Here is a 72,089-nt window from a genome sequence, read left to right as displayed (position 1 = left end):
GTGAGATTTGTGGGTGGAAGGCCCAGAAAAAGCGAAAGGATGTGGTCGTTTTCCTGAAGTTCTCAGTTTCAGGCAGCTATGACCTGTTAAGAAGGAAAGCGGGCCTTAGGAGATGGGCTCCCCCCGGAGAAGGAGCTCGAGTGGCGCCCGCTCCTCCCCAGACCGGCCAAGAGTGGGAGAAGGTGACTGGTATTTGCGTCCTGCAATGGAGTTGATTCACATTGCAAACTGGAAATCAGGGGCTGTGCGTGAGAGTTTCCCTCCGGTTGTGAAAGGGGTCTAAGAGAGTTGCTGGGGCCTGGCAGGCCCCTCCCCTGGGCTGCAAGGATCCGCCTCTATTCCCCAGATAAATTCCTAGTGTCCACCAAATTCCTCAGCGCTCTCTCACACTCCTCTACGGCCACGACTCCGGGGGTGGGGAAACAGAGCGTCGGCTTCCTGCCCGCAGAAGCCCTCGCGGCTCCTTCTCAAGACTCTGCGAAGGGGAAAGGGGTGTGAGACCCAACCAGACCCGCAACTCCCGGCTCCCAAGCCGAGGTGGCTGCCCGACACTCCACGTTCGGGGGGTCCATTGGTCTCGGGGTCTCTCTCCTCTCTTCCCTTTCTCCTCTCTCCCTTCCCTGTCTCTCTCATCCTCTCCCCCAAACATGTCCACCGGCTCCCTCAGCGATGTGGAGGACCTTCAAGAGGTAGAGATGCTGGACTGCGACGGGCTGAAAATGGACTCGAACAAGGAGTTTGTGACTTCCAACGAGAGCACCGAGGAGAGCTCCAACTGCGAGACCGGCTCTCCCCAGAAGGGCCGCGGCGGCCTGGGCAAGAGGAGGAAGGCTCCCACCAAGAAGAGCCCCTTGAGCGGAGTCAGCCAGGAAGGGAAGCAGGTCCAGCGCAATGCGGCCAACGCGCGCGAGCGGGCCCGGATGCGGGTGCTGAGCAAGGCCTTCTCCAGGCTCAAGACCACGCTGCCCTGGGTGCCCCCGGACACCAAGCTCTCCAAGCTGGACACGCTTAGGCTGGCGTCCAGCTACATCGCCCACTTGAGGCAGATCCTGGCCAACGACAAGTACGAGAACGGTTATATTCACCCGGTCAACCTGGTAAGTTCTCCGGTGCGGCGGCGGCGTCCCGGGGAGGGGGGCGGGGGCGACCCAGCGCGCCTGCAGTGGGTCCCCGGTGAGAGCGTGCGCGCCAGCCTGAGAGCCGCGCATCTCAGTCACCGCCAGCCAGCGTCTCTAGGGGACCGGTGCAGGCGATCCCCACACGGCCCTCACTCTCTGCCTTCCAAGCCGCGGGAACGCGTTGATTTATGCGAGTATTTGACGTGGCAGCCCAATTAGGAGTTTGCAGGCGTATCGAGCTGGCAAAGAGGAAAGATCCCTCCGCGCTCGCGCCAGCGCCTTCAGGGCCGGTGCGGGACAGCGAACACCGACACGATGCCGCGCGCTGAGGCGGCATTTTAGTAATCCTTTTATTCTTCTTTCAGCTGAAGAGTAAAACTTGATTCCCCGCCCCCTCTAATTCCTGTAAATCAGAACAGCCAACTCTGTTTCTTTCCCAAGGATATGTAGAACCTTTACATATGGACACATCATGCCCCCCCCATAATTGTCACATAAGTCCCCAACTATTTAAATATTCTGCACTTCTCCTATAGATGGATTAACATTTTCGAATCCCAGAATTTCTAGCAAATACCAGTATAATCAGAACATTATCACGAGTATTAGCGTAATAAATAATATTAACATAGGTCACTCTCCTTCAAGTTTAAGAACATGTTACTTTTTATCTTAAAAAATAATGCTCATTGAGTCTAATATTTTTCTCAACCGCATTTTACTGTTTAAGAACTATATTTTAATTCCTTTTTCATTTGATTTAATTTTAAAACTCCCAGGGGCTAAAGAAAAACAAAAACTAACTACCACCTCTGTTTATATATGATAAGAAGGAGAGGTTTTCCTCTTAAAAGTCTTCTTATCGGTCGGCACTAGCGAGAGAGGTTTGAAGGTTTGAATTGTCTTCTCTCTGAATTGGTTTCAGGAATTGGGGAGGGGGGAATGCAAAACCACATTTTGCTGTGAAAAATATTTTTCCTTCTAATTAAAAGTCAGGTTTTTGAATGAGTAAACAGCTTTTTAAAATCTGGAACGAAAATGAAAGCAGTGCCTTCATTTACAACTGCTGCTGCCTTCATCTTTGAATAAGAAACTTAAGTGAGCTTTATTATACACAGAACGGAGAAGGGAAGAGAAAGCTATGCTTGCTCAGCCCAGTAGGAACACAATGTGAAAATACGCGGCTATATTCTTTTATTAACATTATTTCTTTTTAAGAGCTGGCGATTAATTTAGAAACTGTGGTTAAAACCCGCGTTTGTGATGGAGGAAACCAAAGATAGAAGTAGGGAAATCCATGGGGGTGAAAGAGAGAGGGCTGGGAAGCCTGACCAAGACCTCAGAAGAGGGCCAGCAGGCGCTTCACCTTGAACCCGGTGCCCAGTGGCGCGAGGTCCTTCTCGGCTTCCCTGCTCCGGTTCACCCTAGCATCTGCCTCCGGGCTGTGGCAGGAGCCACTTTGGGCTTTCCAAGGGTCTCCTCTCTTGGGTTTCACTTCGAACCCAGGGCGAGCCCCTCTTTGCTCTACCACCTCGAGCTGTGGCTTGGCGCCAACGTTGCTTTCTGCTTTACCCAGCCACAGGGCGCACTAGGTCACCGGGAAAACTGCAGAGATAACGGGCCACTCCAACTCACCGCCTGCCCCCCTACCGTGCCCTTTCCTTTGGGCGCCCTTTCCTTTGGTCTCGGGCCCCCGCCTCATCCCACCCCTCCTCCACGGCCACTTACCTCCTCCACCCTCTTCTCTCCTGCAGACGTGGCCCTTTATGGTGGCCGGGAAACCCGAGAGTGACCTGAAAGAAGTGGTGACCGCAAGCCGCTTATGTGGAACCACGGCGTCCTGACCTTGGAGGTGCGAGTCTGGGAAAGGCGCGCTCCCGGGGTGGGGGAGCGGGCCCCGGGAAGGCGACCCTTGCCCTCCCTGCTCTCTGTCTCTTCTTCCCCCTTGCAACTCTCCTCTCCCTTTCCCACCCCTCGAGAACACTTTACAGCGACGAGGAGATTCGTTTCCAAACCAGAGGACATCAATTGTACTTACAACGATTCCCATCTATTTAACTTTATTAACTTCTACCGTGAATGACTCTGCGAGCCTTGCTGGTCCAAGTGCAATATGTAATTATAAATATATAAATAGATAATAAGAGCCTATCAATGTGTATCTTTTGTACAATATGTTGTAAAATGTAGATCATAGAATAGCTGACTTTGACAGTCACATTTATAAAGTAATTCACTTAAAGATATATATTTTTTTCAAACAAGTTTTGCTACTTTCAAAAATAAATCTTTCTTTATATTGCTAAAAGCCCCGACATTTGGTGTGATTTTTTAAAATATATATTTGGAATAGAAAGATGGGGAACTATGGGGGAGCTATATAATAAAAGTGGTTCTTTGGAACCTCAATCCAAACTTCTAGAGATAGACAACGATTAAATACGATTTTCACTATGAAGGTGCAGATCATATTCTGCACTGAAACCTCAAAAAGAAACTAGTCCCTCAAGTTTGCACGTTACTTTTAAGACAACTAGAAATAATGTAACTGTAAACAAAGAAAGGGAAGGATTAAAGTTATTAACAGTTACACAATTCAAGAGAAAAACACACCAGAAAAGAAAAATCTGATTTTCAGTTATTCCACAGTTTAATTGCTAACATGAGCAGGAAGGTAAACTCCACATTCTATAACTTTCCAGGCGCGTACATGAACCCAAGCAACCCATAGCTGCAAAACAGTGAAGAAATACTGGGAGTGATGAAAAACGTAAATGCCATACCTTTGGAATGTGTTTTACGATTTTCAAAGGGCTGCAACGTGTATTATATATTTCTTATTAATAACTGATAAATTACTTATAACAACGCGCATGCCTGCCTTTCGGTTACATTAGCCAGCGCGTTCAGCTCCTCTCCACGACTTCCGGTGGATTGGGTTTTAATTTAAACATCTTCCAGGCTACGGAACAGCTCGTTGGGGAAGATTAAGTTGAGATAAACAGAGAGGCGAGTCCGAGGAGCCTGGGACCGGGTTCCCTCGCTGCCCCAGCGCAGCCAGCGGCGGCCGATGCGCCAGATGCCACCAGGGCTGTTTAATGTTCGGGGTTATGACCGCAGTGTTTACAAGACGTCTTCGGTTATTTATACTGTTATTCCTCGCAGAGGGCCTTGAAACTTCCGCTTCATTTGCTCTTTCTTTTCGATTTTTTTTCCTTTTTCTCGGCTCAGTTAGGTACCTTGAGTAAGAGCTCTCCCGCTCTTGCACTTACCTTCAATCCAACACCAAAGGCCGCTTACGGGGTGGAGCCCTCAGCCTGGACAGCAGGGAAGGAGCCGGCGTGCTCTTGACCCGGGGAACCGCTGTGCCAGGAGGGATGTTCTCTGCCAGAGATAGTTACCACGTTACCAAGTCCACATCTCCATTCTCCAAGCGCTGGGAACGCGGGTGACTCCTCACCCACGTACCTGTCATTCGCACGTCGGAGGACCTCTCAGGGTGTCAGGCTTCCCTCCCCCTCCCTTACCCCCTACCCGGACTTGACCCTCAAGAGAGCATTTTAAGCTCTGGCCACCTCCACCTTTCCCAAATTCGCTTCTACCGGAGGGACGGACCATCTACCCTCGCCTCACCGATCCAGAGTTCAAGTCAGAGATGCGTCCCAACGTGATTCAGTTGTCTGTGTTTCACGTTCAGCAAATTTTCCAAGCTCCCACTCACGTTTTTACAAAAAATACTCAAAATTCTGAGCACTCTACGCAGGCGGCCCCCTAAAGAAGAAATTTCTGCTTGCTCATTCTTTGACGACCCCCAACCGCAAAAGTATTTGTTAAAAAGTCCTCATGCCTCCCACCGACAAGTTGCAGCCCGTGCTTTCAGCATAAGGCCTGAAGCTGTGCACATGGGACACGCAAGTTAAGCCCTAGTTGTGCGTCCAGTTCTTTCCTGAAAAGGTTTGGATTCTCAGTTTTCTCATCTCCAAAAGTGGGGATAAACGTGATTATAATGATAATAATAATCGTACTCATACATTTCCTCTTTCACCTCACAAAGGCTTAGTGGCGCTCAAATGAAATTATAGTTTTGCAACTGCTTTGTAATGGAAAAGATCCGTGCACATATTGGTCACTTGTACTAAGTGGCTGGCGGTGAGCTGCCTATACTAGACCCGACTAGACCTGAAAGTACTCAGGCAGGAAGTTCAAGAGCATGCACAAGCGAGGGTCTTTTTATTGCAGGAACCAACACACCCCTTATATGCAATGTTGAAGGTTACAATTTCTCTCTCTCTCTCTCTCTCTCTCTCTCTCTCTCACACACACACATACACACACAATCCTTTACCCCTCCTCGATGTTCTCCCATTTTGTCCAGAGCTTTATACCAATGTGACTATTTCCTAGAAATCCAGAGTCCAGAAAAATTCAGAGAACAAAGATAGGGACTGGGACCAGCAAATAGAAGGGCTACACTGGTGCCTGGCTGTCAGGAAACCCTGAGCACAGGGCTCTCAGCCTTCGAGCCTGGGCACACTAGGGGACCCAAGGGTTGTCCACTGAAGGGAGCAAGCAACATGGTGGGAATGACTGGGTTGTGGCTACCAGTAGCCCTGGCACAGGACAACCCCCCTCCACACACACACATCCACAGTCTAAACATCTCTCCTTCCCATGGACCCTTCTCTTCTGCCAGATCATCAGTCCTCCCACACCCACCATGCCCTGCTTCCCAATGTCTGGTGCTCTTCTCAAGCCTGTCCCAGCGGGGTGTGACTTTGAGCCTACCATGCCAGCACAGGTACTTGGCATGTCTCGATCTTAAAGGAGGCAAGCGGTATCTGAAGGAGTGGGGGACCCCCTTTACCACAAGCCAGATAGTTAGGGGTGAGGGAGGTGTGACCTCTCAGTTACAAAAAATATCTTAGAAGGTGCTTTCTAAGATAGTCTAGAAGGAGAACGACCAAAGCAGGTTGTAGAAGCCTGGAAGGAAAATGAAATGTTTCAAATAAGCATGTCTGTGAGTTCTCAGGAGGAGGAGACAGATACTGAAAGTGGACTGAAGCTGGGGAAGTCCCTTCTCCGCCCTTCTCTCTCTTTCTCCTTCTGATGGCTTCTATGACTTCTTATAGGCAACACATTGTGCTTCCAGCAGTCTTCCCCACTGTCACGTCAGACTTCTTTCTAAACAGATAAGTGGTAAACAAGGTTGGTACCTGCTAGTTATATTCAGTGATCAGTGGGAAACACTGCCCAGGGAGGCTTTTGAGCCAGGGATTGCTGGGCGTGTATGGGAATCACCTGGACAGCTCCTGGAAATAGAATGTTGGCTCCATCCATCCGAGTTCCAGATTCAAGAGGTCTGAGGTGGAGGTGAGGCCCCAGAATTTCTACTTCTAACAAGTTCCCAAAATATGCTGAGGCTACTGGTCGGGAAACCACATTCAGAATCACTGTTTGGGGATTTGTCTCATTAAGGAAACAAAAGACGTTGAAATGGAGAGAAAGAAAATATTTGGGAATTACTTTTTCTTAAGAGGCTGCATGTTCTGGGCTCCAGTTTCATTTACATTTCTATTCGCTCCACGGTGGCATGCAGTGTATTCTTAACGCTTAAATGCCAGTCGAGACATCAAACCACTAGTCCTCAGAAAATATTAATAAAAGATTTGTGCAACCCTGGTGTATGGATGTGTGTGCGCGTTCGTCTTGAGCTCTCAAAGAGATTTCAGGTGATGGATTAAAGGCCTGGATGGATTAGGGCCCGGCTGCTGTTGGCTCCGTCGCGACCCCTAAGGGGGAGAGGAATCCGAGCGCCCGGGACTCATGCCCCCTACAACTTCTCGGTTGCGCAGAGGGTCCCGCGATCCAATCCAGGTCAGCAAAGCTTGCCCCTTCACTCCAGGGGGAGTAGGAGGGTTTGCTCTGGGCTGGGGCCCTGCGCTTCTGGCTGGTGGGAAGTCGGCCTGGGGTTGAGGTGCAGGGTCTCGGGCTGGTAGGGAGAACGTGGCAAGCGCCGGGTGGGGCTCTCGGGCAGGAAAGGGCCCCGAGCCAAGAGGCGGAGTAGGGAACGGCTCCTCTGGGGCTTTTCTACCCGGGACACAAGTTTCTGGAAGTGGGCGGGAGGAGAAGGATGGAGAATCCGATTTCGAGACCCAGCCTACCCCGCCTCCAGGGTCCGCATCCCTATCCGGGCGCCGCCTCCTAGACGGCCGGGTGCGTGTGCCAATGCGGACTGGCCCAGCGCAAAGACACCGCCAGGGAAGGTTCTAGGGTAATGACCCTGCTCAGCCAACAAGGAGAGGCGCAGACTCCAGCCAGCTGGCGAGAGGAACTTCCTTTCTTAGCTTTGCATCCTTTTCTCCAAATTCTGGCGATGCCCTAGGAAACTCGCGCGGTGCCAGTGGCATTCTTGAGAGCCAGGCTGGCTTCCTCCAGGCGTCGGGGTTCCAGGCGCCTTTCATCTTTCTATCTGGCAGGCTCAGCTGGTCCACCTCCAGCCCGTTCATGGAAAGATTAACCACCCCGAGGACTAGGCTAAAGATCCCTTCCCGGGGCAGAGGGAGGAGAAAGGGGTGGAAAGGGCAGAGAGAACAGTTGAGAATGTCTTCTAGTTATGAGACCAGACTCCTCGAGGCGACGTCATCTCATCCATTGCACCCAGCATCCAGCTTAGCGCCTGACACCTCAATACGTGTTGAACCGCCAGTGAATCATTAACTCTCTGAGGCTATGGTGAAGGAAGAAGTTAAGATACAGGGCAGTTGGAGCAAAGAAATTGACAGTGGGGCTGTTGCCATGGTTAAATTGAAGCAAACCGGGACTTCCCTGGTGGTCCAGTGGGTAAGACTCTGGGCTCCCAGTGCTGGGGGCCGGGGTTGGATCCCTGCTCAGGGAACTAGATCCCACATGCACGGCACAACTAAGAGTCCACATGCCGCAACTAAAAGATCCCGCGTGCTACAATGAAGATGGTGCAGACAAAATAAATAAATAAATAAAACATTAAAAAAATAAAATTTCTGAAAAAAAAGAGAAAGAAACAACCTCTTAGTTGAAATCTGGGTGTATATTTGAGAAAAGAATAAAGCAAGCAGACATCTTGGGACCAGATGGCATCAGCTGGGGATGGGGTTGTTTGAATTGCCCTTGCCCCTGACACTCAGATGAAGTCTGTTCTTTCCCCTCCCAGTAGAAGATGACATTATTAGTTTTGAATTTATATGGCCCTTAGGTCAGAATTATCAGCTTAAAAGGTGCTTTGAAGAGTGGGGATAATTTGAGAGACTTTATAGGATAAAATGTAGACTATACAACTAAAAGGATCCTTATTTTAAAATTAATCCAGGTCGTGATAAGTAAGTAATTTGTTGCCTTTTGTGCAGGTTAGATCTACATCTAGTGGAGGGTATAGTGGAAAAAGCTTTTGACTGAATCCTTGGGCAAGAAACTTGATCATTTAGGACCTTAGTTCTTCCATCTGAAAAAATGGGTATAATAATGACTGCTTTGCAAATGCCTACCCAAAAGGCAAAGATATACGAAGCAACCTAAGTGCCCATCAACAAATGATTGGATAAAGAAGATGTGGTATACATATACAATGGAATACTAGTCAGTCATAAAAAGAATGAAAATTTACCATTTGCAGCAACATGGATGGACTTGGAGGGCATTATGCTAAGTGAAATAAGTCAGAGAAAGACAAATACTGTATGATATCACTTATATGTGGAATCTAAAAAATACAACAGACTAGTGAATATAACATAAAAGAAGCAGACTCACAGATATAGAGAACAAACTAGTGGTTACCAGTGGGGAAAGGGAGGAGAGGAGGGGCAATATAGAGGTAGGAGATTAAGAGGTACAAACTATTAGGTAGAAAATAAGCTACAAGGGTACATTGTACAACATGGGGAATATAGCCAATATTTTATAATAACTATAAATGGAGTATAACCTTTAAAATTGTGAATCACTATATTGTACACCTGAAACTTACATAATATTGTACATTAGCTATACTTCAATTTTAAAATTATTTTTAAAAAAGTAATGGCCGCTTTGGTAAGATAATGTATGTGGGCGATGTCTGGTACATCATGGGCACTAATTAATCTTGGTTTTCTTCCTTTCTTCTCTTCTTCTTCTGGTCATTAAGTTATAAAAGTGCCTGAAAGAATGATATGCATCTCCCCTAAATAGTTATCTACCCAGTAGTAATTATTGAGTAGAATAATTATTATATAGAATTATTAAATTCTCATGAGAATCCAGTTGCTTCAGGTCATCTTGAACGTGATTAAAACAGACCTCACCACCTTATCCACAGTGGATCCTGCTCCTAATTCTCCCCCCTGACCCTGACCCTGACCAGGGATTGAACCCATGCCCCCTGCATTGGGAGTGTGGAGTCTTAACTGGATCACCAGGGAAGTCCCCGGTTCCTAACTCTGTATTTCAACATTTATAACATTATCAATAACAGGTAATCATTATTTTCTTTCATTTCTCTGTTTCTTTACTTAGTTTATACTTACCCTCACTAGCTCCATGAGGGCAGGGACCATGTCTGACTGATCCACTTTTGTTTCCCAGCCCCTAGCAGAGTGACAGGCATGTGGTAAGTGTTTGAAGAGGACTGAATGTATAAAGCTTAATAATAGGCTTCTTAGAGATACCTCTGTTTTCCAGGTAAGTTCATATTGCATTGCCATAACCAAGGGCTGGTTTAAATATATCATCTAATCTTAATTTTAGAATTTGGTAATGGACACGTATTCTAAAAATGAAAATAAATCTATAATGAAAAAAATCACCATCAATTCTGTTGATGGGGAATTAACCTGAAACATTAGTCCTCACCACATGCAGATTCTCCTTTTAGCACTAAATCCCAGGAAAGTGTCTATAGTAAGTACTGTGTCTTTCAAAACAATGCATGTCTCCCTTCAGTATTCTTACTATCCCTGGGGACCAGTCACCTCTAAACTTTTCTGCTTGGTTCCTGGAATTATTCACTAATGAATCTTAATAGAATGTTTTTGTTCTTCTTTTGCACTTTATGTGAATACCACCTTCTGCTGCTGCCCTCTAATCTCTCACTTTCAGGCATCTGTCACCCACTCAATAGCTCCTTCAACTTTTTTTTTTTTTTTTTTTCTTAACAAGCATTCTTTCTCTCCCCACCAAGGACTAAAAAGAAACCCAAGACATCTCTAAACCCGGGAGAATTTTTTAAACCAACAGGGGTCATTTGGTTACAAGGAACAAAAATCCCTTCAAACTGGCTCAAATAAAAAGGGGAATGAGGCATTGTAAAGATAGTACAAGGACTCTGGCTGACATCTCCAGGCAAAAAATAAACAGTAGGGAAAAATCTATTGGGAAACTGAAAGTCAAGAGTACAACTCCCTTCCTCTCTCTCTGGAGCTCTCTGGGCTCTTATCTCTGCTTTCTCTGCCAGTCTTCTGCATTTCCTCTTCTGATTTTCTGTGCTGACTTACTTTCTACTTCTCCTGAACTTTTTATTTCAGATGGAACTTGTTTGTTAAGTTGCTATGGCCCCAGTTCTATAAGAACATGCAGTTGCAGGCTCTACTATCCAAAATTTTAGTCTCAGCACCTCTTAATTTGAATTCTTAAGATAAGGAATATGCATATGGACTACTATAGACTCGTTCTAAGAGGCTCTGATTAAATTCCCCAGGTCAGTTGTACTCCTCTTGTCCTGTCGGCTCTGGTTGGCTGGGGATGGATGGACAGGTGGGCTGATGGCTGGGGCAGATTCTTTTGAGATGTAGGCTCTGGGTGAGACAAGAATCCCAAATCTGTTTGCTACAAATGTAATCTAAAGCAATCAGGGTTGAGGTGTCTGCATATGGGCCACCTGGTTTTATTCTGGTACACCAATGGTGAGCAACATGTGTTTGCAAAGAGGTCATGTTGTATTTGTAATGGGGGGAAAGGGTAGAGATACCAACATCAAGAAAACATATATACATATAACCAAATGATCTACTTTATGGAATAGAATAATTTTATTGAGAAAATCACCACTGGTATGCCAGTGCTATTACTGGGCATATTTAGGAAAATGCTAACTCGTATAGATTCAGCTTTATTAATTTTCTTCATCCATCTGCATTACACAGAGACCATGCATATGAACAATCATATTTCATCTTCAAAACAACCCTAACTACAAGGTATTATCATCCTTACTTTTCATGTAAAGCAGCTGAAACACAGAGAGGGGAAGTAAATCACCAGAAGTTATATGGTGGATTAGTGGCAGAAAGCTGAGTATAGAATTTTTCTACTTAATTAAACTGAAATGGTCTCCTGCCTTGAAAATAGGAGACTCCCCAGGATAAAAGAAATTAAGGATGATTATAACCCTATAAAAGAAAGAAATCCTTACAAGAAGGGCATGACACGATGCTTTTTTCAATCAGAATTTTTGTTTTATGAAAAAACAAAAAACTCTTTTAGACTTATTTAAAAACTCTTTTAAAAAACTCTTTTAGACTTATTAATATTTTTTATCCTCTACCACTATTAAAAGATACAAAAAAGGAAACTATAAGCAAAATAAGTTAGTTAAAATAGTCCAAAAACCTGTTTTGCAGTCAGAGTGCAATTCATTCCGAATTATTTATTTACTCCGTCATTAAAATCTAGTGATTTTCCACCCATTACGTATCAGTTTTTGTCATGTAATAAACTACCCCAGAACCCAACGGCTTAATACTGTAAGCATTTGTTATTGCTCATGCGTCTACAAGTCAGCTGTGCAGTTCTGCTGATCTGGACAGGGCTATGCTGTTCTCACTCAGTTTTCTCATGTATCTGTGGTTGGGGGGCAATTTGTCTGAGAGCTAGCTGGTCAAGGATGGCCTCACTCACATGTCTGATGACAGGTCGGCTACTGGCTGAGGTGATGAGGGTGACAGAGCCACGTGTCTCTCATCATCCAATAGGCCGGCATGTACTTGCTTTTATCGTGACTGGGGAGGGAAGAGAAACTCACAAGCTTCTTGGACTTGGGTTCAAAGCTTGCTAGTGTCACTTTGGCTGTGTTGTATTGGCTAATGCCAGTCACAGAGCATCCTAGGTTCAAGGGGTGGGGAAATAGATGCTACTTCTTGATGGGAAAAGCTGCAGTCACATCGCATAGAGCACGGATACAGAGAAGGGTGAGATTTGGGACCATTTTTATAATTAATCTGCCATATTAAGGTTTTCCTAAAACTTCTTCATATTCAGAGTCTAGCCTTTCTGAATTATTTCCCACTTTGAATTGTCAATATCTAGTGCTGTACCACCCATTTTGTCCTCTGGGTTACAAAGAATATTTCTTAGAAGATTTTTCCTCTATAATTACTGTGATTTTCTTCCAAGCCACTGATACACATTCTGCAAATTGCAGTGCTTACCCTTTCTTGATTTTGTCAGAAGGGAGGATAAAGAAAATACCAACAAAAGTTAATCATACCCACCTTTCTTTTACCTATTCTTAGAAATTTGGAGGTTCTTCTGACACTAGTTTCATTACTTGACATGTATAAGAGGATGAATGGTGGCCTCAAAGACATCAGATCCTAATCCCTGAAAACTGTAAATATTATCATAATTGGAAAAAAGTCTTTGCAGATGCAATTAAGTTAAGGATGTTGAAGTGGAGAGATTACCCTTGATTATTTGTGGGCCCTAAATGCCATTACAAGTGTCCTTAGAAGAGAAAAGGAGAGGGAGATTAGATGCACAGAGGAGGAAAAGGTCATGTGAAGACAGAGGTAGAGATTAGAGTGATGAAACCACCAGAGGCTGGAAGAGACAAGAAATTGATTCTCCCTTAGAACCTCCAGAGGGAGCGGGGCCATACCTACACCTTGATTTTGACCTAGTGAATCTGATGTTGAACTTCTGGCTGTCAACCAAGAAAGGGTAAGTTTCTGTTGTGCTAAGGAAGCAAGTTTGTGGTCATTTGTTACAGCAGCCACAGGAAACTAATACAGCATGTGATAGGCAATCCGTTGCATGTATCTCAGTAACAAAATGTAACAGGGTCTTCTACTTATGATTTACTTCCTTTCTTAAGTTCTATAAAGCATCTGCACGTGCGTTTGCAAGAAAGTACAGAATTATGGATATTCCTCCAATGAAAAATGCATTTGTTCCTATACATTAGTTCTCTATTTCCATGCCTTGCTATGCATAACAAAATTATATTTATTATTGATATCTATATACCAAAAGAAAATTTTTTCTGATGCAGTATAATCTTTTAAAAGATATTTTCCATGGCAATTTAACCCAGCATGGATAATACCAACAATATAGAAAATTCAAACAAATAGACCAGTGTTAAGATGCATCTCAATTTTAGAAATGTGAAAAATAATGCATCTTAGAATGATGATATATAGTAGCTCATTTCATCCCATGCATCATCACTGAGTACCCACTGTATGTAGGACCCCGTGTTACACACTGAAAATAGATAAGATGACACCTTTCTTATCTCCAGCTTAGGTCTTACTCTCTAGTAGTTGCAGACTTTCTTCTCTGCAAGAACCTGAAAGAGCAGGGCAGTTTTGCACCTGCTGTGCCAGTTTCCAGAAGGGTGGGCTACTGGGACATACTGGCTGCTTCTGCCACACTCTAAGTTAGTGCTGCAGACAGCTCAGCCTGTCACTCATTAAGCTAGTCCAACATGGTGCACTGCCTCTACCCCACACTAACCAATCTCCCAGGAGTGAACAAATATCTGGGGAAGTGATTTCAAAACGTCACTTTTTGCATCCAAGGTGGTTGTCCTGGAGGCTTTTATTTTCCCAAAGCTAAAATTGGATCTCAGGCCATTTGGAGATGGGCTATATAGAGTGGGCCATCTTTCTACCACACTGATATAGGAAGTCATTTTGCAAATATGTGCTCTCGGTCCAAAGCAAAACATTTTCAGGATATAATAGGTGCATTAGCAGAAACTTATCTCCACTACTGGAAAATCGACACCAGAACTATGAATGACAGACCATCAGAGTCAGCCATGCCCTATAACAGCTGAGCGTAACTTTTTTATGCCTTACCTGCCAAGCATTCTGCATCATCTCAGGGGCCTTCCCCTCAAACAAGTATGAACTTCCCAAAGCTTTTTATCTTCAGAACCTGTCTTTTGCTTTTTCTTCTCTTCTGAATCTTATAAAGCAACTCATAAATTATATGACACTGCATTCCACTAACTTCCTCACTATTACATTATCAGGTATACTCTAATTTATTAGGACAAGGTATTTTTAAAGTGGTATTTTCAAAAGCTCATAGACACTATGGTACTCTTCCCCCAAACCAATAACACCAGCCTAATTATTTTAAAAAATCAGACATATCCAAATTAATGGATATTCTGCAAAATATCAGTACTCTTCAAAACTATCAAGGTCATGAAAAACAAGGAAAGACTAAAGAAACTGTCATAGATCAAGGGAGATTAAGGAGACACAATGACCAAGTAAAATGTGGTATCCTGAATAATATTTTGGAATAAAAAAAAGACATTTGGTAGTGATAAAGGAAACTAAATCAAGTATGGATTTAGGATAATTGTACCAATGCTAATTTCTTAGTTTTGACAAAGTGTGTATGTAAAAAGTTTTAAAATAGGGGAAGTGAGTTAAGATACAGAGTCTATAGAAAATTTTGCAACTTTTCTAAACATCTAAAAATTTCCAAAGTAAAACAATAAAACATTTATTAAAAAAAAAAAAAAAAAGAAAAAGAAAAAAGCTCATTGGCCTGAGCTTTAGGGGCTAAGCTACTCTGACCCCAAGCTAATCATTAATCATTTCATCTCACTGTGCCTTGATTTCTTCACCAGCAAGGTTTTTAAAGTTCCCTTCATCATTAAATTAAAAAGTCATAACTCTAGAAAACACTTTCATGTGGTTTTTGAGCCAGACTTAGGGTATTTGGCCAGGAAAATGCCCACCCACTCTCAACTAAATGTAGGAAGACCCAGAAACTGTTGGTACCATGACTAGTTTTAGAACCTCTGCTGGCCCTGAATACAGAACCAAGAAGAACATGAGATTCCTTCTAAGACTCTCTCTCTCTCTCATTAGAATGATTTCCTTTTCTGCATGTTACATAATATTTAGAAAAAATTCAAAAACAAATGATATGTGTATATCTATTTAGTTACCATTCTGACCCTGGTCTGGGCTTATCTCCACCAATGGCTGAAGCCAAATAAGCAAAATAGGGCTGAAAAGAGGATGATGGCCCAAAGGCACGGCACTCTGAAGAATTACTGAACCTTCAAAAGATTTAATGTCTTATCATTTATCCTATCCACAGTTTACCTAACCATTCCATGATTTTTAGATATTTAGATGGTATTTCACTTTAGGCCATGATACCCATTTTTTATATATATATATATATTCGTTTTCAGTTTCTTTTCCATTATAGGTTATTACAAGATATTCCATATAGTTCCCTGTGCTATACTGTAGGTCCTTATTGTTTACCTATTTTGTATATAGTAGTGTGTATGTTAACCCCAAACTCCTAATTTATCTCCCCACTCCCCCACTTTGGTAACCATAAGTTTGTTCACGATAGCCATTTTGGATCTTTGTCTGCATCTTCGAGAAGTAAAATTCTGGGCTAAAGAGCATGACCAGTTTTAGGCTCTTCATACATTTTGCCAAATTGCTTCTCACTTTACACCCCATCAGCAATTACCTAGATCACTACTGGGACTAAATTTTAAATTTAACTGTTTTTTTCCTCTTTCCCATATAAGGAAGTCTAACCATTGAGTAGGGAAAGAGAATGAGGGATTGAGATGAACAAATTTCTCTCTTCTCTGCTAATTTATACCATCACCCCCTTTTGGGTCAACTTACAACTTTAAAAAAATAATATTTGTTTTTGTGCAAGGACTGAAGGAGAACATGAAAAAATTAAGACTATTATAACTGTGCAGCTGTTGGGGGAGGGAGTAACCTTGTTTCCAAATTTTTTCCTTTCCATTCCATCCTCAAGAACTTTTAAAAACAAAATTTTACATTGTGTGCCTTATAGAAAAGACTTTTACCCACAAACCAGAAAGTCCCAATTTAGGTGCTGCCAAATTAAAACAAATGCTCTTAAGTAAATTTTTTTCTGATAATAAAAGCAATCTATGATTATTTTAAAACATTTGGAAAGAAAAGGTTTACTTCCATAGATATAGGTTGATAAACATAACAAAATTAGGTTAATATTGTATATGCGGTTTGTACTCTACTACTTGTCACTTAATATTATGAAGCAGGCTTTTTGCTACATCATACAGTTTTTTGGAAACATGATTTCTAATGACTGGGCAATCTTCCATTTAATGGAGAAACTATAATTCATTTTTGGACATTTAAGTTGTTTCTAATTTTTCCTATGATAAATAATTCTGTATTGACCATCCTTATGCACCCTTGTATCTTTGATTACCTCTTAGATTATTACTTTGGATAGACTCCAAGAATGATTCTTTATAAATATTGCAAAATTGCTTTACAGAAAGGTCGTACCCATTCAAACTCTCACTAGCAGCATATAAAAATACCCATTACAATGAACCATTATGAATGCTTAACATTATTCTTCTAGGTCTTTGTCAAAGATGTCTCATTATTTTTCCAACTTGTTTTCCAGCCAGGTCGGGATAACTTCACTTATTTCTTATACAGCTTTTACTGAGAGACACTGTGAGTTTCTGCCCCCAAAATTGTTCAGATTGCTAGGAAAGGCAAGTTATTTCCCTTGGTAGCATTTGGGTTGGGTAGTTGCTGAGTTATATGGTTGATCAGAGTTAGTCGCCACCACCCCCTAGAGTTTCCCTAAATGTTCTGGTCACGTTTGCTTCATGATTAGCTTTACTGCTATGAAATACTGAGGGATGTATAGAACAGATGCCCAGTCATATCCCTTGGTTTGCATGGAGCTCAGAAGTCCTGTGAGAAATCACTTGAAACTCTCTTTACAGTTGGAGTTAAGAGATGTACAGACCTGATAACCTGCGGGTCCCCAAAGTAATCTGGAGCGGTGGAAAGACAGTGAAGGCTGAGTGAAAAGGAGTGGACCAGCTGTGCAGCAGGGTACGGATATTGAAGATAGCATTTTTTTCCAGGGAGAATAAAAGACTAGGCTCGACCATCCTCTGAACTAGCCACTGAGGGCTGAAAGAGTAGTATTCCAGATGAGCAAATTACTGTGCTGTGGGAACCCCCTTTTTAAAGAGGGAGTCACCAGAAATAGGAGACTTCCAATAGTTAGTGTAAAAAGAATACCAGGAAACGGTCCCGAGATTAGCAGAGGAGGGAGCAGAAACCCATGGGAGGAGAGGGAGCCTGCTCTTCCAAAGACGCTGGTTCCAGGAGAAGAGTGACAGCTGTCAACCTCAAACCGAGCAGGAAGTTAGAAGTGCTAACACTGGCTCAAAGGAGCCAGAAGCCACTGTTTCTGATTACCTTGAAAGGACAGCCCTGATGCTTCAATCTAGTTCCTGCCCCCACCCAACCAGTCCCCCAGAGATTCCAACATTGAAAATGACTCTCGACAGGGTCAAACTCTTAGAAATTCATTAAGAAAAAGACTACAGATCGCTAGTCAAGACAGTGGGGACTTAGCCCATTGGGATGTGTGGGATACAAATATGAAAGATTTATTCTCATCAATTGGTGAAGCCTTTTCAACTTTGTGAAATTTATGGACATGCTGTTATCTGGCTGGAACATACAGTGTGTACATCCATTATTGATAAAGAAAACCCTTTTATTTCTCAAATTAAAAACCTATTGGGGGCTTCCCGGGTGGCGCAGTGGTTGAGAATCCGCCTGCCAATGCAGGGGACACGGGTTCGAGCCCTGGTCCGGGAAGATCCCACATGCCGCAGAGCAACTAAGCCCGTGCACCACAACTGCTGAGCCTGCGCTCTAGAGCCCGCGAGCCACAACTACTGAGTCCACGTGCTACAACTCCTGAAGTCCACGTGCCTAGAGCCCGTGCTCCGCAACAAGAGAAGCCACCGCAATGAGAAGCCTGTGCACTGCAACAGAGTAGCCCCCACTCACCGCAACCAGAGAAAGCCCGCGCACAGCAACAAAGGCCCAACACAGCCAAAAAATAAAAATAAAATATTTAAAAAAAAAAAAAAACCTATTGGTTGTTATAAATTCCATCTTTATATTGGCCAGATTGTGGCCACTGTAAATAATGGAGCACAGAAACTTCCAAACAGTTCTTTTTGCTTAGAAAATATATACACATATAGACTAATGAATATATATACACACTTGCATACATGCATACACACATGAACATGTAACATGTTGATTAACAGTTTTAAGTTCATAGGGATAAAAATGAAACCAGTTTCACTTTCCTCCTGTTACTATGCTATGTCGAATTTCCACTTCTGAGTGGGAAACAGATCCTTAACGATATCTTGGGCAGATACCACAGCATTTCCAACACTTCGTAATTAAAAGACAAATTCAGTATTGTCCAGTTTAAAACTCCAGTCTCATCTGATGCAAATCTCATCCCTGCTAGCCATGGTCCATGGCTCCAGAGACCTGCAGTGAGTTTGGTCATTGACTTGGGTTGGAGTCAAGGGGGACGGGTGTCTGGCTTATCTCTTCCTCTACCTATTTAAGAACTTATTTTTGGTTGTGCAGGCTGTAAGGAAGGATGAGAGAGGATGTTTCTTTATTGACTGCCTACTCTTGTGGTCCTCTGCTGGTTGTTGCTTCTCACTTGCCTTGGCTGCCCTCTGTGTAACAAGGGCCCAAATATATCTTCTCACCTGTGCTCAAGAGTAAGTTCTTCTGCAGGCTTTCTTCTGGGAGGGGGATATTGGGAGGGGAGAGGATGCTATTAAGCCACTCTTCTGCACACTTCCATCAAGTGGAGTTTGTCTACATCTTCATGTCTAGCTTTCCCAACCTCTTCAGCACCTTCCCTCTTGCCTCTGGTGTCCTCTCACCCTGTGGTCAGCTCTCATCCATTTACCATCTGTCTCCAGTTCTGTTTTCCCCTGTTCACGTACGTATATGGGCCGATTGATGGATCAACTATTTTAACCCAAATCCCCAAATTTCCTTCAGGGAACGAGATGCCAGTCTCACAGTGTTTCAGGCAACCTTAATGTCTGTAAGCAGTTCTCCTGATCTTCTCCCCCTTACTTTATTTGTGCGGATGGGGCGGTGGGGGGTAAGCATCACCCCTCCTTTTTCCATGGAAATCAGTGGGGAATAAACAGAGATCCCACATAAACCAACAGCATCTGACTTCAAAGACTTTTCCCAACCCTACCACTATCCCTAGGTCTTCTTTTTATAGGACTGTAAGGGAACACTGAGATGATGGCTGAGGCTGGAGGAAGGGGAAGGGATGTACTAGGATAATGTTTGGAGGCAGCAGAGCTAATTTTGCCCACTTGTTTTTAGCCTTAATAGAGAGGTCAGCTGCAAATGTTCAAGGTTCCCTGGAGGGTATCACTGTAGAATAGGTTACTTTATGATCCTTTGCCCATAGCCTATAGCCTTAGTTGCCCAAAGCAACAGGAAAAGCCTCACTCAACAGTTTTAGTATGTGTAGAGCATTCAATAAGTTTTATTTTTCAGCTTGCTTTTAAAAAGTCATACAATTTCATTTATGTATACCATATTAACCATTTCTCTATTTTTGGATAAATTTTTTCTAATTATTTTCCCTATTATAAACAATGTTAAAATAATCATCTTTATTCTTTATGTACTCATGTTAGTATTTGCATAGAATAGATTCTTACAAGTAGGATTGCTGATCTTGTTCAAATTTTTGGATGCCTACTATCAAATTGCTCTCACCAAAATTTGAAAAAGTTTACACTCCCAGTACCAATTTCCTCATACCCTTCATAATATTCAGTGTTATAAAGTTTTAAAACTTTTGCTGAGGACTTCTGCTCCCAGAAAGATGAAATAGATGTATTTTTCTCTATCTGACTGCTAAGTATAACTAAAAACTCTGGACATTTTATATAAAGCAAAAATAGACTTTGAAACCAGCCAGAGACCTTGGAGCCTAAGAAAAAACATGGAGTAACTTTCCTGCAGTGTCAGTGGAGACCATGTGAGGAGACTGGACTTCCATCCCCACCTGGCAGTAATGCAGTGTCCCTCCACTTCCCTGCTGAGGTGGTGTTAGAGGTCTACTGGAGAATCAAGATTTTTACTACCGCCCAGCAGTAACAACACCACTGCCACTGCATTGTCAGTGGAGGCCATGTGAGGAACCAGAACTCCTACCCTGTCCAAGCAGTAACAAGGAGCACCCCACCTTTGAGTCTCAGTGGAGGCCAAGTGGGTCATCTGGACTTCTACCTCTGTCTGGCAGTAACAAGGTTTGATTACAAGTAACAAGGTGTTAACAAGGAACAATGGTGCCCTGCCAGAGTAGTGTCAGAGAAAGCCAGCTAAAACAGAAGGCTTAAATAAGATCCATTTTCTCAATACAAAAATGTGCAGGTTTCAATAAAAAAATTACTTATACTAAGAACCAGGAAGATCTCAAAATAAATTTAAAAAGATAATCAATATGGCAGTTCTAACTTATGTAATAAGACAAGAAAAGGAAATAAAAGGTATTCTGATGGGTAAGGAAGAAATAAAGCTGCTTGTTCTTGATGACATGATCATCTATGCAGAAAATTCAAAAGAATCAACAAAAAAATTCTAGAACTAATAAGTGATTATGGTAAGGTAGCAGGATACAAGGTTAATATATGAAAGTCAATTGCTTTCCTATACACCAGCAATGAACAAGTGGAATTTGAAATTAACAACACAAAACCATTTACATTAGCATTCTCCAAAATGAAATATGTAGGTATAAATCTAACAAAACCTGTACAAGATCTATGTGAGAAAAACTGCAGAACTCTGATGAAAGAAATCAAAGAACTAAATAAATGGGGAGCTATTCCATGTTCATAGATAGGAAAACTCAATACTGTAAGGTGTCAGTTCTTCCCAACATGGTCTCTAGATTGAAAGCAATTCCAGTTAAAATCCCAGTAAGTTATTCTGTGGATATCAACAAACTGATTCTAAAGCTTATATGGAGAGGCAAAAGATCCAGAATAGCCAACACAGCATTGAAGAACAACAAAGTCAGGGCTTTCATAATCAAGGCAGTATGTATTGGTGAAAGAATAGATGGACCAATGGAACAGAATAAACAGCCCAGAAATAGACCCACCTAAATATAGTTAACTTATCTTTAACAAAAAAAGCAAAGGCAATACAATGCAGCAAAGACAACCTTTTCAACGAATGGTGCTAGAACAACTGAACATCCACATGCCAAAAAAAAAAAAAGGAATCTAAACACAGACCATACACCCTTCACAAAAGTTAACTTAAATGGATCACAGACCTATATGTAAAATGCAAAACTATAAAACTCCTGGAAGATAAAATAGGGAAAAATCTAGATGACCTTGGGTTTGATGATTTTTAGATACAACACCAAAGGGACAATATACAAAAGGAAGAATTGATAAGCTGGACTTTATTAAAACTAAAAACTTCTGCTCTGCAAAAGATACTGTCAAGCTAATAAAAAAACAAGCCACAGATTAGGAGAAAATATTTGAAAAAGATATATCTGATGAAGGACTGTTACCCAAAATATACAAAAAACTCTTAAAACACAACAATAAAAAAAAAAAAAAACCCGATTAAGAAATGGGTAAAAAGAGGGGGTAACAGCGAAATGTGTAACAGGCCCAGGTAGGTAGATTTGCTATCTTAATTGCTCCCACACACCACAGTCTTCCAGGGGACAGGTTGCTTGCAGCTCAGAGCTCTGCTGCCCCAGGGGAACCCATCCATCAGTGGAGCAGGCAATGTGGGGGCTGGGAAGGGGAAAAAACAAAAACTAACCAAACAAAAAAAGGACAAAGACCTAATAGATACCTCACAAAAGAAGATATACAGATGACAACTAAGCATACAAAAAGATGCTCCAGTTTATATGTTATCAGGGAAAGGTAAATTAAAAACAACGAGATACTACAACACAGCAACAGAATGGCCAAAATCCAGAATACTAACAACACCAAATGTTAATGAGGATGTGGAGCAACCGGAACTCTCATACATTGTTGGTGTGAATACAAACTGTACAACCACTTTGGAAGACAGTTTGTCAGCTTCTTACAAAACTAACATATTCTTTTAGCAGGAGGAGGAGAAAAGGAAGGGGAAGAGAATGAGGAAGAAGAAGAAGAAGAAAAAGAAGAGCAAGAAGAGTAAGAGGTAGGAGGTATAAGGAGCTAAATGGAAATTTTAAAACCTAAAAATACAATAACCATCAGTGGATGGGTCCAATGGCAGAATGGAGGGCACAGAGGAAAGAATCAGTGAACTAGAAGATAGGACAATAGAAATTATTTAATCTGAACAAAAGAGAGAAAATACACTGAAAAAAATTGATCAGGTCCTCAGTGTCCTGTGGGATTATAACAAAAGATCTAACATTTGTATCATCAGAGTCCTGGAAGTAAAGGAAAAAGAAAACAAGACTGAAAAAGTACTCATATAATAACTAAAAGGTTCCCAAATTTGTCAAGAGACATAAACCAACAGATTCAAGGTGCTGTGAAGATATTTTGTAATTAAAGTCCATAATCAGTTAACTTCAAGTAAGAGAGGTTGTCTGGATAACCTGGTTGGGCCTGATTCAATCACTTGAAAGGCCTTAAAAGCAGGGCTGAGGTTTTCCTAATCAAGAAGAAATTCCACCTGTGTACAGCAGCTTCAGTCTGTGCCAAAGAGTAGACTTGTAGAATGAATGCCTTATCCGCTATCATGGGATTCTACACAACAGTGCTTCTGATAAAGGAACTCACTTCAAAGCAAATGAAATGCAGCAATGGGCCCATACTCATGGAAATCGCTGGTCTTATCATGTTCCCCACCATCCTGAAGCAGTTAGTTTGCTGGAATAGTGGAATGGCCTTTTGAAGACTCAGTTACAGCACTGGCTAAGTGACAATACCTTCCTGGGTTGGGGCAATGTCCTCCAAGAGGCGGCATATCCTCTAAATCAGCCTCCCATAACCAGGATTCACAGGTCCAGGAATCAAAGGGTGGCAACGGGAATGGCTTCACTCACAATTATCACTGATGATTCACTATCAAAGATTTTGCTACCTGACCACACAAACTTACGTTCTGCTGGTCTAGGCTGGTCTAGAGGTCCTAGTTCCAAAGGGAGGAATGGTTCCACCAGGAGACACGACAATGATTCCACTGAAATGGAAATTGAAACTGACATCTGGCCACTTTGGGGTCCTCATGCCTCTGAATACACAGGTAAATAAGGGGTTACTCTAGTGGCTGGAGTGATTTATCCTGATTAACAAGGGAAATTGAGTTGCTACTATACAAAAAGTAAATAAGAATATACAGGAGATACCCCAGGGCACCTGTTAGTACAGTCAGTTCTCTTTATTTGTGGTAGTTATGTTCTATAAAGCCCATACAAACACTGAGTAGTAAATATTGAACCATTGTTTCCAGGGGAAATATGTCTATATTTCACATGTATACATACATTTCTCACATAGATTACAATCTTAAATCCTAAAACAACTCATCCTGGTAAATTCCGTTATCTTTATTTCACAAAAGGAAAAATGCTACAACTATTTCAAAAAGTTTCATTTTTTTGTAAAGTGAAAATGAGGTTCAGAAATGTTAAGTGACTTGCCTGAGGCCACCCCACTAGCAGGTGCCAGAGTTGGAATTCAAACCCTGTCCAACTGGCCCCAGAGCTGGAACTTCTTGTACTATCACTGCATTGTCCTACTGCCTATATCTTCTGGTTATCTTTATATTGGAGCTGCAACAAAAAGCAGAGTGTAGCCTTGTGTATAACCTAACTTAGAAACATGCCCAGCAATTGATTCAAATTTCTCTCTGCTCTGTCCATATCTGCAAATGACCACAAAAGCCTGCTAGTCTTGATTGGAGGATTAGAAATACATTTCAGCATAAGCGAATCCAAAAATACAGAATCCCTGAATAATGAGGGTCAACTGTACTATCGAACCCAGAGAAACAGAATGTATAGGATTATATAAATATGTATAAATATAAATAATATGTATATATGATTTATTATAAGAAATTGGCTCATGCAATTATGGAGGCTAAAATGTTCCATGATCTGCCATCTGCAAGCTGGAGACCCAGGAAGGCCGGTGGTGTAGTTGTAACCTGAGTCTGAAGAACTGAGAACCAGGAGAGCCAATGGTATAAGTTCTAGTCCAAGGCCAAAGGCCTGAGAACCAGGGGAACTAATGGTGTTAGTCCCAATTCAAGGGCAGGAGAAGACCTATGTCCCAGTTCAACAATCAGGCAAAGAAGGTGAATTCGCTCTTTCTCTCCTATTTTGTTCTATTCAGGCCCTCAGTGGATTGGATGATGCCCATCCACATTGGGGAAGTCAATCTACTTTACTCACTTTACCGATTGAAATGCTAATCTCATCTGGAAACACCTCTAGAGACACATCCAGAAATAATGTTTAATAATGTGACCCATCAAGTTGACACATAAAATTAAGCATCATATCCTGTAATTAAATCAATGGAAAGCTGTAAAATATCGAATTCAGCCAGGACCACTGATGGCCCAGACCCTTCAGAAATGAAGATCTGGGTCACTTCACCAGGTAAAGAACCACGACTAGCTGAGGTGCTTGCTGAGGGCAAAGGGAATATGAAATGGATAGTGGAAGAAGATAGCTATAAATATCAGCTACAACCATGTAACCAGCTACAGAAATTAGGGCTATAATTGTTATGAGTGTTTCTTCCTGGTTTTGTTATAAATATTTTGTATATATTTTAAGCAATTATTTTTGTTTTCTTCCCTCTTATTCCTTTATCATCTAAGATATATTAATGACAATTAACTTTATATCACATTTTTAAGAATATCAAAAAGAAGAGTGAATATTACCCTAGGATTTTGCATCCTCTTCTGGAGAAAGGGTTAGTGTGTTTTGGTTGGATGGAGTATGTGTGATGTCAGGTGGAAGTATGATTCTGTTGTTGTCTTTATTTGGAGGTTAAGTATGGTTTATGGAGTTGTGTGTGTGTGCCAAGTAGACAAATAGTGGACTGTAATGGTCTTTTTGACGTGTCCACTTGGCTAGGCTATAGTACCCAGGTACTAAATAAAAAATCCATGATCCATTAAAGTTGACTTTAAGTAAGGGCAGTTGTCCTGGACAATTTGGATGACCCCATTCAATCAATTGAAAGAGCTTAAAGTGGAGCTGAGGCTTCCTTGAAGAAAATGAAGTTCCACCTGTGGACAGAAATTTCCACATATGCCTGAGTTCCAGCTGCCCTTCCTGACAGCCTGCCCTGCGTATTTTAGACGTGCCTAGACAGCCCCCGCAATCGCATAAGCCAACTCCTTGCCATAAATCTCTTAATATATGTCTCCTACTGGTTCTGCTTCTCTGATATACATGCCAAAAGAGAATTAAGGCTGCAGATAGAATTAAGCTTGCCATTCAGCTGCAGCTGACTTTAAGATAGGGGGCTTTAGCTTAGATTACCCAAGTGAGCCCAATGCAATCTGATGCAGCATGAGAAAGACTGGACTGCCATTGCTGGCTTTGAAGGTAGAAAGGAGCCATGAGCCAAAATGGTGGCAGCCTTTAGAAACTGGCATCGATGAGGAAACTGATTCTCCCCTAAGCTTCCAGAAGGAATGCAGCCCTGCTGATGTCTTGATTTTAGCCCAGTGAAACCAACTTCAAACTTCTGACCCACCAAACTGTAAGATAATAAATTTCTGTTGTCTTAAGCCACTAAGTTTGTTTGGTAATTTGTTACAGCAGCAATTAGAAACTAATATACCAAATATATGAAGACTGTCTTAAAGTTTTCCTTAGACTCAGAGAGCGATATATATACATACACATATATAGTTTAGAAATATATATAGTTTATAATTATATTGTTTATATATAAATATAATTTAGATTATAAATATATAAATTATTAATATGAATTTTGATATAAAAATTATGGCATTGACTTTATTCTTTATAAAAGAAATTCATAAAAATAATTACCATTAGGATTAGTCTCGCATAAGAGAATGTTCATATAGAACCTTTCACTGAGGCAGTACAAGATAACATATGTTAAGATTCACATCAGAGCCCCCTATGAAGAATCAAGAATATGAAAGGGACAGGAAAGTGTGGAGAGAAAGGAGATTGTCATGTGAAGACTATCTTTGGAAGATGTTGCATGTGGTGTAGGGCTGAGCTGAGAGCCCCACCTCACCCCAAACCAAGGAAGCAAGGAGGAACCTGCCATACTGTGGGATGGGGAGCCTCCCCAGAGCTTTAGGTGTTATTCCTGTGGGGGGAGGATAGGACTGGCTCCCCCTGAGGCCACAGAGATTAACGTCCCCTGTGGCAGGTCCAAGAGTCGGATACTTGCTGGGATCTACATACCCAGAGCCTGTCCCCCTATAGGAGAGAGTAAGCAGGCATGAGGTCACCATGGGTCCAGTCCCAGCAGACCACCTGGAGAGGCAGAGGGGCAGTAAGTTACAGCCCACATATAGAAACTGAAGTGGCCACCTGATGTAAAGATGCATCTGTCTGGGACAAGGGACAGTGCCCATAAGAGAAAGGTTGGGGTCAGGTTATAATGATACTCTGTTCCTATAATATCTTTGCTTTCCCTTACTAGTCCCCAGACCCACTGCTTCCTGTTTCAACTTTTGGGGGTCAGGAACTGGCAGGGTGAGGGGGTTAGAGGAAGAGACAAAAGGGAGGAGAGATTGAGATGAAGCCAACTGTAATTCTAGAATGGTACAAGTCAGCCAAATTAAATCAACTAATAACTGGTACAGGCGTAACATTTGCAGGTTCCCATCAATATTGATTTGCCCATTTAGTGAAATGTATATATCTGAGCCAAGGATGGATTGACAAAAGGGACGTGATCTACATAGAAAAGTAAACTCTCCATTCTATTCAGAGCTTCCCAGAAAGATATAAGAAACAGAGGAAATTTTTTCACAAGAAAGGTACTTTGATGGTAGAACAGAGTTCATTGGGTTTCCACAGAAGTTGGATTAAGGACCCACCTTTATAGTCAGTGTCCAATCAGAGAGCAGAAACCATATAGTTATCTGAACAGGGAAAATTTAATTGAAAAAGTTATTAACTACAGCAGAGGATTAACTAGAAAGGGAGAACCCTGGGGCTGATGGGGTTTACCCACAGAGGGAAGAAACTTGTAAGAGAGGCCCCCTTCCCAAGGCTAGGATTCAGTTTTTACTGAAGAAGTCCACCAGAGAAGATTTCTGTGCTGTTCTGGACCACAGCTGGTCCACAGGTGCTTGGAGCAGAGGCTGGCAAGCAAGGAATTTCAGCTGGAACCAGCATGCAAGGAACGATCTTCTGGGGTGAGGCAAACAGAGGCTGGCAAACTGGAAGCCTTGGCTGGAACTCACTGGGAATTGGGCCTCTGGGAATTCTACAAGGGAAAACCATCCACAAAAGGTGCCATACCTCAGAAGTTGTTGTAAAGCCACCAGAGATGCTGGGTGGAGGCCCCTGCAGAGAGGTGCTATGTTCTGTTGGCCACCGGACTCTACAGGCTGCCACACATGCTGCAGGAGCCTGGCCTGCAGAAGCTGGCCCACAAAGGAGGCTGCTAGAAGGAACACAAATGGGTGAAACAGAAAGGGTACCTTTCCTCCTTCAGTGTCCCTCCTGCGCCCTCTACTGACAAAGCTTAATATCCCGCCAGCTGCAAAGGAGAGATGCTTACAAAATCTAGCTCCGGAACACTGGATTTAGAGCTGAGCAGGCAAAAGGGTGGATTTGGAGCTGAGAGGCAATACCTTGATAACTGGAACGCTGGCAAAACCATTCTCTTCCTGTGTTTTTATTTGTCTGTTCATCAGACAAAATGGATCTGTAAATCAACTTCCCAGGTATCTAAACCCTAAGGGTTCTTTGGACACCACCATCACCACCACCACCATCAAAGAATTCCAGGGCAACAAAAACCAGTTCTTGGAATTGCTCTAGGACAGATGCTTGCATACATTATCTCCCTGATGCAGGATAACACAATCTACAGTGTTATATATTGAATAGTAAGCAGTATGTAAGTATATGCTACTGTTCTTCTTATTTTAACAAACATATGAGGAAACTAAAGTTCAAGAACACACAGCTAGTAAATGATGGATCTAAAAATCTGAGCCTAGGACCATCTGACTAGAAAATTGCTGCCGTGTTCACTAACTCAGTCTTTCGCACCAAGAGACTAATTTTTGTGCGATGTGCTAAGAAATTCCATGTTCTAGGCTAAAACGTGGTGCCTCAACTAAGGTCCTGCCTTTGAGAAATCCTGCTGGCAAGAATCTGTTACTTTTAGGACAACATCTTTTCCAAGAATGCGTTAAAAAATGAAATAGAAGTGCTGGTTTTCTTTAAGAAATTTGATAGCTTCATTGCGGTTACACTTAAAGTATAGTTGTACACACATCTCTGCTGCTGAGAGATTTTATCAGCCTAACATCTATGCAGCAGTGAGTAAATGCTAGGCATTGTGCTAAGTTCCGTGAATGCCTTTTGCTGTGTAATCTTTGCCACAGCCCTGTGGGTAGGGTTAGTAGTCCCATTTTCAGATAAGAAAACTGAAGATTGGAGAAGTTGAATAATTTCACCAAGTTATCACATAAGCGGTGGCACTGGAATTTGAATCCAAAATAGGTCTAACTCCAGAGCTCAAGTTCATCATCATGAGGCCAGGGCCCATCCAGTTACCCCGTGTTGTACACTTTCTTTATTTCAAATATTCTAGATTTTAAGTTTTAAAAATAAAAAATGGGCTTAATATATTTTTCAGTTGCTTTTTTTTTTTTTTAATTTATTTATGGCTGTGTTGGGTCTTCGTTTCTGTGCGAGGGCTTTCTCCAGTTGCTGCAAGTGGGGGCCACTCTTCATCGCGGTGCACGGGCCTCTCACCATCGCGGCCTGTCTTGTTGCGGAGCACAGGCTCCAGACGCGCAGGCTCAGTAATTGTGGCTCACGGGCCCAGTTGCTCTGCGGCACGTGGGATCCTCCCAGACCAGGGCTCGAACCCGTGTCCCCTGCATTGGCAGGCAGACTCTCAACCACTGCGCCACCAGGGAAGCCCTTCAGTTGCTTTTGATTAATAAAAGAGATTGCTCCTTTGAGATGATTAGACTTAAGAATGTTAAGCGGTCTTACAGGGGGAAGCCCATTTCTAACCCTGTTAGATTAGCAGGGAAAGAAGAGTTTCTGATATGGTGCCCCTTGCCCATTTTCATTCATTCCAAGTGAGGTAGGGCAGACATGTGGATACTTGACATGAGCAATTTACAGTTGTCTAGGATGAAGACAGCAGCTGATACAGCAAGTATTTTGGCGAGCTTAGTTTTCATTGCCTTTCTTCTTACCCTACGTCTGCTTATTAGGAGCATCCCAGCCACAGAGCGGGCCTCTATGCAACTCAAGCAGTGATTCCTCTTGGGCCCCCCTTTATTTTTAACCAAAAAAAGATCTCAGTGCCCATTTCTGTGACACTCAAACTAGAGCAAATCTATTTAAATATTTGCTTCACTTGGCATTCATTAAATTCTGTTTAGTTAAATTATCTCATTTATATAACATGGCTATCATGCCAAAAGTATCTGATTGTGAAAAAGGTAGGAACAAAGAGGATTTTAAGAATTTAATACCTTATATTTTGTTTTATCAAATAAAATTATGCATATCTAGACACATTTTTAAATGAAAACTATAGATTCCTAAGTGCCTTCTATAGCCCTTTCAATCTGTGGACATGGGTCAATTATAATATCTTCCTGGGACTTCAGGCAGCTACATGGATAGGTCCAAAAGTTGTAATTACTAAAAGTTGGTAATTACTGTTCTAACCAATGGAAATTTCACCTTGTGTAATTTCCCCAATTCTCACGCTTCTCTGTATAAACGCCACCTTTCTGTTCAAGTATCACACCACACGATGGCAGCCTTGTTTCTCATTTCCTCTTCTGTATTTTCAAGGAGGGATCCTCGTTGTTACTGAATGAGTAGTGGGTTTGGGAAGAAACCAACTGATTCAGACCGAAGTTTCTGGAGGACACTAGTAGGAAAAATAGTGTGGGCCCTTGTTTCCTTATTTATGGAACTGAATAGATCTCCAAACTCTGATTTATGATTCCAAAGCTGACTTGCCACTGAACTTGAATCTACTAAGATTGTGAGAAAAGGATGATGGGACAAAGCCTTCAGGAGCAAGCTGACCAGCACAGGCAAAGAGTAAGGAAGTAATGAGGGAGGGCATGAAGTGAGGTGTTTCCAGCATTTCCCAAAAGGAAGGTAAGAAAACAAGCTCGGCAAACCTCTTTGAATGTTTGAGGGTCTCCAGGGCAAAAGAAATTAGGAAGATTGTGATGGAAGTTATAAATGACCTAGAAAACACTGGTTGTGTTCAATTTCCATACCCTAGAAAATGTACTAAAATCAATCGTTATGTATAAAACTACCATCTCAGAGGAAAACCAGAAAGCATCAATTCCTAATGAAAGTAACTCTAACAGCTGCTCCTACGAAAAATACAAAAACACTCCAATCCAATCAGGCATAGTTTCAGAGGAAAACCAATATCTAATCAATAATATTGTAACTCTTCTGAAGAAAAAATAAGATGATAGAAAGATAACAGGTTCTTCCCTGGTGGCGCAGCGCTTAAGAATCCGCCTGCCAATGCAGGGGACACAGGTTCAAGCCCTGGTCCGGGAAGATCCCACATGCCGCGGAGCAACTAAGCCCGTGCGCCACAACTACTGAGCCTGCGCTCTAGAGCCCGCAAGCCACAACTACTGAGCCTGAATGCCACAACTACTGAAGCCTGCACGCCCTAGAGCCTATGCTCCGCAACAAGAGAAGCCACCGCAGTGAGAAGCCACCACAGTGAGAAGCCCGCGCACCGCAACGAAGAGTAGCCCCCGCTCACCGCAACTAGAGAAAGCCCGTGTACAGCAACGAAGACCCAGTGCAGCCAAAAAATAAATAATAAAATAAAATTTATAAAAAACAAAGAAAAAGAAAGATAATTGTCTGCATGGTGTCTAAAATAGGGGAGACAGAGAAGAATTTAAAATGTCTTTTGCAGCATTGTTTAGGAGAGAAGGTCTTGATCGCATTACAAATATATTTGGTCCATTTGAAGTGAATGTATTTTTTCAGCTTTCTTGGAGTTTCTTCTGTTTTTCTTTCTCTAACTTGATACTTCCCGTATCAATTTTCAGGCTTTCTTCTTTAAAGCAAGTAAAACTTGTTAATTATGTTGATTAAAACATCTATAGCTCTGTTCACAGATGTAGAGAACAAATGTATGGACACCAAGGCGGGGAAGTGGTGGAGGTGGGTGGGGGAGGGGTGGTGGGATGAACTGGGAGATTGGGGTTGACATGTATACACTAATATGTATAAAATAGATAACTAACAAGAACCTGCTATATAAAAGATAAAATAAAATTCAAAACAAAAAACTATAGCTCTATTAATTTTTAACTGCTTTATATTTCAATAAATCAGAGAGATTTATAGGGATATCTTCTCTGATCTAAATTTGTCAATGTCTCATCATCAATTTTGCTTTTGTTTTGACAATATTAATATGGCTACTGGTTTTTAATGTTTAGCATTTTTCTGGAATCATTTGCATTTTTTTTTTTTTTTTTTATAAATTTATTTATTTATTTAGTTTTGGCTGTGTTGGGTCTTCGTCTCTGTGTGAGGGCTTTCTCCAGTTGCGGCGAGCGAGGGCCACTCTTCATCGCGGTGCGCGGGCCTCTCACTGTCACGGCCTCTCTTGTTGCGGAGCACAGGCTCCAGACACGCAGGCTCAGTAGTTGTGGCTCACGGGCTCAGTTGCTCCGCGGCATGTGGGATCCTCCCAGACCAGGGCTCGAACCCGTGTCCCCTGCATTGGCAGGCAGACTCCCAACCACTGCGCCACCAGGGAAGCCCTCATTTGCATTTTTTAGCTTTCATTCTTTCTGTTCTTTAAATGTAAAGAATATTTTGGAAACAATATAGTTCTCTTAGTTTTTTTATTTTTTATTTTTTAATCCACCAGAACAATCTCTATTTTTTAACTGGTGAGCTTAATATATTTATAGACAGAATATAGTTGAATTATTTTTAATCTATTACTATATTTTCTGATTTTTTGCATGTGAGATTAATCTATTTACATGTATTATGTTTACTGGAAATTTAGAATTTGTTTCCACTATCTTACTTTATGATCTCTTTTGTTCTACTATTTCTATGTTTTCTTTCTCTCTTGACTTTCTTTATATCCATTTGTTTTGTTGTTTAACTTTGGCCTTCTATTAGATGGGAATTTATAGTCTATTTTTTACTTTTTATAATAGCAATAGTCTTCTAGTAATCGTATTTAACAACTCAACAATGTCTAACGTTCAGCATACCTTAACTCCTCTTTTAAACAATACAAATCTAAGGACACTCTTTTTGCATCAGACTCCACTTTGCTCTCCCAACTTACTTGAACTGCTAAATAGCATGATAGAATTTCCAGAGTAGGAATCAAGTAGATAACTTTCTCACCACTAGAGGGCAAGATGCATTTTCAAAATAATTTTTTATTTTATATATTTCAAAATAATGTTATTATTTATCTAAGTTGTGAATTGAATTATTAATCAAATGACCAAGTAAATTTTGTTTCAAGAAGGTGGCCTAAAAATATATTTACCTCCTTAGTCTTTCAAAATTCAATTAAATTAACAGAAGAAATACAAATAAAAATTAATTCAGAGCACTAAAAAGGAGTCTATGATGCCACAAGACTAGAGCACTGGAGAATTTCTGAACCGTATAAAGGAAATGTCACACTACAGTGTTAATTTTGAGGAGGGATGGAATGGCAGGAGGTGGGGGACTAAAGGAGACTTCACTTCGTGTACGTTTGTGTTGTCTGAATTTCTACTGAGAAGTGTATTCATATATTACATGTGTCGAATGAAAGATTACGTAGTCACTTTAAAATAAACTATATGGATAGAGATTTGATGATAAAACCTAATAGAGCTGAGGATCTTTGAAACCCATGCATTTGACAAATGTCAAGAACTTCTTCAAAACGGAGCTAAAATCAGAGACAGTGGAGATCCTTAATCCATGTGGAAATTATTTTTTGTTACTAAATAAAGATATGACTATATGTTTTTCAAATGGATAGCCAACTGTGTCAATACCATCTATTGATAGTTTATCCTGTTCCAACAGAGTTGAAATGTCACCTTTATCACTTCGTAGATTTCTTTAAATACATGGATCTGTATTTTCTATTCTTTTCCACTCATATTTTTGCCCATTCCTGCCCGAAGTATACTTCATTAATTATTATTGCTTTTTAATGTGTTTTTATATCTGGCAGTATAATATTCCCTCTTTTGCAAAATTGTCTATGTTATGCTCTTGCGTTTTCTTTTTCAGATGAAATTTAGAATCTGATTAATTTCATTAAAAAATTATTGCTGGCTATTGATTGGGATAACATTAAATTTAAAGATACAATTGAGGAGAATTGACTTCTCTATACCACTGAACTTTCCAGCCAATCATTTGCTTCTCTTTTCTCTCCATCTTCTGTCTCCATGTCGGCTTTGTTATCTCCTAGTGATTATTATTCTCTGCCTTACAGAAGAGGATACGTCAGCCTGTTGCCCTCATTTCACACCTTCCCAGTTTCACTACCAAAAAAGGAAATTGTTCTTTTTCCTAGCTGCATCTCAATAAACAAAACTCTTTGACTTGACTTGGTCATACACCCTCTTCCCAACCAATCACAGGAGCCAGGAAAGTGGAGTAGTGAATCCAATCAGGAGAGATAAATCACACAGTAATTTGAGCAGAGACAGTACAACATAATTCTTATTATAACAGGGGATTGGAGTATTGAGGAATTGGCTAGTGTGAAATAAAGAAAACTCTAAGGAATACAGGAATAGTGCAAATAAGGAACAGGTGCCACCTCTAGGTCTGAGATGGAACACTCAAGAAAAAAGCCCTCCATGGCTGAGCTCCAGACCTTGTTGGAGAGGCCATGGCCATGGCTCACCAAGTGACACAGCATTTGCTATGATGCTTGACAGACAAAATTCACTGGAAGCTGGCCCTGGGTGCTGGGGAATGTAGTTCACAAGGTGATGACTGACTGGAGGCAATATCCTACAATACCAAGTGATGAGGAGGAGATTTGGAGGTAGCTGCAGGAGCTAGGAACTGCAGTAGCTGCAGCAGCTAGGAACTGCGGGAGCTGCACGTGTTGCAGGAAGCAGACACTCAAGCTACTCACTTTGTAGGAGCCCCGTGCACTACAGGAACTTGTGACTACTTAGTTTCCATATGCACCTGTCTATTTAAATCAATGCTGTGTTTCTATGTATTATAGTAAGATACTGCTATCCTTACAAGTGAACATCTCACCTTTTCCCCAAAATGAGGAGACAGACTCCTAGGAGTCATTGTATCCACTGTTGCCTGTATTGATTAATCCTCAAATTCAGTCACAGTTCCACTGAATATTCTGTTACCTAAAGACTGATTGTAAAGCTAACTTCTATAGTAAGTTGCACTGTGGCCTCAAAATATATGACCAAGTCCTAACCCTCAGTACCTGTGAACATGACCTTATTTAGAAATAGGTTCTTTGGAGATATAATTAAATTAAGGATCTTGAGATGAGATTATCCTGATTTAGACGGGGCCCTAAATCCAATGCTACTGTTCCTTATATGAGAAAGAAGAGGGGGATCTGAGACACAGAGGAGAAGACGATATGAAGATGGAGGCGGAGACTGGAGTGATACGTTATAAACCAAGGAATGCCAAGGATTACCAGGCAGCCAGTCGCCAGAAACTAGGAGAAAGACATGGAACATATTCTTCCTCAGAGCTTCCCAAAGAAACCAACCCTGCCGATACCTTGATCTCAAAATTCTGTCTTCCAGAATTGTGAGAGAATAAATTTCTGTTGTTTTAAGCCAGCAAGTTTGTGGTACTTTGTTATAGCAGCCCTAGGAAACGAATACAACTTTGACAACTTCAATATAAAATAAAAATGGGAAGGAGAGAAAGGAAGAAAATGATTAGTAAATACAAATAAACACATGGATATAACAAGTCAATAGGTAATATACAAAGATACTGCAGTCCCTGTTTCTGTAATTGTTCACAAAATCATAATTCATATCTATGGCTTCCATTTTCCTCTAACCATTCTGTATTTCCCCTGCCCTCAGTCAGAACCTCAACTGGTTGGGATTCTTTACTTGGTGAAATGACCCAGATCTTTATTTTCAAAGGCTCTGAGTCCTCAAGAACCCTACTTTTTATTTTTGGTTGCTTTAATTTTTCATTATTCTTAATACTAGACATGCAAGTACTAAGACGATGCCCAGAAAATCTTTTGGGTTCCAGGCTGTCCTCCTTGCCTCCATTGTGTAGAATAAGCAAGCCAATTTCCCCTTGGTAATCAGGATCAATCACTCCAGCCAGTAGATTATCCCGTTTTTGCTTTTTGTTTCAGTGGTATAAGGAACCCCAAATGACCAGCTGATAGCCTCATCTTCCAATTTAGTGGAACCATTGCATCTCCTGAAGGAAACATTCTTCCCTTGGGGACTAAGATCTCCACACCAGCAGCAGTCAAAGTTTTTAGGTAAGGGAAGAAAAATCCGCAGAGTGAAAAGAGACACTCCCACTGCCATACCTTGATTCAAATGTATTCTGACTGTAGGAGGGAGAGTACCATATAATGGTCTCTGATTCAAAACATACCCGGTAAAACAGAATCCCATTTCTCCAGAGTGTTGCCTCCCAACTGGATCATAACAGTGTCGTCAGTAAGTCATTTCGCTTTTCAGTTAAGCCAGCTGCTTCCAAGTGATGGTGTATGTAGTAAGATCAGTTAATTCCATAGACATGGACCCATTGCTACACTTCCTTTGCTGTAAAACGAGCACCCTGATCAGATGCAGTGTTGTGTGTAATGTACCGGTGGTAGATAAACCATTTTGTGAGTTCGCAGACAGTGGTGTTGGCAGAAACATTATGAGCAGTCAAGGCCAATCCATTTCTAGAACATGTAATTATTCCAGTGGGGATGAATCTTTGCTCCCTCAGTGATGGAAGAGGTCCAATGTAATCAACCTGCCAGATGGCTGGTTCATCACCCTGGGGACTGGGGCCGTATCAGGGACTCAGTGTTGTTTTCTGCTTTTGACAAATTAGGCGCTTGGCAGTAGCGTCAGCTAGGTGAGCCTTAGTATTGGAAAATCCAGGTTGCCCAGCACATGCACAGCCTGCATTCCTACAACTATGGCCACTTTGTTCATGAGCCCCTTGAGCAAGCACTGGCTAGGCGGCTAGGCAAAGAGGCTGGCTGACATCCACAGAGCATGCCATTTTATCCACCTGATGATTAAGTCTCCTCTGCGGTGCGTACCTTTAATGTGCATTCAGATAGGACACAAATATCTTCACAGTCTGTGCCCATTCAGAGAAATCCACTCATATACCTCTTCCCCATACTTCCTCATCTCCCATCTTCCAATCCCATTCCATCTAGAAAAACCATTAGCAACTGCCCACTCTGGTCATCCCTCACTCCAGACGTGGTGAATAAACAAATATACCATTTGAATTATGCCCACTTAGAAGATCTTCCTTCACCACTGACTGTCCTTCAGACCCTTGAGTGGGGCTGGGGAAGCCACCTGTGCTGCAGGAGATGGATTCTAGAAAAACCTTCCATGCGTCCGGGCCTGGCAGGGAAGCACACTGGAACCAGGAAGCAAAACCTTCCCCTCCTTCAGTGTTGCTCCAGCACTTTTTCTACTGACAAAGTGTAACACCGTGATAGCTAACAAAAGAAGAATATTTAATGGGTCAAGATCTACCTTCACAGAACAGGCACAAAGACTGAATTTGGAACGAAGAGCCATAACTCAATTACAGTACAGATACTATAGAGTTGCCTTAGCTCAGCTCAGAAACCCACTGCTCTGTCGATCACTGTGGCTACTGCACGTCCCATTTGGACCCATATTAGATTGGAGGTAGATAAAGACTAGAAGTAGTTGCCCCAAATAGGAGGGAAGAGTACTCTTCCCAAAAGAAGAGGGGAGTTCTGGGTTGACAAAACAATAAATGTTCCCTTCACGTCACCCTTGGCTGCTCGGTGTATACATACACACACACACACATACACACACATAAACACACACACACATACACACACTGATTTCTCCATAGCTATAGTTTCTCTTAACATAAAGCAATGATCCATATACAATTGACAATGCACTCACTCCCTACCCAGTGGGAGGAGAAAACTCAAAGTCAGACCCAGCCCAAATTCAGGGTCTTTGGGTGTAGTCAATCTTGATCAGGTCCAGATGTAGCTAAAGGATGAATAATAAAATTTTCCCCAATGTACAAATATACAATAAAGGAGGTAGGGGATGGGATAACAAGAACTAATGAGAAAGGGTGAAAAGGAGACGCAGTATGTGATGGCTGTGAGATTACACCGTATCCTGTTGGACAAGAGTAACAAGGGTGAGAAGCACCGCTCTTCTCCAGCAGAGAACTGAGATATCTGGTGAGCCAATCAAAGCGCCACGATTTCCTTTATCTATTATCCTGAAAGACCCTGCCTTAGAGGAATAGTGAGAAGGAATCTCCTGGGACTGCCCCAGCAAGTGAATTCATCTTTCTACAGAGACAGAGACTGGGACATTGTCTTTGAGACAGCATACCAGGAGATGCCTTCTGCCAGGCTGAGGATTTTCTGGCTATACCTTCAAACAGTGTCATTTGGGGGAAACCCATTAGCTTGTTAACAGAAATCTCACTGAGACATAAGCTTTGAATATGGACTCTGCCCTTCCTGCTTCTATCCCTTGGAAACTGGCCTGGCCTCTCTATCATTCTCCCTAGATCTTAGTTCACTGTCTTTGCCATAGACACTACGTTATCTGAGCACAGAGGGAGGGAACAGCTGGGGTCATAAAGCCAGGTTACAGTATCACACTCTGTCCTATAAGTTGCACACTACTCAACTGGCATAATGGGAGGAATTACTTTTTCAATTGGTGTACAGAGTGTACAGCAGGAGATATTCGAGTAGAATCCTGAGAAATGAGGATCCCCAACTCCACTGTTCTGCTGGGACTCTGCATTCCTAGTTAGCATGTTAACTTTATGTGGGGCAGAAAATTTCGTTGTTTCAATTGGCAGAGTAGATATTATCTGATCCCTACCAGTATAGGATAACTAAATCACTGGCAGAAAGGACTCCTCTTAACAATGCTGTTTAAGTACAACCCCACGATGGCCTGTCTCCTCAGAAAGGCTGTGCTGAACCACAGTTTGTCTCTCTCAAAGCACTAAGGGAGACAAGTAGTAGCCAACATATTCCAATAACCTGATTTTTTCTTAACCAAGTTCATAAAGCTGGAGCCTTAGTGGGCATAACTGTGGTGAAGGATCAGTGTTTTGGTTTGTTTGTTTTTATTTACCAACCCAACACAGACAAGTGTTTTCATAAATACAAAACTGCACGCTTAGATGTCACAGTAACGTCAGATTATTGAAAGTTTCAAAATGCTCCTCTTGATTTCTATACCTATTTTATTGTTGATCAGTAGTTTACAAACTGGCTTTTGTCTATAAATCACATTTTAAGTAGCACATATCTGATAAGGTTTACTGTCTTCCCAGCCTAGATATCAATTTCTGTATTAATCGAGAGGCTTGGTTCAGAACATATGCTGTATATTCTAACCTTACCTGGCACCTGAATAATGAATAATATTATAATCTTACCTGGATCTTGAATAATGGAGCACATTATAAGACCAGTGAAGCCCATGGGCTTTATCTCATTGTCTTACTTCTTTCATCTTGAAATGAATTCCTTGGTCAGAGGAATGGTGTTTGAGCTAAAGCGTTCAATGAGTCTATGGAGAATGGTGCCTGCAGTAAAATCAAACCCAATTCCAGAATAAGGAAATACTGTAATGAGACAGACTGTTGACTGATCTGTGACAAAAGGGGGTCCAAAACAATTGACATGCTTGATACCAGGTATATTGCTGGTCTCCTGCAAGGAGGGTGCCTCATAAAGACCTTAGTCACCATTGCTGTAAAGCTGACTTTTCAGCAGTGGCAGTAATCATTGGGATAGAGTCTTTCCCCTGCCACTTCCTTGGTAAATCAGCCCTTGCCACTCTACAGCTTAAACCCCTTCACTTCCACTAGCACTTGAAAGAAAATCTAAACTCCCTTCTGCATGGTCTGCAAGGCACTAAAGGTTCAAGGCCTTAGTTTCTCTCCAACTTCATCTCATGTCCTCTACCCCTTGCTCTGATCATGATGCCCCATCCACTCTAATACTCCAGCACAGCAAATTCTAGCCCATACTGTTCCCTCCGCCTGGAACACTATGTGCATCCCTTCCACTCCCATCCCTTTCAGATAATAGTTAAAATGTTACCTCCTGAAAGTCATCTCCCCACTACCCCGCAGACATTACTCTCTAACCCAGCCTCTTGTTCATTTTCTTCATCACACATATTCTTGTTCATTTTCTTCATTAAATAATTATAATACAAGCTATAATTATTGAATATTATTCAAAAATAAATTAGTAAAGAAAATGAAACAAAATGGAAGTTCCATAATTCTACAGTGCTTTTAAATGTCAGATATTTTACTGAACAGTCAGAGTGGGAAGCAAAAGATCTAGAGGCATCCTTGAAGACCCCGTAAGTAGTGAAACACTCAAATGGTTGTCTACTCCCAAATCCCCCAGAAGTCAGCCCAAGTCTTTTCAGAAGGACTGTGGTGTTATCATTTTTCATGCAGGATTCACACCAATCAGAGGCCAGGTACTCATGAGCCCGCCTCATGGCCTTTTATTAAATTAGAGCTGACCACTGGCCTCATCCAGGGCCAGAGGCTTCTGACTGCAGCCCAGCCCTGGAGCAGAGGCCTGCGCCGAGCTGGGAGTGGGGCTCTGGGGGCGCCGCGGGGTCCCGCGCTGCCTGGAGCTCCCAGGGCCGTTACTCGGGTCTCGCTCCCGCAGGCAGCGCCTTTCAAGTCACCCCGCGAGGGTCCCCGAGGACCCCAGCGCAGCCGTTGAAACTGGCGAATGTGCACCCCTGGGAGTCTCCCGGGTCAGTTCACGGCTACTTGGGAGCACAGCCGAGGAAGGGTCTCAGTCCCAAGCGCCCAGCTTCCACGTGAGCCGAGCCGCCGCTGCTCCTGCCCAGCGCCCCAGTCCCAGCCTGCAGCCGCCCTCTCCCACCTCCCGTCCTTCTTGGATCCGGCTACGCGGCTTAGAAGCCTCGGAAGAGCCTCCCGGCTCCCAAGGCAGAATCCTGATTGCAAACCCAAGCTGAGTAAGGAATATCGAAGGGACAGGCGACAGAAGCTTGACCTAAACTCCTGCGTTATCTATCTATCTATATCTATCTATCTATCTATCTATCTATCTATCTATCTAATCTATCAATTTACCCGTGTATCCATTCTTTCATCTTTCATATTCTATCGCTCTATTTTAGGGCTAGGATTAGAATTCATTCATGAGAGTTTGATCGCGAAGTCGTTAATTAACCCGAAAAAGCGAAGTAGGACTTTTTCACAGAAAATGTCTTCGTTAGAATTAGAAAAAAAAAAAAATTAGTTCTCAAGGGCTAGCTTCGCTAATTATGTTGAATTTTGGACCTTTTCTATAAATTGAATGAGCTAACGAAAGTTCCAAGGTTTTGGCAAAAAGCAAACAAAAAACCCCAAAATTCGTTTATATTATACTGTACGCCAGAAATTACGTGCTCATGTTTAGCTACCAGCTAAAGATGTACAAGGGATACATAGTTTTCTCGAAATCTTTTCAAGCGGTTCTGAAGCAAAAGTCTAGCCTACTCCACACCCACCAGCCCCACCTCGCCAAGCTCTCCAGCAGGCCGGGCCGGACCGGGGCACCAGGAAGGAGGAAAGGAAAACGGAGGAAGGGGCGGGGGAAAGTGACGGGAGCAGTGAGAGCCGGAAGTGATTGGCTAGCGAGGAACCCAGGAGCGCCCTGTCCGGCGGCGCTCTAGCCTCCGCGCGCTGTCTCTGTGCTCCCCCGCGTCTTGTCTATTTATTGTCGCGGGGAAGCAGCGGCCGCCCTGTACCCGGAACAACAAAGCACGAAAGACGGAGCCCGAGCCTCGGGGGCTCCTAGCAACGGGCCGGGGCGGGAGTTCCATGGAGACTGGGGAGCGCGCCCGCCTCATCATTATCCTTGTCCTCCAGCTTATCCTTCGCGTCCGCCGCAACCGGCAGCAGCGCTGCCGCCGCGTCCTCTGCCGCCGCCCGCTCTTCCCACGGTAACCCCGTCGGCGACCCTGGGCGGGGGGAGCGCGGGCGACCGGGCTGCCTGAGTGCCGGGTGCGGGGCGACTTGGCGCGGGGCTGCGTGTGCGGAGCCGGGGCCGTGCTGCGGTTCGGGTGTGTGCGGGCGGATGCCTGAGGGAGAGGCGCTCAGATGTAGGAAATTGGTCCGGGGTACGAGGGAGGGTCCAGTTCTTAGGAGGACAGGGTGATATTTGGGGGTCTCATCAGGGATAACGGGTTGGGGGCGGGGCGTCACTGCCTGGGAGCGTTATCCAGCGAGGTGTAGGATAAGAAAAGAGGTATTTTATTTTTCCTGTTAGCCACCACTGGGAAAGACAGGAGAAGGGAGATTCCCCATCCGTCTCTGTGGAGCCCTCCCCCAGGGGAAGAGAAATCGTGCAAAGATGCTAGCGGGTCCGTTGCTTCCCAGAAAACTTCCAACGGCCTTTGCCGCGGCGGGCCGGCTCCCAAATAGCACCTTCGTCGGTTCCTGGTTCTGGCAATGCCAACAGCCTCGCTTTATGTTATTATTAGTAGTAGAATTAACCGAAATTAGACTTGATGAAGAAGGATCTGGAACTGAGGAAGATAAAATGGATAGTAGGTAGGGCTAAGCAGGGTTGAGAGTCGGGATAAGCGCTTAGTGATATCCAGTAGAAGCTCTAAAAGTACATTTAATTGGGAATGACGGTTTTTAAACTCTCTCCTTCTGCCGAGATGTGCATCTGCGGGCTGTGTCAGTGTGCTCATTGCGATAGGATTCAGACTGCAGCCAATCCACATCTGTGAGCTCTCTGACTGCATCTGTCACCTGCAGTTCCAGAGCGACACTGGCAGTTAACCAACGTTAGGCTTGTGTGTTTAGGGTTAAGAACAGTGCCTTAAAACTGGCTCAAGGAAAGAAACCGAAACAAGCTTGGTGTGATTATTGTGTGAAGAAATAATAACAGATTCCTTGGGGAAATTGGGAAAGAGAAATATGAGAAGGTTCAGCTATTCTAGCACAATCTGCAGTCTCTTGGAAAGTTTGAGAAAATGGCAGTTCATTCAAATCGAGAAAGGATTTTTATCACTGTGTGGTTTAAAGAATTATTCGCAGTTGATATGTTAAATGCCAGTTTATGCTATCTCTTTAAGCCTTACGTCTCTAACTATTTAATGGTTTTATGCTTTCCAAAACCATTCTAGGTCAGTAAATGAGGTTTTCCTGTGGCGTGCTGAAACGGCCATGTATGCATACTACAGTAATACTATTTTTGTGTCCAGTGGGAACAAAGCTCTTTATATAAAGTTGAAGATTAAAGATGAAAACAAAATTGATAAATAACAGAAGCAATGATGTCAACCACAGTTTCTATTTGTTCCTTACCTTTTTCGCTAAGTCTGGCTTGTCTTAAGCAAATAGGTTTCATCCTTGTCCCCCAGCCCGCTTTTTTCATACTCTGCCCTCGGAATCAGTCTCAGAAACTGTAATGATCTGCTGCTCTGTGCTCTTGATTGGTTGATGCCAGAACAGAGTTTTTGACTTAGGCATTTTCATGGAATTGAGGTGCAGCGTCTCTTGTTAAGGAATTTCATATATGTGCAAAGAGGTGGGCAGTTTCCTTTGACAAAGATGGGAAGTATAAACATTGGGAAACTTAAAATTGCATTTTAAACCTCTTAAGAAGAAAAACCTAATATTGTCATCTTTAGGTTAGTGAATCAAGGACTTTTTCTTAATCTCTTCATGTAGCTGTACTTCTGTGAACGTTGTTCTGGGGGGTGACCACACTTGAGGCTATTGGATGTTGAGTCCCAGGATTTTCTCAGTGTGTATGAGACTTAGTGAGTTCCCTCAGTCTCAGGGCTGCCATCCCACTCACTTCATTTAGATTTTATTTGCTGTTGCCTCTATCCCTTACCCCTTCTGTGTTTGAGGGGGGAAGGGATTTAAGCCCCGACTTCCACCTTTTTTAACAATCCCTGCTTTCCCTGCTCTCTGCTCCAACACTCCCAACGTTTTGTGTTGTCTTAGTTCCTCTTCTTACTTAATCACATCCCAATCAAAAGTGATTTTTTATGCTATTTGTATTATTTCTGTTTCTTACGGAATTTTCAACATATGTCCTTGGCCTGTATATCCTTTTCATTAATGTTACTTTGTCGCATTTTCCTTCTGTATCCCTCCCCTTATATGGAAAATGGAGTGATCATGTCAGATGCTCTGTATTTATTCTGAATACAACAGGTAAGAGCCTTAAACCAAGAATCAAGACTGTATTGAAATAAGGCACGTAAAAATATTTGAACGTTTAGGAATAAAAGGTGTTTCAGAAGTCCAAGTGGTAACACTGTAATTGGAGATGTAGTCACTTTTTTAAAAATAAAAGAGTATTGTAGAGCCTGCTGTGTGTTTTTAATTGAACCTTAGATTTTCATAATTTGTACTCTAAAAACCTTTTCTTAACATCCATCTTTTCTGATCATTTTGCATCTGAATACTTGACTGAAATTACACTTTGCCAAATTAGAGGGAACAATTTAAGTGAGTCCCACAATTTTGTTTCATGTGGAAAATTGTCATGTCGAAATTTTTGTGGATGTATACATATATAGAATGTGCAGAGTTTGCTGTAAAGTAGAATGAATACATGCAAAATCTACAGCTGAATATTTTTGGAGAGTGTTCTTTCTTAGCACGGGTGTGGCACAGTATTTAAAAATCAGCAAATATTGTATAATCTAGTTGAGTGGGTATTAGTGCTGTTTTTAGATGAGGAGGCCCTTAATTACCTGGTGATTGATTTCTTTCTGTTGCATCATAGACCATGTGATGAATTATTATTGCTATGAAAAATAAAGTGTACATTGATTGTAGAATTGATAGTAGAATGTTTCCACAATGGCTCAAAACCTGTAGTGCTTTGAAAATTTAGCTGTATTGTGACATTTGAATTAATAAATAAAGATTTCCTGAAATTTACACTCATGTTTGTTGTACCTTTAATATGTCTGATGCCACGGCAGGTGTACAAAGCTGGATGAAAGTGTTTCTCTTCAGGTGCTTTTTGTGCACTTGCAGATAGCAGAGAAATGACATGCATAGATACTAAAACATGACAAACATAAATTGGAATTTTAAATCCTTTATTACATACTGCCTGGTGCTGTAGTTACTGGTGTATGGATTTCATCATGCCTGCTAAATTAGAAGTTTCTTGGGGGTCAGGACTGTTAAGTCGCCATCATGTTGTATGTTCACGTTGCATATGTGTGTATTTTGAAGATTAACATATTAATAAAAGGATGTATATATATTTTATTTCTTTCACTTCAGGGACTTATCTAGTGGATGAGGGGAACCTTTAGGCATCTAATCTAATTAGGAATCTAATTCCTGATGCCTAAAATTAACTTTTTATACTGGCTGCAAATTCTAAACAGCAAAATTTCTCAAACATGATGAGGGCTTTTTTTTTTTTTTAACCAATTCAGATAATAAAAATAATGGTTTACTGCCTTGAGTTGATACAGTATTTGCTCTTGTTACATGACTGCCACTTTGGGTAATTTCAGAAGGGGGAAAGAATATATTTATCTGAGGTCTTTCCAGGCCACGTAGACAAATTTGATTTTTGTATTGTGACACAGTTTATTTAGAAGAAAAATGGAGTGTATGTGTTTGTACAGTTGTGAAAAAGCAAGATTCCAGAAGTATGTCATTAGTGGAAAGGAATCAGGTCATATCAGAAATTGTACGTATCTGGTCTTATCTTGTGACTAAAGGGTGACAGAATTCACAATTTGGTTTAAGTGGCTTGTTTTGTAATGGGAGGTGTGCTGCTGGGGATCCCATTAAATGCTAAAAAAACACAAGGTGAATTCTGGGACAGTTCAAATCAGCCTTCATGTGGGAGTCCATAATGAAGCTGTTTAAAATTTCACCAAAAAAATGCAGCACAAAACTTTGGCTGGCGGTTTTGACCATGCAGTATTCATCCATCAAGAAAGAATACTGAAAATCAGATTGTATCTGAAGGACAGTTTTCTCAGGACATGTGTGGATGACTCTTGGTACTACTATAATTGTGTTTACCATCATAGACTTCTGTCCATAGACCTTGATCCATGATACGTTTTTGTTTTTTAACTCACTAGGTGAGAACTCACAACATTTTAAAAGAAGTCAGAATTTGTTTTTATTACTAAATGGTTCCAGAGAATCAGGCATTAACCTTTTTCCTTCTGATAAATTACAAGTATTTTATTTGTAAAACCAGTTTTGATCAAAATCAGTTACGCTTTCTTGGGATTAGGGTTAGTATAGCGCTTAAGAGTATGGACTCTGGAGACAGGCTGCCTGTGTTCAGCGCGGTGGCGATGCTGCTTGTTAGTGGTGTGGCCTTGAGCAAGTTTTTTCACTGCCTTCGTTCCCCAGTTTCCTCATCTTCAAAATGGGGTTCATATAAGTACTACCTCATAGGGTTGCTGTGAGAAGTAAATGTAAAGCACTTAGCACACTGTTCTGCAGAGTTAGCTGAAAAAATACTAGCTGGTGCTTGACTCAGTGGTGTGAGGTGTAGTACATTAAAGGTGAACCATTAGACCACTCAGACGCTTTGTTTCTTTCCTTTGGAGGCTATTAAAACAGTGAAATTCTTTGTGATGCTGGCTATTGGACTCATCTCTGCTGTTAGGTCTTGGGAGGGGGAAGCACTTTTGTTTTAATTTTGAATCATCACACAGACATCTGGTTATCACTTATGGCAGATGGATTCAGTAAAAAGAGACATCTCTGTTTCTTGCAAAAGGAAGGCCAACAAAGCCCGGTCTGGCACCATGTTGCAGCTATTGAAATGCTATTTCCCTGTGGACTTGACTGCTTGTTTAGTTGTGTGGTACTTCTGAATAAAAGGAATAGACCCCAGTGGTTTCATTTAGCAGAATTAGTCCTTTTTTAGAAGACACTGTTTTTTACTTGTATAGCCTTAGGTGGTGGTAAACTTGAAACTTATTGGTGTCATTATCACTTGGGTTTTCTGTGTCACTATAAATGTGCTCTACATAGTAGCTTTCTTGTAATTTTAGAGGTAGCTGAAACTACTGCTGTGCTCCAATAATTCAAGTGGCTCAGGAATGACTGCATACGATTGCAAGATTATTTGTTTATGGTAAGGCTGACACCAAATACTGAGGCTGCCTAGTAGGGGATAACCTGATCATTATAGCTTTGTTTATTAGGCTGCTATTGAAATGGCTAACTTTTTAATGTTAAATCCAAATGTTTTAGTTTAGTTGTATGGACCTTTGAAACTGTTGACTAGAAAATAAATATTTCTCTTAAGTACAATGTATCACAAACTGTTCTTTCCTATTTTGGCTAATATGTAAGTCTTGGTTTTTAGTTGAAATAATATTTTTTATAAAACATAGAAGTTTATATGAAACATTATTAAAAGTATGTTTTGCTTTAAATATACAGGGGTAAAGTTTTATAATTCTTTCTTCTATATTGTGCAGTTTTTGTTTTAGTTGGTTTTTATAACCACCCCACCAAGAAGATTGGCAAATATGCTTGTATTTAGAGGCATGACTTCTGTTTTCCTGATTGAAGAGAGTGACATTTAGTTGATACTGTTGATTTCATTGAGTACTAATAATTACATTGGCCAGAATAGATGAGGTATTGATATAATATTGTTAACATAATTCCTATAGCCATCATGGATTCTGGGTGTAAAAAAATACTGAGATAAGCAAGGAAATGATCATGGCTGTTTCATATATATACTCGCACATGTATATATCCTTTAATTTTAGATATTCTGAGGACTGTATTGGGAGATTTTTAGGACAGCAGATCTCCAAAGTGTCAATACTGTTGCCCAGAGTAAAACCTGGGTGTTTTATTCTGTCTAACACATGTTAATGTTTCCCTGGTGTCCTTAACACCACCCTTTTTCAGGGACAGGTGTTGCCATCTTTCAGATATGAAGATAATAAAACCAGTGTGTAACCCAAAAGTGCGAATCTGAAGATGGGCATTTGGTTTATGAGTATGGCCAACACTTATAGACCCTATCATTGTTTGAACCTCTGTTCAGATTCACGATGAACCTGCAGCTTATGTGGAACAAGAACCTCTCCATTCTTTTTAATTTGCCAGATACTTTTGTTGAGCCACAAAACCTTTTATCTTTCACCTGCTTATGACTGCAGTGAACCTCTTGGGTATCTCCAGTTTCTTGTATGCATGTGCAACCTAGTGAGGTTGTAATGAGCAGCCGTTAACTGCTCATGGGTTGACCGCATCCCAGGACGTGGCAGGTTAGGGTGGTGGTAGGAGCCACAGCCGTGTTGAAGGCACAGTCGCCAGTTCATTAGATCTTCCTCAACACCAGCCTGGTGTGCTCATCTCAAAGGTCCACCAGATTTCTTAACTCAGTTCTCTCCTCTTTTTTGTTGTTGGTGGGGGAGGACCTGAGGTAAGGGGTGTGATGTGGCTCATCAGTTCACAACTGATAAAAAGCTCTATGAATAATATTTTTTTCATTATCTCAGCAGCATATTGCTAATGTAAATCTTTAGAAAAAACCTTTGGCTGGCCAGTAATCTTGAAAATTCTGCTTCAATGCATAGTGTAAACCTACTTGGGTGATAGTTTAATTTGTCTGTACATTAAGAATGTGTACCTTTTAAGTTACTCTTTGTAGGCTTTTTGTTTAGGGCCTGTTAAATTAGAAGAGTTTCAGATGTCGGAAACTATATTCTTAACTTAATTTGTATTGTATTCTCTCACTTTGTAAAGAGAGGAATAATGGCTTTATTATCACACCCTGTTTAAAGGATGGTTGTTATGCTGAAGGTAACTGACAGGGTAGCTAGTCTATAACCAGCTTTCATGAAATAAACTTAGGATATGGATGAGTTAGGACCCTTGGGGCTGAAATGGAGAGTGTAGCTTAGGAAAGGGGAAAGAGAATATATAGCAAAAGTGCTAAGCGTCTGTATGTGTGTTTTAACCATAATTATTCTTTCCTTACATCAGAACTGTATTATATTTCTGTATTTGTGAAAACTCCAGGAACACAGTTGCCCTTTAGGACTTGGGGGTCTGAACTAAAACCGGTCTATTGAGTTGATGACCAAGTGCCAGCCACTAAGCCACATTCTAAAGACACATTTATATTAAACCGTTCTCTTTAAGGAGCATGGTGCCTACAGTCTAGTAGAGTAGACAGTTATAAAACAGTCAGTACCTTTACATTTGCTGTGCCCTCGGCTTGGGATCTCTTCTGTCATTGTTTCATATGGCTGGCTCCTCCTTATCCTTCAAGATCTCATTTTAAGAATAATTTCTCATCTCTGAGGAAGTTAAGGGACCTTCCTGGATCACTCTAGAGTTTCTCTTTGTAACGTAGATCACATTCTCTAATTATTTTCGTGGCTTGTCTTTTCATTGTCTGTTTCTTCCACTGGAATACAACTGCCATGAGGGTTTCTTACCTGACTGTTTTGTTCTGAGCTGTATTCCCAGGGTCTAGCCGTAGTGCTTGGTTCACATCAGTTGCATGATAATGAATACAATTGTGAGTAAGAGTTTGTTAGTTGAAGGAGTGGGGAAGGGGTATCCTAGGCAGATATAAAACCAGGAAAGGGTGTGCTGTTACAAGAGGAGTGGTAAAAAGTTTTGAAACAGTTAAGGTGTGTTGGAAGTGGAAGATTAGGTTATAAAAGGTAATTTGGATACATGAAACTCACTGCATTCCAAGCTGTCTATGTAAGAGAGCCAAGAGATATTTATTTAAACAGGGGTGTGGCACAATTAGGAAGACAATTCTGGTAGCTTATTTGGTAGATGGACTAAATTGTGGAGACTGCAAGCAGAGAATTCCACTAGAAGGCTGTAGCCTTAATGGCACGTGAAAGCCTAATATAAAACACTGATGCTTGGGATGCAGAAAAGAAGCTTAGATGAGAAGTTAACTGGGTGTAGGAGAAAAAGGAGAAATGAAGGATGATTCTGAAATTTCTGATTCAGGTTTGGGAGTGTTGGGTGGTGGCTCCATTAACTAAAATTAAGAATCTGGAGACAGCAAGTATTTCTGAGGGGATTAATTATTAGTTTTGGATGTGTTGGTTTACCTTAATGAATATGCCTAACAGACAGGAATATGGATTCAGATCTCTGCTAGGTCAGGATTGAAGTAAGAGCCATAAATTTATGGGTAGCAGTTGAAGCCTGGAAAGCTTAAATTAGAAAGGGATTTAAGGCAGTTGTTTATAACCTTCAAGGATCTTAAACTCATTTGAGAATATGAAGAAAATAATGGCCTCCTCAGATATACATCCAAATTTGTGTGGATATGATTTCAAGGGGGTTTGCACCTCTGGAACCAATTGTTGAGCTCTTCAGGGACTGTCGTGGACTTCCCTGAAGAATTTATGACATAAGAGGCAGACAGAGCAGTATTTGAGATGGGGAGAACCTAGGAAAGGTGCCTCAGAAGGCAAGGATAGGGGATGGTGAGGAAGAATTGGGGGAATCAGGGGTTCCCAGGGCTTTATGCTCTGGAGAGGTCCAGTAGGAGGGAGTGTCAACTGTGACATTGGATTCAGCAATGAGCAGTTCATTTGTAACATTTCATCCCATGCAGAGGTAGAAGGCAGATTGTGACAGTTTAATGCATGAATCCAAGTTAAGGAAACAATGCATGGGAAAGAGTGCAGAAGTCTTGATGTTCTCTATGATACAGTCCTGATATGAGAATATAACCCATTTTAAGGACCTGCTGAAAGGGAAATTCCATTATTTTGTTGACCTGTTGTGGCGTTTCAGCCCAGTGGTTCTCAACTGACTGCCCCATTAGAAACAACTTGGAAATGTTTTTAAAATCAGGGCCCTACAGAGGTTAGTTAATCAATATCTTTGGGGCTTGTGCCTCTTTATAGCATTTATTTTGTTTGTTTTGTTTTGGCTTTTTCTTAAAAGTTAAGAACCAATGTTCCCATCAGAAAACCTCCTTATCACTCTTTTTATGCGTCTGTGTTAGAATACTTTCTTTAATTGTACGTTATTATCAATTACTCAGTTTACTGTTGTGCTAGGTTTAAATCAGTGCCCTTTAGTCCTTCTCACAGACCTTAGTTTCCAATTTAAAAAATGTTATGGCTTTCTTCTGATCTTCAGCCAAGTTCTACATATTTATCTTTTTTGAGTGATACAGCCCTCATCAGTGAAAGATCTGCCCATTTCTGAGTAAAACAGGAAATTCTTAATGGTGCTTACATGTGGAAAGAGTATTCATTCTGCAGTCCCTTTTGCTTTTATTTAAGTATGTTACATTTTTTACTAAATAGTAAGAACTATTTTTTAACTGAAAAGTTTGAACTCTGTACACTATTTTCCAAGTAGCTAATTTCATAATCTTACCTTCCTTTTTTTAAAAAATGGCAGTCATACATGACCTAGACCTTAAACAGATTGTCTCCATTAGAGCAGACATTTTATATGAAGGGTAAAACTATAAAAGCAGTTGAAAGGAAACTGTCAAAATAGGAAATTCCACCTGTTGTGTTTTCAACTTGCAGTGCTTTCTCTGGATTAAATTCTTGATGAGCTGTCAGCAGTTGAAGTTTGAATCCTGCGTTCATACCTTTGAAATAAAAATCAGATTACAGAAAAAATTGAACTTTATGCATGCCAACCTTGACACCAACCACAAGCTGAAAGAGGGTTTATTCAGTTTTTTAGCAACCTAATTAATTAACATTTTTACTTGCGAAGAAAATGATAATCTTTAAAAAATTCTGTTGTGTTATTAGCATCAGCTTAATGGCTAGAGTAGTCTCACAAATTGTAGTTGCTTATTATGGGTAACTTAGGGCAAATATCAAGATTCTCTGTAAAGAGACAAACTTCCTCGTTTTTTAAATGATAGCTCATAATATGGGAAAATAGGGATGCATGTAAGACCTGCTGGGAAAAACTGAGGCCTTACACTTAAAATGAACATGATAAATTTACACTTTAAATGAAATGAACTTGATGAATAGTTTTGTTGCAATTTAATATTCAGTTTTCCTGTTTTTGCAGGTACCTAGCTAAGTAAAATGTTGGCAAAATGTCTGTTTTGTAATTTGTAGTAGACTTGTCAGACTTCTCCCCGTCTCTTCCTCTCTCACTTCTCCTCCAGACTCCCACTCCCCACCCCCCAAAAAACCCACACAATCAACAACTACGTTTTGTTTGGTTTGAAACGGTTTTGTTATTGTTGTTGTTGTTGTTTTAACTCACTGTTAAATTTAGTTGTTTTTTAAAAACTGATTTCATTTACCAGATACATCAAAATTGTATTCTTTATTTTTACCCTTGCTTTTAGACCTGAAGCAACATGATCTGTTTTTGTGTTCAAAGCTGGAGAACACAATGAATAACTGGAAATCCTTTTCCATTTTGAACATTCTCTATCCGTGGAAGATGAAGAAAGGGAGATAATTATAGTAACAATAAGAATAGCTAATTTGAATGCTTACCGTGTACAAGTACTATGCTAAATGCTCTGCATGAAATTTTAGCTTTCCCAGCACTTGGCACTAGGTGCTGTTATCTGCCTTATCTCACGGATGTGGACATTGAGGCACAAAGGCGTTAAATAACTTCCCCAAGGTCACACGACTGATAAGTGGTAGAGTCTGGATTTAACACAAGTAATCTGCTCCAGAGCCTGCGCTCTTAAAACTTGTGTTTGTGTGTGCATGTGTAGAGATGCTGCTTTTTAATAATCTCAAGCTAACAGTTAACCTCTCACAGACACTTTATTGAATGTGTCTCATGCCTTGGGAACTATTCCAAGACTTGGGTACAAAAATAAGTAAGAATTGATCACACGTCCAAGGAGCTTATTGTCTACCAAGGAGACAGAGATACAAAATTTCACTATAGTGTGGGAAAGTGCTGTGTAGTAGTACGATTAGCAGCGTGGTCATGAGACTCGGAGCATTCATCATGGTAATGGATGCTCTGGCTCAGTCTTGGAGATCAGATGTCTTAGTTCCTTTGATTTCTTATTTTACCCGTCATGGTTTTATTACCTCTGTATGAGGGTTTCCAAGTTTCACCTCCAGTCTAGACCTAGGCCTGCCCTGAGCAGCGGCTCTTATCTGATTGTCTGTATCTCCTCTTGGATGTCTCACAAGTTCCTTCAAGTCAACATGTCCAAAACAGAATCCTTACCCCTCCTCCTTTTCCCATCTCCCCTTGCAAACCTGCTCTCCCTTCAGTGTTCCTGTCCCAGTAGATAGTACCTTAGGCCACAAACCTGGAGTCATTCTCCATCTCCCTTTTCCTCTTTCCCACATCAGTCACAAAGCTCTGTTCACTCTGCCTCCCAAAAATGTCTCTCTTCAATCTACTTCCTTCCGTCTTCATCCACCCTGCTCCCACGACTGTCCTCTCTCACCAGGACTGCCGCACTAGACCCTAACTGGGTTTTCTGCCTGTTCTAACCTTGCAGTCCATTCTCCTGTTACAGAAATGGCAGTGATAGATTTTCATGAAAAGCAAATACATTATGTCATTTCTTGCTTCTCTTTAGCCCACCATTATCTTGGGATAAACATGAAAATCCTCAACTTGGCCTAGAAGGCATAATTTAACCCCTGCCTGCATCTCCAGCCTGGTCTCATGCCACTTTCCATCTTCCCACTCTAGCCAGGCTGGCCCTTCTTCACATCCGAACAGTTCACACTGCTCACTCACCTCAGAGCTGAGAACACCAGCTGTTCCCTCTGCCAGATCTTGGTCACTGCTGGACCCCCATCCAGTGGGACTGGGCCTGATGCTTAGATTTCCGTTTCATTGTTATAGAGTTGATTGAATGAAGGTGATGCTGAGCTATAGAACAAGTAGGAATGAGCTAGATATAGAAGTCGGGATTGATCATTTTTAGCAGAAGGAATAGCATAAGCAAGCAAAAGGCTGATATTTCTTTACATATAAGAGCTTTTTATAAATCAGTAGGATATCTCAGAAGGAAAATGAACAAAGGATATGAGACAATTAACATAGAATAAATACAAGTATTCATATTTGAAAAGTTCACCTTCATTAGTATTCAAGGAAAATCAATTAATTCAATATTGCTATTTTTCTTACCTCAGGTTGTCAAAAGATTTTTATAAAATCCTTTGTTAACTAGATACAACACCGTATGCATATGATCTCAATCTTGTTTAATATGCACAGATAAATATATGGATTTAGCAGCCTCAAAACATATGATCTCAATCTTGTTTAATATACACAGATAAATATATGGATTTAGCAGGCTCGTTTACCTATATGAGCATAGAAAAACAGCAGTAATTATCACTGTGGTGGGATTATGGATGACTTTTTTTTTCTTTAAATATTTCTTATGTAATCAGAAAATGACATGCCATCTTTTAAAATCATATATTAAGACCGTGTAATTGAAATACTAAGAAATCTATCCAAAATAAATTTTGCTTTTACATAATAAGGAATTTGTATGCCAGATTTCTCATCTTTGAGTGTGAATCGCCAGATTTCAAGTTGTAGTCAGTAAAATACTTTTTTCCTCTTATAATAGTACATTAGTTAAAATTAATATTAATGTTAGCATTGACTAATGTGACAACACTTTAATAGAGCATATTATAATTTGTGAGGTGCTCATTAATCCCTCAGATCAATCATATGGTGAGTAAATAGTGTTGTTTGTATTTTGCAAATAAGGGGAGAAACAGAGTCAGCCCCCTGTCACATAGCATCCATTAGACATCCAAGATTTCTTACTTTACAGATACATATTAGTACATATTAAAATAGTGAAAATCTTAAGCAGGCTACTGTTTAAGCATTATTAATATGGGGTAAGTATTTGATTATGTATTCTTAAACTGCAAAATACTTTTTTATACTGGAACTTTTTCATGGCAGTGTAAACCATTGACTTATCTTTCCTTAAGCAGTCATTTTCAGAAAATCAGCATCATTTAAATCTTCCTCCACCACCTTTTAGGCATCATTACAAATATTTTCATTGATTAAAACATATTAATATACTCCTCTTTACTATTTTTTTTTAATAGATAGTTGCTGGCAACCCTCAGAGTTGTTTAAAAAATGGTATCTTTCTCTGTAATAACCTATATGGGAAAAGAATCTGAAAAAGAATAGATATACGTAAAAACTAAACTAACTAAACAACAAACTAAATCACTTTGCTGTACCCCTGAAACTAACACAACATTGTAAATCAACTATACTCCAATGTAAAATAAAAAATAAAATAAAAACAGTATCTTTGTAATTCTCAATGTAGATTTTTAAAAATTGTAATAACCATTTTGCTACCAGTCTTCAGAATTGGTATTTAGATTAAGTCAGAGATAGAAGGTGGAGACATATGTAATGAAGATAGTTTAACTTTCTGTTTAACTTAATGCAGTCATGGTTTTGTACATCAAATACTTTTGCTTTTATTTAAGCATTTAACTGTTTTATATGAGTGGTATACTACATAATCCTTTCCTTTAGAATATACAAGGGTTTTTGTGCCCAGGCATACTGTTAATAAAACTTTCTTAATGTGGCTAGAACACAAAAATGCCAACCCCAAGGGCTGTTGGTATAAAGTATAAGCTGTTGGGCCGTGCAGAGAAATGTCTTCATGATGTGATGTCACCATGCCAAACAAAGAATTTGCAATTTGGTCATCTGCCTCTGCCATTGCCCATCAGTGCATCTTTCTCCCTTTACTGCCCGTTTGAACACGAATGCTTGTTGAAGGGAGGGTGGGAAGTTCAGAATTGGGATGTTAATTTAACTAAACTAACATAATAGTTCTAGAATGAAAATTGAAATTTAGTATGTAATTCCTAAATTTGTCTATAGTATGTCTTCATGTTAGATGTTGGAATCCTGGGATTTGAGAATTATATGGCATCTTAGAAACCATCTAGTGGCATCTTCCACCTAATAAGGGAATCATTCTATAACATTCCGAACTTGGTTAAGTATTTTGCCCTACCTCCCCTTTTTTGGGAAACTTAGCTTCCATTTAGGCTTCTGCTTTGCAGGTATTTGCTTTTTGGTGTGGCTTTATGAGGCCTGCTTCCGTGCGACTTTATTTGGATCTTTCAGTTTCCTTTTTATTCAGACATTTGAGAGCAACTGCTATCCTTCCTTTCTTGTGCTAAATGTCCTGAGACTTTCCTCATACAACTATTTTTATATCTCATGCCATCCTACTTTCCTCTGGATATCTGGATATCAGTGCCCTCTTTAAATGATAAGGTCAGGATATTCTAGATGTTTTAGTAGCAAAGAGGCTAGTAATTCCTTTGCTCTGAATACTCCTTTCTAACCTAGTTTTTCTTTTTTTTGTAAGTAATATAATTAAAATCCATGTTGTCTTAGTGTGACCTATTGTGAGGAAATTCTTTTTTTCTTTTTAAACAGCTTTTAAAAATTATTATGGAAATTTTTAGACAGAAATGTAGGGAGAGTAGTGTAACGAATACCCATATATCCTATCACCTAGATTTAATCATTAGTAAGAGATGAGGCAGTAGTATGGTACTTTTTTGTCTTAAAATTATACCTACTATCCAGATTCATTCTGTACCTCAGAATAGATTGTCCAAATTTGTTTGGTTCCTGTGGTAAGATTCCAGATAATGAGGGACTCATCTGAAACTTTATCCAAGTCTATTTGTTACCGAGTTCAGACAGTGGAAGATTCCTGTATCTTAAAGTAAATTACAGACATGGCATTTCTCCCGTGAATATTTCAATATGCATGTCTGAAAAATAAGCATAATTGTCTACATGACCACTCTGTAATTTCACCTAACAAAATTAACAGTAATTCCCTAATGTCATCTATCATACTCAAATTTCCTTTTACAACTGTTTTGTTCAAACCAGGAACCAGTCAAGGACCATGATATACAGATGTTTTATTCACTTTATTTATTTTTTTATTGGAGTATAATTGCTTTACAACGTCGTGTTAGTTTCTGCTGTACAATGAAGTGGATCAGGTATATGTTTACATATATCCCCTCCCTCTTGGACCTCCCTCCCACCCCCCCATCCCACCCATCTAGGTCATCACAGAGCACCAAGCTGAGCTCCCTGTGCTATACAGCAGGTTCCCACTAGCTATCTATTTACACATGGTAGTGTATTTGTGTCAAACCTAATCTTCCAGTTCATCCCACCCTCCCCTTCCCCCACCCAGTGCCCACACTATGCCTGCGTTTCTATTCCTGCCCTGCAGATCCGTTCATCTGTACCATTTTTCTAGATTCCACATATATGTTAATATACAATATTTGTTTTTCTCTTTCTGACTTACTTTACTCTGTATGACAGACTCTAGATAAAAATGTGAGCTTTACATTTATTAGCATTAAATTTTATTTTATCGCTATTGCCCCATTGCGCTAGTGTAGGGATCTGCAAACTTTTTCTTAAAGGACCAGATAGTAACTATTTTAGGCTTATAGGTCATTTGGTTTTTGTCACAACTATCAGCTCTGCCACAGAGTCATTATGTAAACACATGAGCATGGCTGTGTTTCAGTATGACTTTTTTTTTTTTTTTTTTTTTTTTTAACAAATCAGGCCCTGGCCCATTGCTTGTAGTTTCCTGACCCCTGCCTAACCTCTTATGATCTCTGTTTTTTTCTGTTAATGTGGCTGTTCTCAAGTTTTGTGTCAATTCACTAAATCATACTGTCTGGTTGTGATATTCTACTACCTGTGAATCCATTAAACAGTTATAGCTACCATTTAGTGAACACATGCTGTATGCTATGTACTTGACATAAATAATCATATTTAATCCTTAAAAGCCCCTGGGGAGATGCAGTGATGTTATCACTGATTTTCAGAAGAAAAAATTAAGACTTAGAAAGAGGTCAGGTAACTTACCCAGTATCACACACCTAAATGTAAACACTAAGTCACCCTACCCTTTTGTAAGGGTTTATGCTGTACTATTAAACAGATATGAAAGAAGACCCTCTTTCTAAAAGGCTTTTGTCCATCTTAGTGTCATAGGCATGTGTTGAGAGACGATCGAGTAATCTGTTGGGATCAGGAACACAAAATGTCTCTTTCCTAAGCTGCTATTTTGGGGGCTTTATAAAGAATATGAGGTTAGTTTGGATGGCGTATCTTATTTGTAGAAGAATGATCTCTAGGACACCACCTGGGTTCACACTGTGTTTGCAGTTGAACTATATCCAGTCTTTCCCTCCTTCTGCCATTTCTCAAATCATGGACAGTAGTTCTGTGGTTAAACCTTTGAGGACCCACACCCACAGTATCCTCAGATGCAACTTAAGTACACTCAAAAGTAGCTAGAATCTACTTTTCTGTATTCTCATGTTTATTTTATTCTTTTGGCTTTTAGTTAGATTTTTAGGGTTATTTTTGCATTGTTTTTATAACAGTGTTTATTGTGCCCTTTTAGTTTAAAATGTCTTTCCTGGTGTGGAAAATTTTAAATGTAGTAGCCTCAGATGTAATTTGTCTTAAAAACCAGGAGGTGGCGATGTTTTCCAGGTGATGCTTTAAGGTTGTAGTTCGAATACTCCTGGAAAGAGGATCTAACTTGTCCATAAAAGTCAGTGAGCAGGGAAGAAGCTATTTCAACTTCAATAATGCATTTTAATACAGTGCTAGAAATATGTTATTTCTTGAAGTAGGACAGCTTCAGTTTTCAACTTTGCTTTTTATTAGAAGGAAATATTTGACAAACACATGTTAGGCATTTACTTGAGAAACAGGACAAAACACCTTATTAAACCATGTCTTAACATTAGGCCTCGGGCAGTGGGGAAATTACCAAAGTCACTCTGTTGCCAATTCTCTGAATAGAATAATTGTTAACATTTTGGCATTTTTAATACATACAGAGATATGTAAACCAAAATGAACTCTATCAAACATATATTTATTTTTTACATTATGAACCTCCATCTACATCCATGTAGTTGTAATTTATAAAGTCTGTTCAGTAGTCTGTTATATGAGACTGCTATACTTTATTTAACCAATCCCTTCTAGATGGGCACTTAGGTTTCTGTTATTAACAGAATTGCAGTGTATAATCTTATTTATACTTTGCTCAGTTGAATAATTTCTCAAGATGCATTCTTAATGATTGACTGCAATTCATCATATACACATATTTTTAATTATTTGAATACACACTGCCAGATTATCTCCTGTAGAAATTGTTCCAAATTATAAGAGAATGCTCTTTTATATACATCTTCATCAGCAGTGTTTGATGCTTACCAGTATAAATAGTGGTAACTCATTCTTTTAAGTTAGCACTTCCTCATTACCAGTAAATTTAAAAACTATACATGTCTAAAGGCAAAGAATTTCTAAATAAATAACTAATTAGTCTAAGAAAAATAATAATGGAAATGTAAGTATTGTTAGAATCAAGGGATAATGAAAACATAGTATATCCAACTTCAGGTGTACCAAAAGCACTTGGTTATAATCGCCTTAAATGTTCATATGAGAATAGAGAAAAAGTTCAAAACTGAAGTATTAAGCATCCAACTTACTTTCCAATATAAGAAATTAGGAAAAAAATAGATCTGTAGAAGGAAGGAAATAATGAACATAAGGCAAAAAATTTAATAAAGAGGATCAACTAACTGCCAATAGTCTGTCCTTTGAAGAAACAAAAAATAGAAAAACTTTTCAGCAAGATTGATGATAGGAAAAAAAGCAGGGATTAATGATACTATGATGAAAAAGAGATAAGTACACTAAAGTTGAGTTTTTAAAATTTGTAAGAAAACCATGAAAAATTGTATGCCATAAAATTTTAAATTTTAGAAGAAATGGAAAATGTCCCAAGAAAATTTAATTTAGGAAAACTGATTAAAGAAGAAATAGAAGACATCAAATGTCTTAAAACTCTTAAATTGAATTAATATTTTAAAATCCCCCAAGGAAACAAGAAACAGGTCCACACAATTTTCAGATAAGGTCTTCTAAAACTGTCTTCCAGAGAATTTTTTTTAAAAAAAGAAGAAACCTCACTACAAGTAACTCAATTTCGTTTCTTTTTATGGCTGAATAATATTCCATTGTATATATGTGGCACATCTTCTTTATCTGTTCATCTGTCAGTGGACACTTAGGTTGCTTCCATGTCCTGGCTATTGTAAATAGTGCTGCAGTGAACATTGTGGTACGTGACTCTTTTTGAATTATGGTAAGTCAGAAAGAGAAAAACAAATAGTATGTAAACACATATATATGGAATCTAAAAAAAAACAGTTCTGATGAACCTAGGGTCAGGACAGGAATAAAGACACAGATGTAGAGAATGGACTTGAGGACATGGGGAGGGGGAAGGGTAAGCTGGGACGAAGTGAGAGAGTAGCACTGACATATACACACTACCAAATGTGAAATAGAAAGCTAGTGGGAAGCAGCTGCATAGCACAGGGAGATCAGCTCGGTGCTTTGTGACCACCTAGAGGGATGGGATAGGAGGGAGGGTGGGAGGGAGACACAAGAGGGAGGGTATATGGGTATATATGTATGCATATAGCTGATTCACTTTGTTAAACAGCAGAAACTAACACAACATTGTAAAGCAATTATACTCCAATAAAGATGTTTAAAAAAATAAAAAATAAAAACAAGAAAAAAAAAAGAAACCAACCTAACTTGTCTAATAAGTCTAGTGTCACCTTGATACTCAAACCAGATAAAGACAGTCCAAGAAAGGAATATTATAGGCAAATTCTACTTACAAACATAGACATATCAATCCTAACTGAAATATTAGCAAACCAAATCCATCAATGTATTTTTTTTAAAAACATGACTTACTGGGTTCAAGGACGTAATACATACGTCATGACTTTAAGAGGAATATATGAGAATGATAAAACAATTCAGCGAGAGTAGAGATTTTCTCCAAAGGGAAGGTATGAGCATGTAATTTGGGAGAAGTGCATGAGGAGACATCAATTGTATTGTAAATTTTATTTTTTAAGCTGGGTGGTAGGTACATAGATGTTCATTTTTGCCATTTATGTATCTTAAATATTTCATGCTATAGTGTCAGCAGGCTTAACAGCTTTGTAAGTTTAAATGCCACTCTAAAATACTATTCTTTTTTGTGGATTTGCGTAAACACATTTCCCTTGGAACTGTACAAGTTTAAAAAGTTTTATGTGTAAACCATCATGAAATACAGTAAAGTGTACTACATATGCATTTTCATGGATATTATATTAAGGGGCATGTAGGAAAGAAAAAGACTCTTAGCTCTTCTTCATTTATATGAAAATGAGTGGCTTTGGAAGTAAAGTTTCAGATTTGCTTTTAGTTTTTAAAAAAATTTTCCATGCCTAGTATTAAAAGAAATAGTTTGGAATTCTAGGTAGATGAGAAATTTAATATAGGCTAAAGATTGAAATGTTGGATTTTCTAGCATTCATTCACCAAATAGTAAGAGAACATTTACTATGTGCCAGATATGGTGCCGAGCCATGGGTGTGTACAAACATTTAAGATGTAGTCTTTGACTTTCAGAATTTAGTAGGTGAAATAAATGGTCCATATGTTTAACTGTAGGTACCATAATAGTTACAAGCAATTTGGAATATTTCTTCCCTAGTGGGAATTAATTGTCCCCATGTTTTTTATAGTAGTGTGTGTGTGTGTGTGTGTGTGTTTAAACTGTGTTTAAAAAGTTATGTGTGTGTATTTTTTAGGAATAATCTAAGCCTTTGAACTACTTTAAGAGTAATCAATTCATTCCTCTTTAATGCTGACAATAAAGTTTCCCTCAGGTAGAATTTTTTACCCATTGATAAATGATTTAGCTTCACTCAGAATTGAAAGGGGTAATGTTTAGGCTGTCAGAATGCTCTGTAGAAGTTGAGATTTGTCTCTTTCACACTGGATTGCCATTTGAATTATCCTATTAAAAAGTGATATGAAATGCTTTAGCTTTAAGAAGTTAATCTTTTGTTAATATTAGTACTACTCTTGTTTTACAAGATAGATAAACTGCAAATGGGCCTTTTTTTTTTTTTGATACTGCTTGAAAAAGGTGGAATCTTTCATGTAGTATGCCTTGCATCTTTTTTTTTCTTAAGTACTGACTTCCTCTTATTTTATCCTTGATTTAAAACCTATTAAAGCAATGATATATCTTCTGAGACTGTTTGACAGCTTACTCATATAAAATATGAATACTTCCTAACTTATGATGATCTATGCCCATGACTTCATTTTTAGAATTTAAGTTGCTGATATATAGAAACAGTCATCAATTTTGAATTAATTTCAAATTAATTAAGGCTTCTTTGCATTCTCAAAGATTTGCTTTACCCCTTCTTTCTTGACTTATTTTTTACCTTACATGTTATCCTTGTATTCTCTCCCAGACAGTTCAACAGTTTAATACTCAGGGTAGTAGATCTGAGTCAATTTGTTTTAGCCTGTTTGTTGTAAAAAGTCTATGAGAAACAGTAAATTTGACATAGTTTCTTCATATGCAATTTCTCTGTTACGTAGTGCTTTTGTGGCCTCTTATCATGGGAGTGTGTCAGTCAGCCTGCATATAACTAAAGTCCACCATGGGGGCTTAAGATAGAAATTGATTTTTCTCTCACATTTGTGAAGTCTAGAATTAGAAAGTACAGGGCTAGTAAGGAGTTTCACAGTATCAGGGACTCGGGCTGCTTCTGTCTTACTATTCTTCCATACTCATCTCATAATCTCATGATCCCAAATGGCTTCTTGAGTTCCAGCTCTCATGTCCAGACTCCATGCAGCAAGAATGAAGAAGAGCAGAAAGGCAAAAGGGTCTTCGCTGGTTAATTTGGTCCCTCTAAGCAGACTTCTCAAAAGACACAAAACCATTCATTTTACATTTCTTTGACCAGTACAGAGTGACCCTAATAGATGTTGGGGTGAGCGGCCAGGAGCCTCTACCTCACAGTTATTTCCTAATTTTAATAGGAAAATAGCAGGTGGCTCAGTATCTGGGTTGTGATGTAATCGTGGGAAGTAATGCTAAGAAATCTCTGCTCTGCCTGTGGATTTGAACTTATTTTTATCCCTAATCACTGTTATTTTTGTGTTATTATTTTCCAAGTATATGTGCTAAGTACTTTTCATACACTTTATATAATTCCCATAACACTGTCTGGTAGGCACTGTCTATTCCATGTCACAGGTGAGAAAACCAAGACACAGAATGCATAACTGGCTTAAGTCCTGAGAACTAGTCGGTGGTGAGTCAAACATGGAGTCTGCACTTAAGATCACCACTGATAACTGTTTCTGTCCTCTGCTTATTAATCTGTCCACCTATATATCTATCCCTCAGACTCCACTGCCACCCCTGTCCCACCTCTTGTACATAAGAATCATTTGAGGTTGCTCAAACATACACAAAGAACAGAGAAACAAAAAGATAAGCAGATTGAAGGGAATATAAGAGTGAGAAAATAGAATGACGTTGAGGTTCAAGTAATACACAGAGTTCAATGCTATATGATCCTGTAGAGATGCTAAAAGTTTCAGTCTGACTTCTCATTGTGTCCTATCAGAAACTAAAAGGCAGGAAAACAAAACTGAATTTCTTTTATTTGGACTCTTGGCTTCTTCATTTTTTAGTCATATAATAACTTGAATCCTTAGTCATATAATAACTTGAATCCTTATAAAGAATCCTAGTTCATTTTCATATTGTGGCTTCAAGGAATTGTAAAGATAATTATAATAGTATTGTTACTATTTTCTGATTTTCTCTTTGTGGGGTAGGTGAGCTGAATTACCATTACTTATTTTTAAGATGTGGGAAACTCAGAGAATATTTAGCTGGACATGGATCATGTGCTTAGTAAAAACAAGGACTTGTTCTTGTTTGTTATAGAAATTCGAACAGTTTTGAAAAGATATATATTTGGAAGTTTGGGATCTTGATAAAAATGCTGTTTGTGCTAAGTAACTGTTGTTAGAGCTCCCCCGTACACACACAGGTTTGTGAGCTCCTTCAGGACAAAAGACCTTGCCTTATTCCTTTTTTCCTCCAGTATCCTCAGTGTATGGAGGTGTTCAGTAAGTGAATAATGAATGAATGACTAGTAAGTGAGAAAAGTCTGTTAATAAATGTTATAATTAATATTGCTGCCTCTTTAAACTTAAGTCAATGGCTCTACCCAAAAAAGCGGAAAAGTAGGTCGTTCTTTTTATAGCCCTTGCAGGTTGTATGAGGTGGGTTATAGTACCATTAATGGTTGGACATTGGGACCACAAAGTCCAGCCCTTGAACATGGTGTGTTTGGAGAATGGCCATAACTGCGATACGCCTGGAGCATGGTGGTTGTAAAGGCGAGTTGCTACAGATACGTCTGGCAAGCTCCTGGCGTGTAAAAGTTACTGATTAATTTTAAGGAATGAAAGTTAGGTCCAGATTTGGAAGGATTTTATATGACATGTTATCTTTTAAAAAGTGACATTCTTCGTGGGGAGAAGAAAGGATATGATTTGATTTGAGTACCATTTGAACAATAAGTAATGAGATCGACTTCTTGCATTTTAGTTTTCAAGATTACTTGTGAACAATATATTAACAAAACATTTGAGTTTAATTATTTTATTTTGTTTTATTTCTCAGGATGTGATCTTCGTGGTGGGAAGCTAAGTTTTTAAACTACCCCAATGGATGCAGACAGTGATGTTGCACTGGACATTCTAATTACAAATGTAGTCTGTGTTTTTAGAACAAGATGCCATTTGAACTTAAGGAAGATTGCTTTGGAGGGAGCAAATGTAATTTATAAGCGTGACGTTGGAGTGAGTATCTGAATTTTGTCGTGTGTGCTACATTAGCCTAATTTTATAGTGCTGTGAAGATACTAAGTAAACAATGATGACACTACCTTATACATTTATTATAAAAGTTAAGAATGTATATGAAGGCTCTGTTTAAGCTCTAAAAATCAGATGCCAGTATACCTTGATAAATTTTCATTGGTTCTTCATGCTAGAAACTAAGTAAAGATGAATTAAATTCAATTAAAAATTTCAGTGAATCACAATGAAAGGTTTTCAGGTTCATCCATAATGCCATCTTCACTTTAAAAAAGGAGCAAATGTATCTGCTAAAAAGAGAGGAAAAGGCTTAATGCTGCGTTGGAACCTTAGCATGCCATATGGTAGAGAAGTCATTTTTTCTAGGAAGGTTAACTGAAAACTGAGTTGATGGACGAGCTGGTAGTGCAAGACAGTTAAACGTAGAATAAACTCAATGTTTCTCGGCCACACACTTACATATGAAATTTTATAATGTATGTTAGCTCAGATTTTATTTTGCATCTGTGGTAAATTTTGTCTCCCCAGATTTAATAGCTTTCTAGTTTGATAATATGGCATATGACTGAGAAAAGAAGGAACTAAAAATGTAACAAGAGTTTTAAGAAGAAATGTCTCATTCATTTATTTGCTACATATTCAGTAAACATCTCTTTTATACATAATGGCCATATAATAAATATTGCCATAAATGAAAAGCTGAGGTGAAAATTTAAATTCACATTTTATCTTGGACTTTAGTCCTTGACCTATTTATGCTCACACTGTAGGTAATTTCTTCTAAACCCATAGCTTTAAGTGCCTTTCATTTCTAAGGAATCTAAAATTACATCTCCAGCTCCAGCATTCCTCCCGCATTCCGGATTTGCACATCGACCTTGAATATGTAATGGGCATCTCAGCTGTAAGACACAGTATAAAGTAGTGGCGGGCACCAAGAAGCAGAGAAAAGCAGGGTTAGAAATCAGGGAGGGGTGAAGGGATGGGTACTTTGGTGGAATGATCAGGGAAGGCCTCTCTGTAGAGGTGACATCTGGTGAGAGACCTGAATGAAGGGAGAACATTGAAGGAAGAATATTCCAGATGAAAGTAAGCTAGGCAAAGCTCCTGAGGCGTGAACAAGTTTGGCATGTCTGAGGATGCATGCAAATTGCAAATTCCAGTTATGTGAACAGAGTGGAACGAGAGTTGGAGTGTGTACATCCTTGTGGTACATTGATTTCAAGTATACAATGAGAGATTTATACAGGCCTTGAATTTTTAATTGATTAAATGTCCTTTTGGATTAATACGTTCTTTGTGTTCAGCGTGGTTCTTGATTTCAGAATGGGTGATTTGGAGAACAGTTATTTCAGTCTTGGGTAAGCTTGGTGTAGTATTTAAACATGAAATGGCCACATAGAGTAGAACCGTGTGTGAAAATCAACACTGTGTAATCAGGTTGTTGGGGTTTTGGTTGTCTTTTTTTGCAGAAAGTATTAATGAAGCTTAGAAAGCCTAGAATTACAGCTACGATTTGGTCCTCAGGAAAAATTATTTGCACTGGAGCAACGAGGTAAATGTTACTTGGGTTTTCAATTTTCATTTTTTAATTTTCCCCTCATGGGAAGGACATTTTTCTAGACTTAAAAACAAAATCACGCGTACAGTTTGTTGTGTTCCTCAGTATAAAATTTATTTCCTGTGTAACTGATCATCTTTTTCTTTCTTTCAAACCACAGTGAAGAAGAAGCTAAATTTGGTGCCAGACGTTTAGCCCGCAGTCTCCAGAAACTAGGATTTCAGGTAATGTTTTCAAAAGCTATCCAAGCTGCAGATACTCAAGGATTTATTTTTGTAAAGTTAACATTTTTTTTTTAACGGACTAAAGAAATCTCCACAGAAAGTCCTCTTACGATTGACCTTTTTCTACATTGTATAATACCGTCCTTCAACACAAAAATTTAGTGGCAGACCTTGCCCGTGTGGGTATTTGTAAGGAATCCTGGCTTTTTCCCAAATCCTTTCCCCATAGAGAGAGAGAGAGAGAGAGACTTGTTTCCTTACAGATTAACTGCCTTTTCAACTCTTTACATTTTTCACTTCTCACAAAAAAAAAAAAAAAATTCTGTTTTTGATCATCACAAGAATGCTGTATCCGGATGGTGAGCGGGAGCTGCAGGACCCCGTTGACGCGGACACGCTGGTTAGCAGGCTCTCACCCTTGTAAAATGACTGTTACTAGCAGGCCAGCCTTATCAACTATAATTTTGTAGAGGCATGCACTTGAATAAAATTAATACATATCCTGGACCTGCCAGGTCACTTGGAAATGATGAGTAAATGCAAGAAAAAGATGAGCTTCGGTTCCTGAACAGGCAGCCCAGGCAGTTTGGGATTTTGGGGGTGACTTCAGTCTCCTCTGAGGTGAAAGGTGCTAGGAAGGCACTGAGGTGCTGGGGGGGGGCGTGGGGGTGTTGGTGCTGGGTGGGGGTGCAGGATAGAGAGCCATGATTGACAGCGGGGCCACTGTGCACGTGTTGTGACTTTCTCCCACTGCCTTGTGCCAGTACTGAGTCGGAGGATAGTTCATCCAGATTTGTGGTTTTACTAGGGACAGTTGAAAAGATGACAGGGTAAAACCATTAAAATCTTGGTAGGAGTGGCTGAAGTTATTCATATTGAGAGGACATTATTTGCAGCCTTGGAGCCTCTTTTCTTAGCATAATATTAGAAATGTTGAGAGAAATCCCAGTGAGTTAAAAACACAATTCTATCACACTATTCCTCATTTTGTCCCCCAAAAGAGACACACATCTAACTAAACTCGCAGAAATGCCATTTTACCTGACTGCATATAAGAAAAAGTCTGGCGTTTGGAGCTCAGTATCCACTGCTTTCTGAGTTTTAAGTGATGGCTTTCCATTCTGACACTTCAGACTCTGCTTTAAGTTTTTCCTCACTGTTCTCCCTCTTATCCCAGTAGATTAAATATTAAATGGGTTTGAAGTATTGAAAAATTAAACTGAAATAAGATTCAGAAGACCCCAGATGTAGCGCTTTGATCATGCAGTTATCTCAGGCTTTGTTTATTTTTTTAATGAAGTTTTTGAGCCCTTTTCCCCCCCTTTAATTATAGCATTAAGGAGTCCCCGATAACTTAAAACACTAAATCCATGCTTTAAATGTTTCTGTTTATCTTGTTTGTTCTTATATTTAAGGATTACAATTCAATGATTAAGATTGCCATGATGAGCAGATTTTTTTGTTTGTTTCAAAATAATTCATTCGTTTTACTTCTCTCCTAAAGGTAATATTTACAGATTTTAAGGTTGTTAACGTTTTGGCAGTATGTAACATGCCATTTGAAATACGTTTGCCAGAATTCACAAAGAACAATAGACCTCATGCCAGGTAGGTCTTTGAAGAATCAAGATAACTTAGCAAATCTGAAATTACTTGTCAGGCTATAAGTATTTATATTAATTTTGGCTTTTTTTGCATAGTTACGAACCTGAACTTCATCCTGCTGTGTGTTACCGGATAAAATCTCTAAGAGCTACATTACAGATTTTTTCAACAGGAAGTATCACAGTAACAGGTATTTTATGATATTGAAACCAAGCTTGTCAATTATGGATTGAATGAGATAAGAGGTGCCCATACCAAAATAGAGATAAAGTCTGCTTTGTCCCTTTTAGCCACTTCTGCCCTTCTAGGGGAACCAGTCTCCTCACTTTTAACGCAGTAGATTAATTTAACCTGCTTTTATATACTATTTTGAAATCTTATGTATACTATTTTGTGTCAGTCTTCTTTATCTTCATCATTACCCTAGTGAGATTCATCTGTATTGCTCCATGTAGCTGTAGATCAGCCATTCTTACTGCTATTTAGGACCCACTATGTGAATATATTGTTCCATGGGCATTTGGATAGTTTTCAGTTTGGAATTAAAAATATTCTAGTATGTATTTTCATATATGATTTTTAAGTTTATGACATCTTGCATTTAAAATACTCAAGAGAAACCCATTCTATGAACTTCACAGAGGTTTAACATGAGCAAAATATTCATATATAATTGGTACCTATTTGGTATGTTTTATGTGTATTTTGTTATATCTTTTGAATTGTTTTAATTACTTGGAAGGGGTAGTTTCAGAATACTAGGTAGGCATAGATGTCCAAGGGTAGTATTAGCATGCAGGATGATTTTTTTAATGGTACTATGGTTATAAATTGTTCAGAGACATTACTTGAGAGTCAGACCCAACCTTTGGCAAAACTGAGTTAAGGAAAATTTCTGTAGTGTCCTTGAATTTTCTTTTTATTCCTTCAGTCCTTAGAGGAAAATAAAAATTATTGACACCTGTAAGCCTTCAACGAAAAAGCTTTAGTTCTGATTCAGCCATGGATTTTCACATCTTCCTTGGAGACTTAAAGACTCTTGCCAGAGTCACGCCTGAATCTTAAAAATGGGGGAGCAAGTCCATTTCTTTCCTTCTTTGGACTGTTTCTACACTTTGGAGCCCAGACCTCACAGAGGCCTCCAAATCTATTGACAAGTCCCTACTAAGTATGGAAGAAAATAATGCATATGTAAAATATATATTAATAGATTTAAACAACATAGTAGCAAACTGAAGACCATTGACCTGGTTAATTAGTATGCATTATATATTAACCTCTGGAATACCCTATGAACTGTTAATTCAGTGGACATATACTGAGTGAGTGGTACCCGTGGGCAAAGCTCTACTCTGTGGAGGGACTGAGGTGAGTCAGGAAGGATCGGACCAGGGTAAGACATGGTCAGTACCTTCAGAGGGTTCACAGTGGATGCATATGTACGTTTTTTAGGATCTTTCAAAAGGTAAGTTTACGTTAGTAGAAAAAACGTATTTATTCAGAATAAGTTTTATAAAAATATTTTTTCATTATCCTTTTTAAATATTTGTTTAGCTATTTAGATGAAAGGCTACATATTTTTCAAGTCCTAGCATTATATCGATTAATTAATACATAGCATAACCTCATCCCCTGGTGCTTTTTTTTTAACGGGCAGAGTAAGCTGTAAGGGTGAATGGCCAGATTAGTAATAAACATGTGAGTACCAAATAGTAGTAAATTTGTGGGGATGTTTAGACCGTGCAGTTTATAACAGCCCTCTGGTTTCCCAACGCTCTGGTAGCAGCTTTGTTTAGCTCTGCTGGGTTCCTCGATACTCCTGAGCTTCAGTCGTAGCCTGACCAAAAGCCAGACTACAGTGACCAAAAGCATAATAGTTGTGTAGTCCCGCTTGTTATTCCTTCCTTTAATAAGCATATTACGGTACTTTGTGACTGTCTGTGTGGTTTTTTTATATACTCTCTTTCCACAATGGTGCCCTAAAACAAGATGAATATCATCATTTTGTGTTTGATTCCCTTTAATTGTCCATAAAAAATCTTCTCTTGGTTCTTGCTGTGACTGTGTGTATAATTATGTAAGTGTCGATTTTTTTAAAACAACCTGATAAATTCTAAAGTACTTGGTTATTTGTAATTCTGGGAAATCAGCTTTTCCTAGTGCTCTTTTGCCTCTTCACACCCCTTCCTCCATTGTGTTGTTACAGGGCCCAATGTAAAGGCCGTCGCTACTGCTGTGGAACAGGTATACCCATTTGTGTTTGAAAGCAGGAAAGAAATTTTATAAGTCATCACGTAATTGGTTAGAATCCCAAACTGAGCACCTTTTAAACCTGCTGCACATTGGACTCAAAACAAAAGGAAAACTGGACCAACAGTAATTGAGGAAATAGACTCTTTTATTCATTCACGGCTACAGTGTAAGCTCCAGTCCCTTTGGATTTTATTTCAAACCTTGCTGTAATATAAAAAGGAAGTTTACAAGACATGACATTGCTGCTTTTACAAAAGGACATTCTATTTATTTTCGCAGTAATTTCATGTCCCCACGAGCAGAGCTGTCACAGTGTGCACTACCTTAAAGTGTTTTGTTGTTGTCATTATTTTTTTCCAGTTTGAGCTGATGTGTTTTATTTGTGAATAGTCTTTTACATTTTTGTATGCTGAACATGGGCACCAAAGAACCTGTAAAAGTTATCTTTTTCAATTGAATGTGCACAAATAAAAGTTTGGAAAAGATCACTCTTCATATCCATTCTATTCCCCATTTTCTATTTTAACAAAATTTGTATTCATAATTCTTTTTTTTTTTTTTAATCTATGCAAGCTTAGACTTTTGCTAAAGTGTGTTGGCTTCTTTTTGAAGTGCATTTTGTACATATATGCCACATGTGTATAGTATCTTTTAATGCTCTGTTACCAAATATCAAATAGGAATTTTTTTCTTGCAGATTAGAAATAAAAACATGTATATAAATGCTAGGGAACTGGAGTAGAACTTTATAAATTAAGCGTAATGTTTTATGTTGCTAATTTAACATGATAGAAAATGTTAACTATCTTTTAAAAGTCGTAAAGTTGTAGTTTTGAAAAGAGAAACTCTTACCTACAAGATGGAATATAAGAAAGAAGCTGTGATGGGTTGTACCTCATATGTACCTTTGTTATTCTGGAAAGACTCAACTCTGGTTATAGGAAAGTAAAAATCTTAGTTTGGTACTCAAGGCTTTACTAAGAGTCTTGTCAGAAGTTGAAACATTGTGCTGTTTTAGCAAGAAGTGCCCAAAAGCTGACTCTGTGCCACAGTGTAATTATACTACAGTTCAATTTGAACTTGAAAGCCATTTTGCCAGATAAGTCTTTCCCCTTGCTGTGTCTTATTTAATGAAGCTAAAGTGCGACTACTCAGTATATGGGATTGCTCCTCTTAAAGTTATAATAAATATGCATTTGTGAAACAGTGGCTCTCTGGCTCACCCATGAGCCCAGGAACGGTAATACAGGATCAGGCTGCAGTGGTGCTTGGCCCTTTGTGTTTAGGAGTTTAGTATAACTAACAATGATTTTACCGAGAAATAAAGCTGAGTGGAGAGTCATATTAGCTTCTCAGTTAAAATTAATAGAGGTAATAGTACAACACAATTTTCCCCTAAAACCTTGAATTTCCAAAATGTTTTGAAACCTTTGTGAAAAATTGGAGCATCTTAACCTCCATTTTCCCTACCATATTCTAAAATCTTGAAAGCTGCGCGGAACAATACGTATTATTTTTTATGTTTATTTTTATCTTCTTTCTTCTCGATGCCTTCCCTTACCCTGCCTCTCACTCCCTCATAAGTTGGGGCCAGTGGCTTTTATATTTTCTTTCTTGGGAAAGACTTATATGTGATTTTAAGACTTCTTTCTCATTTTTTACATTTGTGTTTATTTGCTTCATTTTGAGATCCAGTGGGATAGGCAACCTCAAAAAATATACAGAATAAAATTCAATGCAAGTTATAGGTTCTGGGCAGACTGTTTCAAAAATTTGAGGTTTTCCACTTAGATTTAATTAACAGTAATTAAGTGACCTCCTGTTTGG

At 39.9% G+C, this 72,089-nt stretch overlaps 2 protein-coding genes across 2 annotated transcripts; both read left to right on the top strand.

The window, feature by feature from the left end:
* The first annotated feature begins 398 nt into the window (after positions 1–398).
* TCF21 (transcription factor 21) lies at positions 399–3,426 on the top strand. Its single transcript, XM_036871678.1, has 2 exons — positions 399–1,097; positions 2,873–3,426. Exons 1-2 carry the CDS (start codon positions 648–650, stop codon positions 2,960–2,962), a joined length of 540 nt encoding a protein of 179 aa, XP_036727573.1. The 5' UTR covers positions 399–647; the 3' UTR covers positions 2,963–3,426.
* A 37,986-nt stretch (positions 3,427–41,412) lies between these two features.
* Positions 41,413–71,377, top strand: TBPL1 (TATA-box binding protein like 1). The gene is made up of 7 exons (XM_036871774.1): positions 41,413–41,719; positions 64,423–64,601; positions 66,092–66,174; positions 66,341–66,404; positions 67,909–68,012; positions 68,105–68,199; positions 70,216–71,377. Exons 2-7 carry the CDS (start codon positions 64,467–64,469, stop codon positions 70,293–70,295), a joined length of 561 nt encoding a protein of 186 aa, XP_036727669.1. The 5' UTR covers positions 41,413–41,719; positions 64,423–64,466; the 3' UTR covers positions 70,296–71,377.
* The last annotated feature ends 712 nt before the right edge of the window (positions 71,378–72,089 follow it).

Source organism: Balaenoptera musculus, chromosome 12 (genome assembly GCF_009873245.2).
Source record: "Balaenoptera musculus isolate JJ_BM4_2016_0621 chromosome 12, mBalMus1.pri.v3, whole genome shotgun sequence".
NCBI classification, from domain to species: domain Eukaryota; kingdom Metazoa; phylum Chordata; class Mammalia; order Artiodactyla; family Balaenopteridae; genus Balaenoptera; species Balaenoptera musculus.
Note: the sequence above shows the minus strand (reverse complement) of the source record. Positions and strands in the feature narration are given on the sequence as shown.

Coding starts and splice junctions, on each gene's coding strand:
- TCF21 (XM_036871678.1), top strand. CDS start 648: ATGTCCACCGGCTCCCTCAGCGATGTGGAGGACCTTCAAGAGGTAGAG. Junction 1,098..2,872: donor ATATTCACCCGGTCAACCTG/GTAAGTTCTCCG, acceptor TCTCTCCTGCAG/ACGTGGCCCTTTATGGTGGC.
- TBPL1 (XM_036871774.1), top strand. CDS start 64,467: ATGGATGCAGACAGTGATGTTGCACTGGACATTCTAATTACAAATGTA. Junction 66,405..67,908: donor TCCAGAAACTAGGATTTCAG/GTAATGTTTTCA, acceptor TCTCTCCTAAAG/GTAATATTTACAGATTTTAA. Junction 68,200..70,215: donor AGGAAGTATCACAGTAACAG/GTATTTTATGAT, acceptor GTGTTGTTACAG/GGCCCAATGTAAAGGCCGTC.